At 56.2% G+C, this 60,948-nt stretch overlaps 2 protein-coding genes across 12 annotated transcripts; both read left to right on the forward strand.

The window, feature by feature from the left end:
* The first annotated feature begins 8,101 nt into the window (after positions 1 to 8,101).
* U2AF1 (U2 small nuclear RNA auxiliary factor 1) lies at positions 8,102 to 21,102 on the forward strand. 5 transcript variants are annotated; one of them, XM_042999184.1, is made up of 8 exons: positions 8,102 to 8,233; positions 11,623 to 11,710; positions 14,571 to 14,637; positions 18,950 to 18,999; positions 19,082 to 19,180; positions 19,696 to 19,829; positions 19,919 to 20,011; positions 20,816 to 21,102. In XM_042999184.1, the coding sequence occupies exons 1-8, from the start codon at positions 8,190 to 8,192 to the stop codon at positions 20,961 to 20,963; spliced, it is 723 nt and encodes a 240-aa protein (XP_042855118.1). In that variant the 5' UTR covers positions 8,102 to 8,189; the 3' UTR covers positions 20,964 to 21,102. The 5 variants fall into 5 exon arrangements, with proteins under 5 accessions (XP_042855118.1, XP_042855116.1, XP_042855117.1 ...); XM_042999182.1 differs by lacking the exon at positions 14,571 to 14,637 and adding an exon at positions 15,451 to 15,538; XM_042999183.1 differs by lacking the exon at positions 14,571 to 14,637 and adding an exon at positions 15,472 to 15,538.
* Positions 21,103 to 31,871: 10,769 nt separating this feature from the next.
* On the forward strand, positions 31,872 to 58,546 carry CBS (cystathionine beta-synthase). 7 transcript variants are annotated; one of them, XM_042956518.1, is made up of 19 exons: positions 35,706 to 35,825; positions 37,345 to 37,526; positions 40,279 to 40,495; positions 43,029 to 43,135; positions 44,069 to 44,203; positions 44,556 to 44,635; positions 44,718 to 44,852; positions 45,386 to 45,455; positions 46,659 to 46,750; positions 47,520 to 47,645; positions 48,272 to 48,356; positions 49,486 to 49,591; positions 51,089 to 51,166; positions 51,330 to 51,464; positions 52,020 to 52,128; positions 55,954 to 56,038; positions 56,434 to 56,475; positions 57,778 to 57,966; positions 58,212 to 58,546. In XM_042956518.1, exons 2-18 carry the CDS (start codon positions 37,361 to 37,363, stop codon positions 57,933 to 57,935), a joined length of 1,926 nt encoding a protein of 641 aa, XP_042812452.1. In that variant the 5' UTR covers positions 35,706 to 35,825; positions 37,345 to 37,360; the 3' UTR covers positions 57,936 to 57,966; positions 58,212 to 58,546. The 7 variants fall into 7 exon arrangements, with proteins under 7 accessions (XP_042812458.1, XP_042812452.1, XP_042812453.1 ...); XM_042956524.1 differs by lacking the exons at positions 35,706 to 35,825; positions 37,345 to 37,526; positions 58,212 to 58,546 and adding an exon at positions 31,872 to 31,896 and having other exon boundaries at positions 57,778 to 58,154; XM_042956519.1 differs by lacking the exons at positions 56,434 to 56,475; positions 58,212 to 58,546 and having other exon boundaries at positions 57,778 to 58,154.
* Positions 58,547 to 60,948: the final 2,402 nt, after the last annotated feature.

Raw genomic sequence — 60,948 nt, forward strand, 5'->3', positions numbered from 1 at the left:
AGTAACCATGGCTCCCTCCTAAGAGCCACCTTGGGGGCAGGGCACTGGCCCAGAGTCATACCAGGGTGGGGCCACGCAAAGCCCGGAGGGCAGGGCCGCCCAGAGCCTTAGGGAACGAACCCCTGCTTAGCAAAGCTTGGCTCAGGACCCAGCTCCAGCAGTCCTGGGGGACAGAGGATCCAGCCAGAGGATTCTTCTCAAGCCTCAAACTCTGTTTCTTGCTTAGTTTGGACCTCCTCAGCCCTGTCACCCCTTCCTTTTTCCGGTTGCACCCCTTTGGTGTGGGAGTGCCCGTCCGGTGCCCCACCATTGCTTTCGGGACAGGCCCACAGCCGGAGAGGAATCCGCCTCAGGATAAATGCAGCTGGGGTCTCCCCCACCCCTGACTCAGATGAGATTTAGATCAGACTTCGGAGTAGCTGCTGGAATGAGTTAACACTCGGCTGTTGGGATGGAGTGAATGTAGTTCTCATGCGAGAAGGACATGAATCTGGGGGGCCAGGAGTGGACCGCTATGGTCCGAATGTGCCCCCCTGAAGTTCACATGTGGAAACCGCCCCCCCAGCGGTGATGGTAGTCGGAGGCGGGGCCTCTGGGAGGTGACGAGGCCCTGACGACTAGGGACTGGGGTCCGTGCCCTGATGAAGGAGGCCCCAGGGAGCACCCTCGCCCCTTCCCCACTGTGAGGACACAGTGAGGAGATGCCGTCTGTGAACAAGGAAGTGAGCTGTGGCCAGTGTAGAGAGCAGGACGGAGGCACTCATGCCAAGCAGTGACTTTCGTCATCAGTGACACAGCAGCCAACGGTGCTGAGCTAAGACCAGGCACCACCCAGACCAGCACCGGCTGGAGACACCCCGGAACTGATCACCAGCAGGAGCAGGGGAGATCTGCAGGGGCCCAAGGCTGATGACATCCCTTTAAAAAGGGAGGGCAGACGTGACCCCTCTGTGTCTGACCACCTCAGAAAGGCAGCTGCCGCCAAAGCCTCTGTCCCGTTCATCTCCAACAGGAACAGAGACCCTCCGCTGCTTGGACATAATAAACAGTGAGCACCGAGGGCTGACCCAGAACTGACCGAGGCCTTATCTCAACCTCGCACCCACAGACTTTGCGTTCGGTTGGTGAACTTCCTACCCCTTGTCGTATCTTGTCTGTTGTGTGGCTCGTCTTGTGCTTTGCTTTGTGCGAGGTGTAAGAAGCCGTATTAAATACTTAGTGGAGGGTCATTGAGTTTAGAATCCTGAATCTGCTTTACAGTTGTGTCAACTTTGCTTTCTGACCGAATCAAGCCGCCGTTGGGAAAGACACACCTCATTCGTGTGTGTGCCTTCGTATCGTGCTCATGACAACCGGACACACCAAATCTGCTGGCGCCTTGTCCTCGGACTTCCAGCCTCCAGAACTGTGAGACAAACATGTCTGTCATTCATAAGCCATCCCGTCTGTATTCTTCCGCCACAGCAGCCTGAGCGGACGAGAACAACAGCATTTGTACCATTGTGGTGACCCAGGTGCACTGAGGTCTGACCAAGAGGAGCCCATACGGTTGAGAGAAGTCAAGGAATTAGAATGGATAGGAGAGTAAGAGACACAGAAAACCAAGGACCACCCATGCAGACTTATGGTGTGGACGACTAACAGTCACTAAAGGCTGGAGAAGATGAAGGTCTGGAGGTGGGCAGAGGAGAAAATGAGATCATTTGGAAACATGTTGAGCTTAAGGTGTTTGGCAGACTTCTAAGTGGAGATCTGTCTTCTCGACTATGTCTGTGTACATGCCTCGGTAACTGGCATATCAGACATGCCCCAAAATATCAGATAATGGATGAACAGATGGGTGGATGAATGGATGTTTGGATGGATGGATGGATGGTTGAATGAAGGATATTTGGATGGATGGACAGATGGATGGATGGTTGGGTGGATGAGCTGATGGTTGGATGGATGGATGGGCGGAGGGTTAGATGTAAGGATATTTGGATGGGTGGATAGATGGATGGATGGGTCATGGATAGATGGGTGAATGAACGGATGGATGGGTGGGTGGATGATGGATGGATGGATGGATGAGTGATGAATGGACAGATAGATATATGGTTAGATGGATAGATGATGGATGGATGGGTGGATGATTAATGGGTGGATGGATGGATGGATGGATGAGTGATGGACAGATGGATGGATGGGTGGATGGACAGATGGTTGAATGGATAGATGGTTAGATGAAGGATATTTGGATGGATGGATAGATGGGTGGGTGAATGGATGGATGGATGGGTACATGGATGGATGGATGGATGGACAGATAGGTAGATGATTGGATGGATGGGTGGGTAGATGGATGGATGGATGGATGGATGGATGGATGGATGGATGGATGGATGGACGGACAGATAGATAGATGATTGGATGGATGGATGGATGAGGGGGGAATGGATGGAGGAATGATGTTGGTGGCCCAGGTTCTGGTAACCACATTAATTCCTTGTCATGGAGCCTTGTATTTCAGTTCAGACTTCACCCTTTACTTCTACCACTTCTCCCAGAGGCTCCACAGCTGACACCTTCTTTCCAGCTTCGAGCTCTTCAGAGTCATCCTCCCTGGGCCATGCCCTGCAGCTGCACCCTCTGGATAAGATAGCACCTGCTGAACTGGCATCTGTCTTGTCACTTATCTGGCCTCACCTCCGAGTCCCTGTTCTTCCTAAGAGAGGTTTCTGGTTTGCCGATCCAGCTCTTTCCCAGGTAGGGAATGTTCTGTTGCCAAATGAGCAGGTGAATTCATCCAAACACTGGTGTTCAGCATACAGTCCCCTCCCAGCCAAGACCACCCATAGTCCTGCTGCACAGCCCCTTCTGGGCCACCTCTTGTTGCCCTCTGCTGTGACAGCTGCTTTTGAGATCATCTGGTCTCCTGGCTTCCCGACTCTGACTCTCTTCCACCAGATGTCACTTCCCAGGCTCCCCGAAGGGGTCCTGCTGCTACCCCCACCCAGACACTGCTGTCCCTTGGGGCTCTGGCCCTTGACCTGCTCTCAATACTTGGGATTCTTAACCACCAGGCAACATCCAGGATTCTCAAGGGCCTAGAGTTTCTCTCTCTTTTTCAAAAAAGTTTATTTTTGAGAGAGGGAGAGCACGAGCATGAGCACAAGCGGGGGAGGGGCAGAGAGCTAGAGGAGACCGAGAATCCCAAGCAGGCTCTGTGTCGTCAGTGCAGGGCCCGATGTGGAACTCAAATCCACGAACCCCAAGACCATGACCTGAGCCAAAATCAAGAGTCAGATGCCCAACTGACTGAGCTACCCTGGAGCCCCCGGCTAGAGTTTCTCTTAACTTTGGAGGCTAGAGACCCCTTTGGGAATCTGATAAAATCATGGGTTATTTGCCCCCAGGAAAACACACATATACTAAAATTCTGTATATATGTTCCAGGGTTCCACATATATTTGTATATGTTAACTCTATACATATGAATGAATCCCAAATTATGCCACTCTACCTGGGCCTCTCTCCTGAACTTTAGATGTGTATATACCTATACTCTCCAATATAGCAACCATTAGCCGTATATGGGTACTTACGTTTAAACTTAATTAATTAAAATTAAATAAAATTTTGGGGCACCTGGGTGGCTCAGTCCGTTAAGCGCCGACTTCAGCTCAGGTCATGAGTTCGAGCCCCGCGTGGGGCTCTGTGCTGACAGCTCGGAGCCTGGAGCCTGCTTCCGATTCTGTGTCTCCCTCTCTCTCTGCTCCTTCCCCACTCATGCTCTGTCTCTCTCTGTCTCTCAAAAGTAATGAAACATTAAAAAAAAATTTTTTTAATTAAATAAGATTTAAAATTCAGCACCTCAATCCTCCCAGATGCATGTCAAGTGCTCACATGTGGCCAGTGGCAGTCACAACACTGGACAGCACCAATGTCAAGCATCTCCTTCATCACAGAACATTCTGTCTCGCAGAACAGGTTACTGATGTATACAGGTGGTTGCTGATCATTTCTACCTGAACGTCTGCCCGGCCCTTCACCCTCCTGCTGGATTAGTCAGCAGCTCTATGATGATGTTAAATAACCTCAGTGACTTACAGAAATGAGTCTCTTCTTCTTTGGCTCCTTGTCGGCAGGGCAGCTGGGGCGGCTGATTCGGCTGCAGGTCTGGTTAGCCTAACTCCCTGTGCTTTTCACTCAAGCCCAGGACTGCAGGGGAGCAGACCCCTGGGACCTGCTTTTCTACAGTTGATCTTAGCCAAAAGGCGAGAAGCGATGGGGACTGCTCTTCTAGAAGGGACTTCTTTCACCTGCTCACATTCTGTGGGCCACAGCGAGGTACGGGACCAAGCCCCAGAGCAGTGGATGGGTCGTAACATGTACTGCCTGTGGGGCACCACGGGCAGGCAGGAAAGGAGGGAAAAGCTGTGATGGAATAACACAATCTCCCAGAGCCCAGAACTGCCCCCAGATCTGTTTCTCCTCAGCCACTTTGTGCCTTAATAGGCACCGACTCTCCCTTTGGCCAGTCAAGGAGCCAGCCATGAGTGTGTTGACCCACAAACCACCTGGCCAGGAACACACAGAGGCACAGGTGTTGAGACCCCGCTCAAGCAAGCAGCCGTGTGCAGCCACATGGAGCTCTGGGGTCACAGGGGGATAGGAGGAGGGGGGACCATAGTGTAGGCACAGCAGGGCCAGCGGGCTCCTCCCCAGACCAGTGCAGCGGTCTGATCTCAGAGCAGGACTCCCCAGAACTCCCAGCAGCGTGACGAATTATCCAATTTCCTCTTAAAATCCCTTTTGAACACATAAACATATGGCTTGAACAACACACATTTATTCTTTCTCAGTGCCGGAGTCAAGGTCAAGGTAAAGGCAGGGATTGTTGCTCCTGAGGCCTCTCTCCTGGGACTGTGGATGGGGTCTTCCCCTGTGTCCTCAAAAGGTCATCCCTGTGTGTGCCTCTCTGTCCCAACTTTTTTTTTTTTTTTTTTTGAGAGACAGAGAGCAAGCAGGGGAGGGGCAGAGAGAGAGAGACGGAGGCTCTGAAGCAGGCTCTGTGCTGACAGCAGAGAGCCCGATCTGGGCTCAAACTCACGAACCAAGTTGGGGCGCCTGGGTGGCGCAGTCGGTTAAGCGTCCGACTTCAGCCAGGTCACGATCTCGCGGTCCGTGAGTTCGAGCCCCACGTCAGGCTCTGGGCTGATGGCTCGGAGCCTGGAGCCTGTTTCCGATTCTGTGTCTCCCTCTCTCTCTGCCCCTCCCCCGTTCATGCTCTGTCTCTCTCTGTCCCAAAAATAAATAAAAAACGTTGAAAAAAAATTAAAAAAAAAAAAAAAAACTCACGAACCAAGAGATCATGACCTGAGCCGAAGTCGGATGCTTAACCGACTGAGCCACCCAGGCATCCCTGTCCCAAATACTTCGAAGGACACCAGTCAAAATGGATCAGGGCCCACCCTAATGGCCTCATTTTACCTTAATCACCTCTGTAAAGGCCCCATCACCGAATACAGTCACAGTCTGAGCGCCTGGGGGTCAAGCCTTCAATACATGAGTTTCAGAGGGACGCAGCTCAGTCCATTACAGCCGCGACCGTATCTTGCAGCCCAGGACTCTGACCACTAGACCTGCCACTCTAGCCCCAGTTCAGGCTCCTCATTTCTCACCAACACAACGGCCCCTCTAACTTCAGCTCTGGTCTTATTACCCTCAAATCCAAGCAGGATTCTAATGTCACTCCAAGAGTCTCATCCCCTAAAGAGTAAGTTAAGAAACTGCGGATGTAATTAAGGCCGCAGACCCGAAACTAGGGGAAGTATCCTGGATCATCCAGCTGGGCCCAGCCTAGTACCTGGAGCCCTTAAAAGCAGAGATTTCTCTGGCTAGAGGCAGAGGAGGAGAGATCAAAGCATGAGAGAGACTCAAACGGCTGTCCCTGAAGGGCACCAGGAGGCAAGGAACGCAGGCAGTCTCTGGAGACAGACAGCAAGCTAGGAAAGAGGAAACCCGCCCTAAGACCGCTTGGACCTGAATCCTACCAACACCCTGAATGAGCCTGCAAACCACTCTTTCCTGGAGTCTCCATAAAGCCCACCTGGCTGACCCCTGGATTTCAGCCTTGCCGGGGCCACCGGACTTTTGAACTACAGAACTGTGAGATAGTAAGCTGGCGGGTGAAGCCATTTACTTTGCAATGGTTTGTTGCAGCAATGATAGGAAACACCGTCATCTGTACGGCACAGTGACCTTTCTAAAGTACAAATATGTTCATAGCTCTCCTGTTTAAAATCCTCAATGGGGGCACCTGGGTGGCTCGGTGGCTTAAGCATGTGACTTCGGCTCAGGTCATAGTCTCACCATTTGTAAACTTGAACCTTGCATCAGGCTCTCTGCTGTCAGCGAGGAGCCCGCTTCGGATCTTCTGTCTCCCTCTCTCTGCCCCTCGGGCTGTCTCTCTCTCAAAAATAAATACTTGAAAATAATAAATAAATAAATAATCCTCAACGGACCACCTAAACAGCAGTTCTCAAATTGTACGCAAAGGAAACCCAGGGCTCGGTGCAACTGCATTTGGGGTACACAAGCATCTGATTCTCGTATCTTCACATGCACCCCACTCTCAAATGTGTTCTTATCAAATATGAACACGCTGGAGACCCCCAAAACGTTAAGCATTTCTGCCACAGTTAACTCATTTTTGCACAGTCCCCATCTGGGAATAAAACTTGTATTACTTCATCTGTTTAATTATGTAAGCTCTAATATTGAAAAAAAATAAAAATAAAAATAAAAATAAATAATAATTATGTAAGCTCTGGGGCGCCCGGGGGGCTCAGTCAGTTAACCATCCACCTTCCGCTCAGGTTCCTGGATTCAAGCCCCATATCCGGCTCTGTGCTGACAGCTGAGCCTGGAGCCTGTTTCGGATTCTGTGTGTCTCTCTCTCTGACCCTCCCCCATTCATGCTGTGTCTCTCTCTGTCTCAAAAATAAATAAACGTTAAAAAAAAAAAAAAGACCAAGTTTAAAAAATAAAATAAAATAAATAAGCGCTAAAAAAGAAAAAAATATATGAAAGCTCTGAGATTGCCAAACAGTGCATTTGCCCCAGATACAAAAAGGCGCATGCAGGAGGCTCTTTGTGGCAGGCCGGCGCTAGCAAAAGACAGAGCCTGCAAACAACCCACAAGTCCATTGTCAACAGGTTGATAGAGCGAGTCACCATCCACACAGTGGAGCTCCCAGCAGCTGCAAAAGCAGTGAGGACTATGCCCACGTGTTCCTACTGAGCGATCTCCCAGGATGGTTGGTTAGTGAAAAAAGACAAGGTGGAGAAAAGCGTGGATATGGAAGGAGGGACCACAAATATACATACGCATCTTCTTGTATTAGAAAAGAATGACCAAACAAAACTGGAAACGTCTGGCTCCGCGGGAGGGACCCAGCGTCCCTAGGTCTGAGGCCTGGCGCTCGGGGACAGCGAGGCTGGGCCCCCGTCCCCGCGTTGCCTGGTGCCGCATCCCTCCGCGGTCTCCAGGACTTCGGCGAGCTCTCGTCCCCCACCCCACCGCCCTCCCACGGGCGCCCGGTCCTCTGCGCACCCTCCCGGCTCTCCCCGGGCCAGGCCCCAGCGCGGCGCCCCTCCAGCTCCATCCCCGCCAGCGAGGGCGGGAGAGGAGGGGTCGTCACCGAGGGCAAAGTGCGGGCAGGGAGCGCGCCTACACTTCCCGGGCTCAGCGGAACCCGCCCACGCGGTCAGGCACGCCCCGGCCCCGGCCCCGCGGCCTTCTCTCCGGCCGCCGCCAGCGCGCTCGGCTTCCCGGGGCCGGGGGACCGAGGGGCCGAGCGCGAGGAGAGCGAGGGGTAGGGGCGACGGGCCTCGGACGGGGAAGGGGGCGACAGCGAAGAGCGCGGGCTCCCCGGCAAAGGGGACGCGGGGCCCACCGCGCGAGGAGCGCGGGCACCATCAGGGGGCGCCGGCGGGCGGCGCGCGGGCTCCCGGGGCCGAGGGGGCGGTGCCTCCCTCGCGCCAAGCCCCGCCCACGCGCAGGCAACGGCTCGCCCGATTGGGCAGCGCCGCCACGCCGTAGGGGCGGGGCGAGCGTCGTCGCGTCCGGGTGACGTCTCCCGCGGGCGTCGGGCAGGGTCGGCGGCGTCGGCAGCAGTGGCGGCGGCGGCGGCGGGTGGGAAATGGCGGAGTACTTGGCCTCCATCTTCGGCACCGAGAAAGACAAGTGAGTGAGAGGCGCCCGCCGGGGCTCCGGGCCGGGAAGGCCGGCGGGGCGCGCGCGGACGCGGCGGCGGGGCGCAGGCGGCGGCTGGAGGCCCGGGCGGGCAGGCGGGGGGAGGGGCGCGGCGGCCCTTCCGGCCTCCGGAGCCGCGCGCCGCCGCCTCGTGGGCGCTGGGGCGGGCGATGGGCGCCCCGGCGGGCGGCGGGCTTCCGCTCGGGTGGCGCGGCCTCCCTCGCCTGGGGCTGCTGGGCGGCCCGCGGGCCGTCCCGTCTGTTGGCGACCCGGACCCCGCGCCCCCCGCCTCTTGGAGCCGTCTTGAGTTGTGCTGAAGTTGTCAACGTTTTAGCCTATTTCCTCTACTTCAGCCTTTAATGTGGTGTCGGGCAAGTAGCCTAAAGCCCGCCCGTATTAAATCGTTAGATAACTTCGGGTCCCGAGTGTTGGGGTTGCACCCACTTAAAAAGCCTCTCGGCGTGTTTAAGCGACCGATCGGGCGGGTCGTGAGGACATTGGATTCGAAGAACTGTTACGACGAACTGGGTTATCATAAACGACAGCATAACCTGATTTTAACGTACTCGGAGATGTAATTCCAATATAAAAAACGTGGGGTCCCCCACCCCCCTTTTCACAGTTGCATGCCTTCCCTACCCAGTTGTTACGTTAAAAGCAAAAAAATTTAATTTTGATTTCGATTGCCCCCTTGGGACGTTTTCATTCCCAGTGCGTTGACTGAAGGTGAGAGTAAAGGGAAATGCCTTTCATTTAGGAGGATAATTCTTACTTTGAGAACCTAAAGATTGAGCTCTGGCTTAATCTACTTTTTGGATAAGTAGTTACCATGTTAGGATTCTTTTGGCCTGTACAGGCTTATGTTAGTATGCATTCTTAATGATAAATCCGAGTTTGGCATAGATAATGTTTTAATACCACTTTTTCAAACACTGTATTTATTTATTTTTTTTAAAGATTTTGTTTTTAAGTAATCTCTACACCCAACGTGGGGCTCAGACTCACAACCCCAAGATCCAGAGTCCAACGCTCCACTGACTCAGCCAGCCAGGCGCCCCTCAAACGCTGTTTAAATCGTTTCTGTTTTCCAGGATGAGGTCCATCTTGTAAAACGTGTTGTTTAGAAGAGGGGGTTATATTTTTTAATAGCAAAACTGTAAGACAATCATCAGTCATTGTCACTCCGGAAACATTTCTTTGAGTGTCAACCCTAAAATCTGTATCTGTCGACTTAAAGATGAATAAAATTTGGATCTTGTTGCCAAGGAACTTGAGGGGAAGGGGTTGCTTGTCATTCAAAGGGTAAAATTAACGTAAATGCTCTGAAATTTCTTAAGTGCTGTGGAAGAGGCAGGCTGCCCGAATGCTTTGGGCTCACAGAGGAGGCACCTTGGGGAACTTTGCCTGTAAGCACGATCCCAAATGAATGGGCCAGCTTCGCTGGAAACAGCCTTCTCCCAGTGTAGGCCAGGAAAACGCATCGTTAGTTTCATTCTCAAGCTTAGAAATGTGGGCCATGACTTCTGTTCCATGAAGTTTTTATTCCTTATTCTTGTATAAAGCTGTATTGGGTGGGGTTTCCATTGTACTCTACAAAACTTTTAGTTTAGAGGTTTATTCCAATAGGTTTTTATATTCCTGCTCTAAATAGCCACATTTCAGCCTTTGAGAGCTGCATCATAAAAGGTGTGCATGGCTTTAATTCAGCAAACTTGATTATTTGATCTAGGTTACTCATAGGCTCATTTCAGGCAGACTTGTGAGGTTTTAGTTTCCAGGAGACCATATCAACTCCTCAAAAATGAAGACGATGATTCCTGCTAACTTTTTTTTTCCCTCAAGCTAGAAGTGAAATGTAGGTGTGTGCCAATTAAAAAACTTTAGCTAGTTGTACATTTGAAGTTTTGGACGTTTTCTAAATCCAAGCAAAGGTTAGTCTTCTAATATCTTTTCTGTGATAGTAAATCACACTTTTTGTTTTCTGTCTTGTTATTTCAGTAGTTTAAGGAGATCACTGAAAGTTTATCACTAGGAAAGTTTTGACTGATTAGTACTAAACTCTAATTGAGTGGTATGAAACGAAAGCCATCTCTGAAGGTACGAGAACAAAGATTATTTTCGTTATATAGAAGAGTTGGGTATTGTTTGGGCAGGGTTTTACCCATTCTGAGGCATTCTTGAAACGAGCTCTTCATTTGGGTGACTTTCTGAAGATGGAAGTCATATATTCAAGTCAGATCATATAAAGTGAGGCCTGTAAGATAAATTTGCAAATATGTGTAGTGATCATTTTCCTCCCCCGATAAATTCAGAGTTTACCATTTGTATTGCTACCTGAACTGCCAGTGGCCAATCGATCTTTGCGAACTATCAAATTTTGTTGAAGCCCTTTGATTCTAACTCTGGATTGGCTGTCTGAACTTGCTAAAAAAAATTGAATCTGCAGGGTAACCCTCCCACCTCTGCAGCTCTAAATCTGAATGGGCCCCATCAAGTAAGATTTCATACTTCATCACAAATCTAAGCCACCTGACGTTGCTGTCACGATGGCTGGATTGCTAGTTTGATTTGATCTGGATCAAACTGGATCATCCAACTATTTGAACAGTAGTTAAGGGAGGACTTTGCGATAGGGACAGAAGGTGGCCTTATGTGGGAACACACCGCTGAGTTCCCCAAGAGCTTGTTTTCGGTGCATTGAAACCAGGAGACTGCCTTACTTCAGACCTGTGTTTGGAAATTTCGTGGTGGTCTGGTGTCATGGACAAAAGAGCATGGTCTTTGTTTTCTGTTTTGCTTAGATAACGATTGTGCTTAAGGAGCACTGTGTATGAAGCACGCACGCACGCACGGTATCTGACTCTTGGAACAATGCCAGCTTGGCATTTTCCTCATTTTACAGGTGGCTCCTGGGACCGGGAGAGGTGGGGTAACTTGCCCAAGCCCAGGTAGCTAGTGGCAGAGTCAGATCTTAAGTCTCACTGGGCTATACTGGTGTCCTCAGGAGAGAATTTCATCGCGGAACACTAAGAAACAGATCTGTTTTAAGTTAAATTTAGTTTTACACTAGATACTCCATTTAAGAAAAAACGGGAGAGCGGAGAACATAATGGGAAGTGGAGTGGATTTGGATGAGGGGGACCTGGGTGGAACTGAAGCCCTTCCTTGAAAGAGGGGCATGCTTGTCAGGCGGCAGGTTGAAGCTTAGTAGTCCTGAAGTACTACCAGGAAGGGGAGGTACCTGCTACCAAAGAAAACCACACGGCTGTGTTCTTGTGATGCGGAAGAAAAGTAGTTTGGGAGCGTATGTCGCGGTGTTGATGTAGTTCCATTTGTCTGATCTGCCCAGCAAAATAATCCGCTTTTGTTTTCCCTTACAGAGTCAACTGTTCATTTTATTTCAAAATTGGAGCATGTCGTCATGGAGACAGATGCTCTCGGTTGCACAATAAACCGACCTTTAGCCAGGTTTGTTTGTTTCTTCTTTCTTTTTTCCGTTTTCATGTAAATTATCAGAACTTGAATACTTTACAGAGGCAGTTAATAATCTCCGTGTATCACCTAGAGTTTTTTTTTCTCCAGTAGTTTCATTCTCTGTGTTCATAACTGAGTGTGTTCTTTTGTTTCAATGAGAGTGAGGCAGGGGAACCACCCCCAGGGGGAGGTCTACGAGCACAGGTCCCTCCTCTTACCGTTAGAGAAGCTTTGTACAAAGAAGTGAGTGATGTTTGCTGCCTCACCCCCTCTCTGCCCCTCTAATAGACACGGGTCCAGAGGGGGCGGCCATGCCGGCTTGGAGTCAGCTTGTTTCCCGGCACCAGGAGATGCAAAGTGGGTTTTCTGCTCTTTGCTCCCTCCAGGCAGCGGAGATGGCCAGAGCCACCTACAGGATGCACTGGCACAGTTCTCAGCAGGCCCGTCTTGCCGCATATGCTCAGGGTTCTCCAGGAGTCCTGAGTGTGCCCCCTCTGTTAGACCCCTGGCCCCGGGGTTAGCCATGACACTGTGTCATAGACACATTAAAAATGAAACTTACGTTAGAAGATGGGTGTTTACCTTCAGCTATTTGTAGCCAGTCTGTTCGGTTAGTTAAGGGGCACCTGTTACCTTGGGCTTAGGTCCACCATGAGTTCAGATCAGTCAGAAATTATGATTTTTGGAGTTGTTTTGTTTTCACTGAGGAACAGGCAAGGGTTTGCACCCTACAAGTGATCACTGATGAATTAAAGGGAGAAAGCACCTGTCGTAAGAACAGAAAACTTCCACCGTGTTTATCTGAACATGTGGAATTTGAAAAACTGTAGTCTTTCCGGACCGAGGGCTTTTGAGGTCCTTCGAACTGACCACAAAGTCTGAGTAAGCATCCTCTAAGTATTTAGGAAAATCAGCCAATTGCTGTAAGAGTCGTTAGTATTTTCTAATTTAAGCCTGTAGAAAACCCCATAATTTAATGTGTTTTTAGAAGGGAGGTGATGGCTTCCTCTCACCCATTATTCCACTGATACAGCATGGTCAGTTTAACAAGAATCTGTCTTAATAACTTACAAACATGTCTCTTTTTCAAATTTCAGAATATTGGAGAACTTGCTTTAAATATTCTGTTTAGTGCAGTTTGGGGGGGGGGGGGGGGTTGGTTGGTTGGTTGGTTTGGGTTTTTTTGTTTTGCTTTTTGACCAGCAGGCAGAAGTTTATTAGATCAGAAAAGAAGAATAGTAGGAAAACTGTCTTTACAGAGAAGGGGACACTCGAAAGTGAAGGCCCCCTACTGCATTTAGATGAACTAAATCTCCTCAACTAAGCCAGTGGTCATAGATTGGGCAATAACCAAACGTCTTAAGTGTCCACTGAGTTTTTTTATTTTAGAGGGTTCCTTATAGATGTACCAAGTATGGGGCTGAGAGACGTTACCCCACTACAAAGTTTTCTCTAAGTTATCCAGGGACACTTGGCTCATTTTCTTTCTGAAGCATTGATGACCTCAGAATGTTAACATGAAGTGAATTTGAGCACCGTACGTCAGAAAGAGGCAACGATTCCATTAACATTCAGTGGGGTCGGTCGTGTGTATTAACTTGAGCATCTTGTTTCGATTTGCTTGGTTGGTTGGTCGGTCTTAGGTGATCCTGACCTCCCCTGATTTTAATGGAACTGCATTGCCCCCTTTGAGTTCTCTTTCACTAAACAGCCACTGCCAGCCAGATGACCTGAGTGAGACCGAAAATGAATTTCTTGTTGAGTATTTGGGCTCAGTATAGCTTTCTGTCAGAGTTGGAAACTGAGTCGGGACAGCTTTGGGAACTATCCAAGGCCAAGACCTGCTGGCTTGGGGAAGATACCAGGCCCTGAGAGGAGGGTCTGCGTGTGTTCGTATGTGTGGTCTGGCTATCGGATGTTTCTCCCATATGGGTTCCCCCCCAGCAGGCCCTTTGGAAGCACCCACACAGCTGCTTCCTTTCAGTGTAGCTAGACATGAACTGGCGGGTTTGTAAAACCACTCACAAAACTGCTTTGGACCTATGTTGTTTTGAGACTGAACATTTAGTTTTCTAAATCCTGCAGTGTATTGGTTCAGCTTGTAAAGCTCAGTGTGGGTTTCTTTTTAAGCTTCTTGCAGTGATGTGGACGTTAAGATTCATGTAATATATTAGCCTACTAACTTAAACATGGTTTGTTTTTTCAGACAACTTGATTTTAAGAAGAACGGTACAATGTAAGGTTTCAAGTCTGCCTGATCCAGTTTAAAGCACAAGGGCTAAAAGGATTTTTTTCCCTTAAAGGAAGGATCGGAAAAGAACAAACGTTTAAGCTATTGTATTATGTAAACAGAGGTCCCACCGAGCAAACCTAAACGTGTGCTAGGTGACCGTGACAGTCAGGAAACCCCTGTGGTGCGCCTGTTTCCCGGGAGACCAGACAGCTTGATGGACTGCATACAGTTGACTTACGCGTTTGGTTTAAAAACGATAATAACTTTGTGTGGGGAATGTGATCCTGTGAATTTTTCCACACCTCGGTGTCTGCCAGCTTAAAGTATGAGAAGATGTTCACGTTCTGTTACGTGTTTTGCATCCCAGCACTTTAATAACGTGGGGCTACTGAAAATAACCAGTATCGTTCCTTGTTGGTCGCTGGCTGACGTGACCCACGTCACCGCTCAAACTCTGTTTCCATAATATGATGGTTTGGGTGTGCTCTTCCGAGGACAGGCGTCTGGCTTGTGGGAAGCAAACAAGGTTGAGCCATTTGCAAACAGGTTGTCTCTTTGCAATTGTCTGATACATGCACAGCAGCCAGTAGAATTCCCCTTTTTATTTTTTTTTCCCCGCAGACCATCTTGATTCAAAACATCTATCGTAATCCCCAAAACAGTGCACAGACGGCTGACGGCTCACACTGTAAGTCCCACAGTTGGAGAAATTTTTTTAAAACAATGGTGTTAAAGAGCCCACTCTTAATTGAGACAAATAATGTTGGCTTCTGAGCTGCTGACATAGGGCTGTTGCAAACAGGACAAGGTGATGGAGGTCCTTGGCGCCCACGGCAAGAACCTGGTACTTAGCCACGTTCAGGAGGCTGGCCTAGGCGAGGCCGCTGGGGAGGCCTCCTCCCTCGGTTGACGTTTGTTAACGAGAGGGAGGGGGTCTGCCCATGTGACGTTTGCAAGTTAACCAGCCAATCACTGGTCTTTACAGTGACTGAACCCCCGGCATTTATTAAGTTCTTTCTGTAAAATTAAAAAGCTTAGGCGTATTTAGGAATCAATAAGGTAAGTTGCCCAATAAGTGTGGGTTTTATTTCACCATGACGATTTTTCCTCTAGGAAGTGGAGATCTCATGATATGTAATTATTGTATTTCTCTACCGCTGTGGCTTTTGTCGTCGGCTCACGCACGCGCTTCCTCAGTTCGTTACGTTCTTCTGGAACGTCTGAGCCCCCTTTGGCAGAAACCTGCCAGGTTGCCTGCACTCTTGGCTGGAACTTTGGGACGGAGAATCTTCGCGTTCCGCGAGCAGAAATACAATATCAGCATATCACGGGATCTCTGTCACGTCGCAGTGTTAGGGTGCTCCGAGACAGCCACCAGCTAAGAACGCGTCTCTGCTTCGAAAGGAAATAACTTGCTCTTTTTGCAGCACTGAGTCTTGACCGAAGCGATCGCCACAGGAAACCGGTGAAGTGTTTAAATTTAATTTTCCATAATATAAAGTTGTTGCGTTTTGTATTTCAGACCATTGCCCTCTTGAACATTTACCGTAACCCTCAAAACTCTTCCCAGTCTGCTGACGGTTTGCGCTGTAAGTTCATACAAGTTCCTTCCCTGGTTCCCTGGGCTTGCGTGTCAGAGCTCAGTGTCCACTCCACCTGGTCTGCCGCTGTAGGGTCAAGGACGGCCTTTCGCTAGACGTGTCGAGAGCTTTTGTCCCCCCACCCCCCTGGCCCCACGGATACCTCTGAGACGTGAACTCCTGCCCGCTGCCTCGCAAGAGAAGCAGTGACCGGAAAGGACGCCCTCCCGGCACCATAGCTGGGGGCTGCTGCTCTCCCTTTACCTAGACCGTCGTCCTCGGGGGGACACACTCGCAGTTAAGCGTGCAGTTATGTCCTTCCCCTCTCGAGAGCAGCAGCATCAGAGTTTCTCTCGCCTAAAAGAACCCAGATTGTTTGGAAATTACTTTTCAGGTTTCATTTCTTACTAGACTTCTTAAACTCTCATTCGGGAGATCATGCTTTAGTGGAGAGCATGGTTCGGAGAGTATTTCCCGAGTGGGGTCCCTCCGAGTCGCACGGACTCCGGAGTCCGCCCCAACCCCAGCCCCAGCCCCAGCCCCAGCCCCAGCCCCAGCCTCAGCCCCAGCCCCAGCCCCAGCCCCATGCCAACTCAGTCGTTAATCAGATACTTTACGTAGCTGTCTCCAACCTCAGGAGTTAGTGTACCACATTTGGAAGATGAAAGGTGTGCTTGGTGGGGAAATAGGTCTGAACGGGGCATTTTGTAGACATTACGATTTCTTCCTGTACTGGGAAACATTAAAGTTAACTTCACGAACGTTGTATTTACTGAGGGGTAGTCTTTCAAGAACACGATACATAGCAGTACCCCTGGGAATTTCAGAAAGCTAAAGCGTATATTTTCTGGCCATTGGGCTGTGGAATCAATTCAGTCATCCGTAGATAAATTGAAACATATCCTAGACTCCTGTTAAAATCAAGGGGTCCGACCCCGACGCCTTGCCATTCGTTCACCAGGTGGTTTTAGAGCTACAGGTCAGTAGGGGGCGCTGTGTACATGTAACCCCTGCATAGCCACAGGCCTCAGGCAAATCCCCCTCTGGCCCGGGGCCCCTCAGTGTACAGGGCGGTCCACAGAGCGGAGCGGGCCCCGCAGCACCCCCTCCCCCTCGGGCCGGCCCCAGATGGGGAGGCCTCGCCTCTGCGCGCCTGTGGGTGCACAGTGCACGCGCCCGGGGAGGGGGCTCGTGAGGCTCTCCTGCCCACACGCTGTGCTTCCCGGTGCCGTGCTGACCCGGTAGCAGATCGTGTGTTTCCCTGAATCTGCCGGTGGCGGGATTTGCTTGGTAGCCCTTGTTTCAAAATACTTGGTTTTGCTTTGTTTTTTAAAGAACTCAGATGAGCAGGCGGAGGGAAATGCTTATATATACGGACTTACTAGTTTTTGTAAGAACCCTGCCCTGGGGTAAAAGGGATGGGAAGCTGACGGTTGAGTAACAGCAGTTAATCACTCTTTGCCCTGACTCCGTACTTGGGCACTGCGGGTGGGGGAGAGGGGGGCGGGGGGCTTCGCTGACAAAACAGTGTCATAGTATTCTTCGTGTCTTTATCTGCGATCCACAGTACTCTTGTTTTGCGTATGCTACCCAAGGTTTAGCTGCACCAGATATTCCCGTCATGGGGCCCACATTCTACAAATGAAGTGAAATTCTGATTCTTCGATTTAGGAAGAAAATCAGTTTAAGCTGATGAACCTGCCGCAGAGCCTCCGAGTAAATTTCATCCAGCCAGGTTCATCCGGGTCCTAGATTCACAACCCTTGTTAGCATACCCTTCCATCTGTAGAAGTACAGATCCCAGTTTAGGAGTGCTTCCGTAAGAAAACTGGTATTTGGGGGACACATTAGTTAAAATATATTGAGTCGTGGGGATGACTCTTCAGGTGACCAATTTCTTAATTGGTCATCTCTGTTCTTCTAGTCATTTGGTTGACTGAAAAAATTTGAAGCAGAGTATAGAAGATAAAGTATGCCCATTATCAAGCATTGTCCAGTCGGACTTCCCAGGAGTTATTAAAATAAATGCTGTTCTATAGTAAGAGACTAACAGTAATTTAACCAGCACTGAGTCTCAACACTGCTGGCACTTAACAGCGTGCAAATACCTTTTCTCATTTTTTTCCAACGTGGAGAGGGGAATGTAAACATTAAAATCTGCCCTTTGGAATGGCCTTCTCTTCTCCTGACTAGTTGTTCTGTTGTTTACAACCTGATTTCAACTCAGGGAAGGACGTTAAGTTCACGATAGCCACCTAGAGGAGTAGTTGTCGCCCGGTGCATTTGCTCACTTTGGGCTTCTAAAGCAAGCTGGGTTCCTGAAATTCAAAAATAACTAAAAGGCAGGAATTCGCCCCTCCCCCGTGAATGAGAAAAATTGAAGCCATTCTCAGAATCAAAAGACTCAAGTGCTTGGCCTTACAGATCAGGTTTTCCTGGGCCCTAGGAGACTGCTCCAAGGCGTAGCCTGGGCCCCCTGGCCTTCAGTGGGTGTGGCAGGTGAGGCCGCCAGTCCAAGGAGTGTGGCCTTGGAAGGTGACGACCGAAGGTTAAACTGGCCCAGCTTTGAAGCCACTCGCCTCTGTAGGCTGCCCCCATCTAGCTGTGTGCAACATTGGTTTAACTGACATGCCCGCTTTGTGATTTCTCAGATTTAGGGCAAGAGAATTCTAGAATCTGAACGGTAAAATTTTGTAGAGAGAATGATTTGGGGGATAGAATGTAAATTCGAAAAATCTACCCACACAATGGACATGATTTTGCTTAGTGCATGTGAATTATGAAGAATAAACTTGAAAATAGTCCTGGAATATAAAACAAGAATGCTTTCTTCAACAAAGCATTGTAACCATCCCTCTATCCAGAGGCATTCGAGGTACTGTGATTGAACTTGGTAATTATCTTACTGAGTATTTACGGTCATTTGGGTTTTAATCGCATCAGAAAGAATTCGGTAATAGTGTGTGGCTGATACTCTGTAGAAGAAATTAGTCAGGAACATGAGCCCTTAATCACTTAATCCTGATTTCTACTGTTACTTTAACGTAACGAAGAGGAAGAACATACCAGTGTGATTCCTTGGCCGCTATTTTAAACCGTAAAAGGAAGAAGACTTTCATTTAGAAGTATGTTGAGAGTAAACGATTTCCTTACATTTTCTGAAAGTGTGGCCCTTTGATGCTGATTAAAACTTGTCATTTTCATAGCCAGAATGGAGATGGTCATAAGGGGGCACTTAAAGACCTCAGCACACTTTAAAATTGTAACCACTGGCTGTCACGCCGCACCTCCGTGCTCCGGGAGAGTGCAGCTGTCGCGGCTCCTCTAGATAACTAACGTGTCACGGTGGCAGTTGGGGTGAACGCAGAGCCCTGCGGGCGGGGGCCCCGCTCTAACCAGCAAGGTGTCTGTCGTCCGCAGGCGCGGTGAGTGACGTGGAGATGCAGGAGCACTACGATGAGTTTTTTGAGGTGAGCGACTGGCACTTGGGGGGGGGGGGGCGCGTCTCCCGTGGGTCGGGACCCTCAAGCCGCCGTCCTCCTCTCCCCGCAGGAGGTTTTCACAGAAATGGAGGAGAAGTACGGCGAGGTGGAGGAGATGAACGTCTGTGACAACCTGGGAGACCACCTCGTCGGGAACGTGTACGTCAAGGTAGGAAGGGTGTGCCCCGTGGGCGTGCTCCCTCCCGACTGGCCGGAGGAGGAGGCTGGGGCCTTGGGATCTTAGCGGGAACTGGAACTGGAGTGCGCCGGCAGGCCTGCCCGGGCGCGGCAGCCGCCCACCCTTCAGGGTTGGGATCTTCGGAGGCTGCTGCTGACGGGCTGTCTAGACGCGGGAGAAGTCAGTCGATTTATACCTGTGGTTCTCTCCGCCCCCCCGCCCTTTTTTTTTTTTTTTTTTAACTTCCCGGTCTAAACAAATCCTTGCGAATCCTTGCGTTTGCTCTTGTTAACCAACTGGGTTTGAAAACCAAGGCAGCGTTGGTACGATCTCGGATCATCGCGAAATTAAGTGATCCAGTTGCAAGTAAAGGACGATCTGTGTTTGACGTGATCTAAAACGTCCTTCCCCCTCATTTGAGCCACGTGAACGCGCATCCGTGGCTCGGTAGCCGGAGACCTTCCCGTCGGGTGGGGGCGGCAAGCCCTTTCGATCTGTCTTTCCAGTTCCGCCGCGAAGAAGACGCGGAGAAGGCCGTGATCGACTTGAACAACCGTTGGTTTAACGGGCAGCCGATCCACGCCGAGCTGTCCCCGGTGACCGACTTCAGAGAGGCGTGCTGCCGCCAGTACGAGATGGGGTAGGTGACGGGGGGCCCGCGGGGGCCGGGACGGCGGGGGCGTGGGGTGGGGGGCGGCCCGCGGCATGGCGGCCTCGTCTCCCCCGCAGGGAGTGCACGCGGGGCGGCTTCTGCAACTTCATGCACCTGAAGCCCATCTCCAGAGAGCTGCGGCGGGAGCTGTACGGGCGCCGGCGCAAGAAGTGAGTACTGCGGCGGGCTGGCTGCCGCTGGCGGCGCCGTCCGTTCTCGCGAAGCGTTTCCCGAGGAGAGCTCGGCCCGGGTGTGAAGGTCACCGTTGAGGACGTAGTGTGTGTCTTAAGGTCTGAGGACGTGCCCTTAAAAGGATGTCCCGCCCGCACAGTCCCGAAGTGAGGGAACGGGTGAGTGGGGAACCCTCGAAATTGGGTTCGTGTGCGCAGCGTCTTTTGCCCGCAGGTGGAGTGACTTCCTTTACGTACTGCGGCTGTCCGTGGGTTTGGGCAGGTTTCTTTGGTTTGCTTGCGGCCACGGACAGAAGGGGGAGCACGGTCCTGCCCGCTCCCGGTGTTTTGAGTGCAGACCGTGCTGTCCCGGCACAGAGAGAAACCCAAGGCGTCGGGAGACCGTCCCTTTCCCTGCTCGGATGGAGTTCTGACCCGGGGGGTTCTCACCCGTCCCCTGGTAAACACGTGCCCGGAGGTGCAGACGTTAGTGATTCCGTCTCATTGTCGACAAGAAGCATCGGGCACAGGAGGAGGGCGGTGCGTGTCCGGGCCGCCGCGGCAGGAGACCGTCCCCAAGCCCCTGAGCCGGCGCTCTGGAAGCACGGGACACGGAGGACGTTGTGCCCGTTTCCCTGACACGGGGCGTGTCTACACGGGGCGTGCGGTGTGGCGGGCGCGACGGTCCTCCTTGATTGTGCCGTCCGTTCCGCGGGGTCCGCCCAGAAGCGTCCGCCCGCGTGGGGGCTTTGTTGTGTGCTTTGCTTTGGATGCCACAGCTTTGTTTCTCTTCCTTGGTTGCAGGCATAGATCGAGGTCCCGGTCTCGGGAGCGTCGCTCTCGGTCTAGAGACCGCGGTCGCGGCGGCGGCGGTGGCGGCGGCGGCGGCGGTGGGGGACGGGAGCGTGACAGGAGGCGGTCGAGAGACCGTGAAAGATCGGGGCGATTCTGAGCCACGCCGTTTTTACCGTATGTCTGCTAGGCAGTGTTGTAGTTGATTGACCAAACCAGTTCATAACGGGAATTTTTTTTAAAAAACAACAAAAAAACACAAAGATGGGTTTCTGAATAAAATTTGTAGTGATACAGTACTCGGTGTAGTCATTTCTCGCGGGCCGCCTCGGTCTCCTCCTTTGCAGCACTCGCCGTCCGTCCTTGGGGGGAGGGTCTTGGGTAATAGACAGAACCACAGTGTTAAACTCACAGGGTGTGAGATGAAGCGCCCCGTCCGTTAAAGGAAAGAAAATTCACGCGAGCAACGGTCGTGCCCGTTCCCAGTGCCCGACGTGCAAGCGAGTAACGTGGCGTTTCTCCGCCGAGGCTGCCGGAGACCCTACTGCGGGGAACCCGGGGTCCGCGCCCTGGACTTCCCGCAGGGTCAGTGAGTGACACTTGGACGGGACGGTGGCCGCTCCGGCGTCCGTAGGAGAGAGGGCTTTCAATCCGGTGCCGCCAGTGGCCCCGTCCGTGTCCCGTTTCTCTCACCCAGGAATCTTCTAGTCTCATTCAAAGAGCCTCCGTGCTGTCCTGAAGCACAGGGCCTGTCCTGAAATGGGGCCTACACGTGGATGTGCCCAGAGCTGCGCATGAGCCGCCGGCCCCGTTCCCGTGTTCCACCCCAGCCACCTGCTCGTCACCAGCCTGCCAGAGTGGCTTGGGCACGGCCGCCCTCTGGTGCAGGGCTGCGCCCATGTCACTGTCCCTGAACTGTAGTCACGATGCCAGCCGGCCGCCCGCATGCTGCATTTGACGTTGAGCGCCATCCGCTTGGTCTGGGTCCACCCACGCTGTGTCCTCTGAGGAGGTCGCCTCTCTGGCGCACCGCAGCTTGCTTCTCAGTGACTGTCGCCACCCCTGGGCGCCCGCGCACTGGGCTGGGAACCCGGCAGGGAGTGCGGGATGGGCGGTGTGCACGTGTCCACCTGCTCGGTCCGCGTGCCGGTCCGTCCGCCTGCTTGGTCTCCAGTTGCTGGGAGTGGCAGTTCGGGGAGCGAGAGACCATCTCAGCCCTGCCCTTGGCCTAGGAGGAGACATCTTGCCACCGTGACGGCGCACGAGTATCGGAAGGAAATAGTTGACCAGCGTGGGCTTTTTTGTTTTGTTTTCCTTTTTCACGAAAGCCACTTTTTTTGTGATCAAATTTTTAACAGTGATTTTAATGATTAAACCCTAGTCTTGTTTAGGTTGGGTGTGAGTTTTCCTATTTTTTGCGTGGTAGTGAGCAGATGATTTGGGACGAATTCATGGCGGTTTTGAGTCGGCAATCCGGGAAGTCTTGTGTAAGTTCTCTCATTCTCCATCCTTCCAGGCATCGGTACCAGCACTATAGTTTTTCTGTCCAAATTTGGTCAATTTGTGAAGATTGTGGAGTAATTTCCACTGTATCTGAATGTGGAAAATTTTTACTTTGTATTTCTTAAATGTCAGAGACACTGCATGAGTGGGGAGGGACAGAGAGAGGGAGAGAGAAAATCCCAAGCAGGCTCCTGGCTGTCAGCACGGAGCCTGACGCGGGGCTTGATCTCATGACGTGTGATTTCGTGACCTGAGCCGAAATCAAGAGTCTGATGGTTAACCGAGCCACCAAGGTGCCCCTACTTTATAGTTCTTAACTGAGATTAGAATTCTCTTTTCCTGTGAAAGTGTCTATTAAAAACATACAGGAAAATCCCACCAAAGGAGCCTTTCAGTGTTGCCACTGACGTGAGAAAGATGAACTGACGGTGACCGGGAAGCCTGTACCTGTCCTTCCTCCGTGCCTGAGACTGGTCTGCAGTGGAGGGACATGGGGGGCTTCTGGTCCCGAACCCACCGGTTTGGGTGTGCTGGGGCCGCGGTGGGCCGGGGGCAGCCTGGCACAGAGGCCTGAGCAATCTCCCCGTGGCAGACCGCAGGTCCGTGGAGGTTTACGTGGGAAGAGTCATTGAATCCCTTGTGATTTGTGATGAGCCCGGGCCCAGCACAGCATCACGGAGATGTTTCTTGTCCTCAACGGTCGATGCCGGATCTTCAGGCTGAAGCCAGATGGGAAGCAAGAATGTAGGTGAGATAAGGTCTCACGAAAGGTGTCCACACCCCTAACTCGGCAGCTGATGGTCCTGGGGTCTGCTTGCTGTTTTGACACAGTGGGCTTAACAGACGAGGTGACTGTGCGCCCGTGTTACAGTAGATAAAAATCACTGTAAACATTTCTGACATTGGCGGCTGGGGGCAGCCGTGCCTGGTTAACTGGTGATGGTTCACTTTTCGTTTTCACACGATTCTTTGTTTTTTTGTTTTGTTTTAAGTTTATTTGAGAGAGAGAGAGTAGGGGAGGGGTAGTGAATCTCAAGCAGGCTCGGCACGGCAGAGCCCGACGCAGGCCTCGAACTCGCCAACTGTGAGACCGTGACCTGAGCCAAAGTCGGACGCTTGATCGACTGAGCCCCCCGGGCACCCCGAGAGTTCACTTCTTTTGAACGAGCTCTTATTGGAGAAATGATGGGTAACGTGGTAATTGAGGCAGCGTCCAAACTGAGTGATTAATTGTCCCTTTCTCACCTTCAGTTTGGGATTCCTTACAAAAAGGGGCTAAAACTCCTGAGTGAGTTCTAAAAATTGGAAAAAGTCTCGATTTACAGCACACAACAATGGTATTCAAGTTGGTTTCTAGAGCCTTTGCAGCGGACAGCCTCTCGCCTGGCTGGTGCCGGGCTGTTGCTTGGTGCGCAGCTGACCCTGGTGAGGCTTCCTCGGGTCCGGGGCCCCCCGCACGTGTGGCTCCCCCCCCCAAGAAACAAACCCGATCTGCGGTCTCCACTGCTGATCTGCCAGGCGGGACTTGGACCGTCATTTCACAAGAGAGCATTTTCATTTTTTATTATGGAAAATTTTAAACACGCAGAGAAGCCGAGACTGTCGTGAGGCCCCAGGTACTTTAACCGCATATGCCTTAAAGTCTGCGTCCCTGACGTGTGGACTTGGCCACACTCCAGTTTCCGGAAAGGACGGCCCTTGGATAAGCTCACCTCTGGACAAGTCCCCCGGGGCCTTGTTTCTCGTGTTTGCTCGGGCCTGGGGTTTGGCAGCCACGGGCTTGGCCAGCACCATCTGGGTGTGCGGGCCAACGTGAGCGAACCGGGATGGGTGCCTGGCACTGGGGAGACCGCTCTGGGCGGGAGGTAAATGGGCCAGGCTGGCCCGGTGGGAGCGGTGGGTGCTGTTCACAACGGGGAACGACGGATGGGCTGTGGAGTCAGGTGTGACCAGGCTCCTCCGGCCTCCGCCCCGCGTGGGTTCGCATCGGGCAGAGAGCGAGGCGGCAGCCTTGAGTTGGCCGTGAAGGACACCGCTCCCCCCAGAACACCCAAGTGTCTGATGCCCCGGTGACCGGATCTGGTGCGACTTCTTTTCCTTTTTTTTTCTTGTCACGTTTCTTGGGGATGGGCCGCAGGATGCGTACGGCAAAGCGCCAAAAACAAGGAGCACGTGCCAGCCAAGTGAGCTCCCCGCCAGCTCCCTGTCCCCCATGGGCCCTCACGCACAAAGCTCTTCTCTTCCTAGAGGAAACCGCTCTCGGTTTTGTCGTTAACGATCTCCGTAAGCTTCCTCAAACATTGCTGCTTTGCCAGTTTTAAAATTTTTCGTCAATGGAATCTTTATTTTTTTTTTTTTTTATGTTTATTTTTGAGAGAGAGACAGAGACAGAGCATGAGCAGGGGAGAGGCAGAGAGAGGGGGGGACCCAGAATCCGAAGCAGGCTCCAGGCTCCCAGCTGTCCGCGCAGAGCCCGACACGGGGCCCGAACTCACGGACCGCGAGATCATGACCTGAGCCCAAGTCGGACTCTTAGCTGACTGAGCCCCCAGGTGCCCCATGGACGGAATCTTTCTGTGTAACTTGTCCTGCCCCTGCTCGGCTCATGTGCAGCGTTCCGTGTGTTTGGGACACAGCCGACTTGCAATTTGCAGCTTCAGGTGTCACCGCGGCGAGAAAGGAATAAAGTGGGGGTACCTCCGCCCACTTTACTGGCTGGGAGAGCAGGAGGAGGAAGGAGGGCGGTGGGAACAGCGCCTCCGCGCAGAGGGAACGGTGGGGGCGGGTGCCCCCGTGGATGCTCCAGGGTCCCGTAGGCTGTAGGCTGTGCTGCTGAAACACGACCCTGACCTCTCGACTCGCCCTCCGCTCACCGTCAAGTCTATCTGATAAAGCTGCCTGGAGGACACAGGTTTGGGTTTTCAAGCCCAGAGAACCTGTAACACCACCTCCCGCCATGGTGTGACCTCGGCACGGTCCCAGGACACCCAGTCTCCAGGATGGCCGCCTTCTGCCAGGCTGGCGAGGAGGGAAAAGAGGTCCCCAAGTTTGCACCTTTGAGACGGATCCATGTTTTGTGCGGGGCAAGTACCAACAGGTCAGGGTCAGCCCGTCACCCACCGATCAGACACCGCCACGCTTCTCCCAGCAGAGGGAGGGCACAGTGAGCACAGGGGCAGGTGCGGCGGCATCCCCGGGGTGGGTGTTACTTCCCCGGGGAAACGAGATACTGGATTTTAAGGAATGTCACTCCTCCTCCCGGGATTCCTCTGTGTTCCCTCTCAGCCCACTGAGTAGGAGCCATCGGTGGCCCAATGTGGTCTGGGGAGGGACCAGCCCTCATCCGGGCTGCCCTCGTCTCATCCACTGCTCCCGGGGCTCCTCTTGGTTCCACAGACAGGTGGCTTCTGCCCCAAGAGGGTTTTGAACAGACGAGCCCCAGGGCCCGGTGGCCTCCAGGGCCACCCTGCAGGCAAGGCCGAGGCCACACACACACACACACACACACACACACACCCAGTGTCACATGACACCCAGACCCCTGTCCAGGGGTCTTCTCTTCCTGGAGGAAGTGCCGGAGACCAAGTGAGAACAAAGCCAGGATCCAAAACTGCTGGAACCAGGAAAAGACAACTCTCCTCCCACGTCAGATCCCTCAGAGAGGAATCATCCGGAGCCCAATCACCTTCCCCCTCAAAGTTCAGACACTGGAGCTCAAAGTCTCTTCCTCCACTACGTCTTACGCATTGGAAGCTTCTCAGCCAAAGAGCCCCCGGGCCCACCGGGGGGCTGCCTTCCCGTGCAGCCTAGGAGCAGCAGGCTGGGCCCGAAAATAGAGCCGCTGTGAATCCACGTGGCCCGGGATCCGGCAGCCCAGTCGCCCGTCCCTCGTGGTGGGTTCCGACAGGCTGGATGCCTCCTGGGCAGTGCAGGGTGGCTCTCGGGGAGGGGACCCACCGTTCGTCCCCTTGGGAGTTAACGTTAGAGCACATAGAGCTCTCATCCCCAGAACCGGGCCCTGTCCCAGGACAGACTGCATTCTTTTGCTCAGAAGATTCCAGGTACGTCCAGGTATACTTGGCTGCCTCGCAGCTGGACCTTCCTTGGGGAGCACATGAGGCTCGGAACAGTCCCACCCACACCTGGGGGACAAATATTCAGGCACCTGTTTCAAATCCCACGTCTTTTTTTTTTTTTTTCAAATCACATGAAATTGCCATTGTTTGTAGGTCAAATAAGATCAAACATCAGCAATTTCACGTGGTCCAGCCTGACACATCCCAAGGTCAGGTTGATTGCCGTCACATGGTGGGGGGGGGGGGGCGGGCAACAAGTTCATTGGGGAAAAGCAGCAGAGATGCAAGTCCAAATCCTGGCTCTGCTCGCCACTAGAGGTAGATGTTGGGTAGGTCACTCGGCCTCTCTGTGCCTCACTTTTCTCCTCTGTGAGGTGAGGATTAAATTGTGAGGATTCCATTTGTTGATTCAGGCAAAGTTCTCAAACAGTGCCCGGCACGTGCTCTGTAGGTGCTCGCTAACGGTCGTCGTTGGTCGCAATGCTGCCAGTAACCGAAGGTGGAACTCGGGTGAGTGGAGAGAAAGACAAGTACGTGGGCCACTAGGAACCCAACCGGGTCTGCGTTACAAAGTGAAGAGCTGACAGGTGGTGTGAAAAACAGCGAGTGTAAAACTGAGACGCTGAACGTGACAGAACCTTGTGGCAAGAAGTAAGGTAGACCTAAATAGGCATCCCATGTTCATGGACCAGAAGACTTACTCCCCACATCAGAAGGAACGAAAGGATAAATTTAATCAAGGGAGTACAAGACCCGTGTACCGAAAATGACAAAACTTTGCCGAAAGGAACTAAACAAGACCCAAACGGTCTCATCCTGTGTTCACAGATTGGAATATTTAACATTGTTAAGATGGCAATACGCCCCCATGGCAGCTGCAGATCCCCCGTAATCCCTATCACAGTCCCAACAGCCTTTTTGCAGAAATAGAAAAGCTGAGCCCAAAACTCATAGGGAATTTTAACGGCCTCTAAATATCAGCCAAGAAAATCTCAAAGAACGAAGTTGGAAGACTTGTACTTCTTGATTTCAAAACTTAGTTACAGCAGTAAAAATGGTGTGGTGCTGGCACAAGGGGAGACATTGAAGATCGATGGAACAGAATTGAGGGCCCAGAAGGAAACCCTTACTTCTCTGGTCAGTTGATTTTGATAAGGGCACCAAGACTAGTCAACGGGAAAAGAACAGTCTTTTCAACAAGTGGTGTTGGGACCACTGGTTATCTACATGCAAAAGGAAAAAGAAGTTGGATTCTTAGCCCACGCCGTCTACAAAATATTAACTCAAAATGGATCAGAAACCTACATATAAGAATTAAAATCATGGGGGCCCCCGGGTGGCTCAGTCGGTTGAGTGTCCAACTCTTGGTTTCAGCTCAGGTCATGATCTCACAGTTGGTGAGTTCAAGCCCCACGTCGGGCAGCGTGGAGGCCTGCTTGGGATCTCTTTCTCCGTCTCTCTCTGCCCCTCCCCTTCTCTCTCTCAAAATAAATAAACTTTAAAAAAAAATGGCTGATTTCTGGAGTGCCTGGGTGGCTCATCAGTTGGAACGTCTGACTTTGGCTCAGGTGATGATTTCACGGTTCATGAATTCGAGCCCCACATCAGGCTCTGTGCTGTCAGCACATATTTTCTCTCTTCCTTCTTGCTCTGCCCCTACCCTGCTTGGGCACGCACGCACTCTCTCTCTAAATAAATAAATAAACTTTAGTATAAGTAAATAAACGAATAAATGGCTGATTTGTAAAAAAAAAAAAAAAAAGAAAAAAAATCATGAAACTCCAAAGACAACTTAGGGAAGATCTTAATGACTTGAATCTGACCATGGTGTCTCACATATGACACCAAAAGCACGAGCAACAAAAGAAAAAACACGTGTGTATAAATTGCAGTTTATCAAAACAGATGAATCGATGCACTTTTGTGCATCAAAACACACTATCAAGAAAGTGAAAAGACACCCCACTTAATGGGAGGAAATATTTGCAAACCCCGACAAGGGCCCCGGAATATGTAAAGAACTCTTAACAACAAAAGACAACCCAATTTAAAAGGGGGCAAAGGATGGGGCGCTGGGTGGCTCAGTCGGTTAAGTGTCCGACTTCAGCTCAGGTTGGGATCTCATGGTTCATAAGTTTGAGCCCCGCGTCGGGCTCTGTGCTGGCAGCTCAGAGCCTGGAGCCTGCTTCGGATTCTGTGTCTCCCCTCTCTCTGTCCCTCCTCTACTCATGCTCTAATAATAAATAAACGTTTAAAAAAATTTTTTAATTAAAAAAAAAGGGCAAAGGATGCCAATAGACATTTCTCCAAGGAAGATGCACAAGTGGCCAATAAGGGCTTCTGCCTGTGGTGATATGAATGATCTAGGATTGACCGGTGACAGCAGCTCTGTGAATGTACCAAAAGTCACCAAACCGTACGTTTTCAATGGGTGATGACACAGTATTTGAATTGTATCAATAAAAACTTACAAATAAAAAGTTACTGGAACAATACATAGCATTTATTTTAATTGTTTAGATACCGTACCCTAACCTCACGCGGCTATGGCGGAGGCGGACTGCCCAAGACATGTGAAACTGGCCAAGTTTATTTTTTTTTTATTTTTTAAAATATTTTTACTTATTTTTGAGACAGAGCATGAGCAGGGGAGAGGCAGAGAAAGAGGGAGACACAGAATCTGAAGCCAGCTCCAGGCTCCAAGCTGTCAGCACAGAGCCTGACGCGGGGCTCGAACTCACGGAGTGTGAGATCATGACCTGAGCAAAGTCGGACGCTCAACCGACTGAGCCACCCAGGCGCCCCTGGCCAAGTTTGTTGAAAAAGCAGCTGCTTCTGTGTGAGCTCTTCCAAAATGCATGTCAGCCCCGGTGCACATGTTAGCGCAGGCGTGTCGAAGGCAGTTCACATGACCAAATCGAGCTGTAAATTTAAGCCTTTTGGACCGTCTTGTACAATCAGCGCTGAATTACAAAATGATTACAAAATTTGAAAAAAGAAAGTACTGTCAAAAATGAAATAAAACAGGTATCATCTGAAGTTCATGACTCAAGGCAAAGAAGTGCAGGGTATTATCCACATTGTGGAGATGCACACCATAAACAAACTCAAATTTGGCTCTGAGACCTGGAACCGGGGGTGGGGAGAGGGAGCCGCTTCTGCCGCTGCCCTTTGCTTTGTCATCCTGGCGGGACATTTTCTCCCCGCCGCTCGGCAGGTGCCTGGAAGTCCCCGCCCCTTCTGTCCTGAATCTCCCGGAAGTGCTCACACCTTCCCTGGCGGGGCGTCACCTGCCTCTTCCTGAGCTGCGAACCCTTCTGATGTGGCCCTGCGGGACCCGGGAGCTTCCGCGGCAAACGCCCCCTCCGTGGACACCTATTCTCTCCCATTCTGGAAGTCTGAGGTCAAGGGTGTGGGCAGGGCTGGTTCCTCCGGAGCCTGTCTCCTGGGCGTGCAGACGCCGCCTTCTCCCTGTGTGAGCTCAGCCCTTTGTCTCTCCCACTTCTTAGAAGGACACCAGTCAGATTGGGTTCAGGCCTGCCATAGACTGAATGTTCGGGTCTCCCCCCCCCACCCCTGTCCCCCAAAAACCGTGTATGTTGAAGACCTGAGCCCCACTGCGAGGGTATTAGGAGGTGACGGGACGCGTGCCCTCAGAAGAAGAGACACAAAACAGCGTGTTCCCTACCCGCCCCCCACCATGTGTAGGAGGCAGGAAAAGAGCTCCCACCAGGCCTGGGCCTTATCTTGGGCCTCCGGCCTCCAGAACTGTGAGACGTAAATGCGTGTGGTTTGAGCCAGGGCCCCCTTCTTAAAGGAAACGATTCTTCTGACACTGGATCAAATGGGAAGAAAGGTTTCTTGTTTTTAATATTCAGTAATCTCTATGCCGAACATGGGGCTTGAGCTCCCACTCGCCAGACCCCAAGATCAAGAGTCACTCTACCGACTGAGCCAGCCAGACGCCCTGGTAAGGAGGACTGTTCCTTCCAGACTCTTGCAGTGGGCATATTGCAGTAGGGAGAGAGTTGGGCCCGGTTGCAAATACAAGGACGGCTGGGGGCTGACAGCCAGGGAACAGGGGGTGTCAGTGTTGGGGCATCAGGGCTGGGGAGATTCTTGCTGGAGGCAGACCAAGGACTTGCACGCGGAGGTCAGAGTGGGGGTGGCCGAGGCACCGGATCAAGTGCTGAGAGTGATTGCCTGCGGGGAGGGGAGGTGTCTGTCTATAAACTGACTTAGCAGATTCCTGCTAAAACCTGGCTAGGCAGGCCCAAGCCAGGGGGCGGGGGGCTAGTGGAGAGGAGGCCCAGAGGAGCCTGGCCAAAGGTTGGTCCCCCTAATGGCCTCATTTTTGCTTCGTCACCTTGTTAAAGACTACCTGCAAACACAGTTACGTTCTTAGGTACGGGGGTTGGGACCTCAGCAGAAGAATTTGGGGAGGGTACCGTTCAGCCTGCAAAAGGAGCCCCTGGAGAAATGTCCCATCCCAGGGCTGGGGCAAAGACTCATCGTGGGCCCGAAACGCCTCGTGGGACAGAAAATAGAGGCGATGAAAGGCCTCGGGGAAACGACGAAAAGACACGGGGTCCAGCTTGATTCCTGATCTGGGGCCATTTCAGCATCAAAGCAATGATAGTGAAAGACGAGTAGCCTGTGTGACAAGGCGAGGCTTCCCGAGCCCACCACCATTTCCCACCACAGTAGCCACCCAGTCGGTGGCTCAACCTGGGGCTGCCAGGCGGGTGCCAGGGGAGCGGCAGCCAGGGAGGGGCACAGGGTCTCTCTGGAGTGACACAAATGCGAAAACTGAATTGTGGGGGCGGCTGTACGGCTCTGAACGCCAAATATTAGTGCTTGGGTACTAAAAACGATTGGCTGTGCACTTTCAGTGGTAGAATGGACGCTTAAAAAAAAAAAAAAGGGTCCGTGAACCCAAACTGGAACAAATGCATGAACAGGCACATGATATGCCGTAGTGGAATGCCACACGACAGACGCAGGAAGAGTCAGGGGTTAGAACTGCCCCTTGGCAACCATTTTCATAGAAACCGATTCAGGCAGATTATGCAGGGAAGCTTAAATCAGAGAGTGCGAGTTTGAGAAGTTTACCGGGTGTTTCCAAATTATCTCCGCAGGGATTCTTACTCGTTGTGAAGGGGAAAAACCATTCGTTTACAGTGGAGAAGGCGAAGTGCACGTGGCCAGATGGGACACGCAGGCACCCACTCCGTCAGTCATGTCACTCACATCACTCGCTCTTGTCACTCCAGCGCCTTCCAGCAGGAGGCACCCCCCCCCCCAACCCCCACTGGGGCCAATCCTGAGGAAACAACGTCTCACGAACCAGGGACGTTCTATCAAACGACTGGCCTGCACACTTCAAAGACACCCACGTCTCAGTCCAACAAATGGCTCTAGGGCACGGCCACTGGGTGCGGCGAGGTCCGGGATTTTGCTGTGACAGGCAAACTGAGTGAGGTCTGCTGATTAGGTCATGGATTTGTATCAATGGTAAGGTTTTTTTTGGTTTTTGTTTTGTGGTTTTTGTTTGGTTGGTTGGTTTGGTTGTTTTTTAAAGACTTAATTTTTTCAGGGGTGCCTGGGTGGTTCAGTCGTCGGTTGAGCATCCAACTTCGGCTCAGGTCATGATCTTGTGGTTCGTGAGTTCAGGCCCCACCTCGGGCTTACTGCTATCAGCACAGAGCCTGCTTCCGATCCTCTGTCCCCCCCACCCCGCCCCTCCCCTGCCTGCACTCTCTCTCTCTCAAAAATAAACATTTTAAAAAAAACACTCAACATTCTAAAAAGACAATTTTTTTAAAGCAGTTTTAGCTTCACGTCTTGATTTTGGCAGTTGTCCTATGGTTATGGAAAACAGTTCTTTGTTTTTCAGAAATAGACACTGAAGTCGCCAGGGGTAACGGGAAACTGTCTGCAGCTTAATCTTAACCATTCAGAAAAACCAGACAGTTAGATGGTGGATAAGTGGTACAGACTTAGATTCATATTATAGACAGACAGGGACAGAGACATAAGTATGAAGAAAATACAATAAAAGTTGAATATTTGGGGGCACCCGACTGGCTCAGTTGGTAGAGCGGGCAACTCTTTTTTTTTTTTAAGTTTATTTATTGGCGGGGGAGGGGCAGAGAGAGAGGAAGAGAGAGAATCCCAAGCAGACCCCCTGCTGTCAGCGCAGAGCCCGATGTAGGGCTCCACCTCACGAACCATGAGATCATGACCTGAGCCAAAATCAAGTCAGACTCTTCCGACGCTTAATCTTGGGGTCGTGAGTTCAAGCCCCATGTTGGGTATAGAGATTATTTAAAAATAAATTTTTTTTAAAAAAGTTAAAATTTTGAAAATCTGAATGAAGGGCGTCTGGGAATATTCTTGCCACTTTTCTGACAGTCTAAAATTATGTCAAAATTAAAAAAAAATTTTAATTAACTCTTTTTAATATTCTTTGAGAGAGAGAAAGAGAGAGAATGAGCAGGGAAGGGGCAGAGAGAGGGAGACATAGAATCCAAAGCAGGCTCCAGGCTCCAATCTGTCAGCACAGAGCCCGTCGCAGGGCTCGAACCCACGAAATGCAAGATCATGACCTGAGCTGAAGTCGGACGCTCAACCGACTGAGCCACCCAGGCGCCCACCCCCCAAAATTTTTAGTACTTGGACCTCATAGCAAATTACCACAAACTCAGATGGCTTAAAACAACACAAATTTCTTGTCTCTCACTCCTGGAGGCTAGAAGTCTGAAATCAAGGTGCCCGAGAGCCCACGCTCTCTCTGCAGGCTCTGGGGGAGGGTCCTTCCTGCGGCCTTCAGCTCCTGGGAGCTGCGCGGTCCCTCATCTTGTGCCAGAATGACTTTAATCTCTGCCTCTGTCTTCACAGAGCCTTCCGTCTGTGAATGTGCCCAAATTTCTCTCTTCTTACAAGGACACGGGTCATATTGGATTTAGCACGGCCCCTTCTCCTTATCCAGTACGACCTCTTAAGTTGGTTATATACTCAGAGAGCCTATTTCCAAATAAGATCATAGTTACAGATTGCAGGCATTAGTAAAAGTTTAATGTTTGGAAATCTGGGCGAGTATCTGGGAATTCTTCTTGGCACTTTTATGACAGTCAGAAATTATGCCAAGATAAAATAATTCAGAGCATGATCAAAAACTCCCTAGTTTGAAACCTTCCGAGGGCCCTGCAGCGCGAGGCAGGAAGTTCCAGCAGGAAGTTCCATCCTGGCCGGCCTGGGCCTGCAAGCCCTGGGACTCCGCCTCCCCTCCCACCCTGGCCACTCCTGTCCCTTGCTCTGGCCACTGCCCTTTCCTCCAGTTTTTCTCACCCCTGACTTGTTCCTGCCCCAGGCATTTGCAGTGGTGGTTTTCATCCCAGAACATTCCTCCTTGAGAATAAGATGTGGCTCCTCAGGTCAAATGTTACCTGTCCAGAGAGACTCGACCCCCTGACCTAATGCTAGCTCCTGTTCCCGTCTTTATCTGTCTTCATATTTGTTCTCACTAGTGGAAATCCTATCACAAAATGATGTCTCGTTGAGCCCCCTCCCCTAGAATAGAAACGCTCCAGGGACAGAGGCCCTATTGGAGTTTCCGGTTTTTTCCAGAGCCTGGCACAAAGGCCCGCCTGTGGCCGGGGATGGCCAAATCATTGCTGGATGAAGCGAACCCGCAAGGTGCTGGGCAGAGCCACTGATGGTTCCACATCTGTCCACACCTGGTAACACGGTTGTGACCTGTCAGTCACAGTCACTACAGGCGGGGAGAAGCACAAGGGTCTGCCCCAGGGTCCTCTAGGCTCTTTAAAAGCCAGGAGCACGCAAGTTTGAAATACTGATGACTGTGGCCCTCCCGGTGGCCCCAGGGTGCCCTGCTGGCCAGCAGCCTCCAGCTCCCGGATTTGGGGAGTGGGGGGAGTGGCCTGTGCAACACCTGTGTTTCTAAGCGGCTTTTGTGACTTCTGGCCGAGTGTCAGGTCTCAGGCGAGCTCTGGTTCTTTCCCAGTCTTGTGGGAGCTGTGGCCAGGCTCCGCAGAGGGGGTGTGGGAAGGTGAGCACTGTGTCTAGGGGGCACCTGCACAATGGGGGACAGGAAGTAAATCCCGGGAAACCCCGCCGTGGGGAACCCAGAGCCAGGGTACTGGGTGCATGCTGGGTCCCCTGACCTGAGGCAGTGGGGACCAGGGCTGGCATGGGGGTGGGGGTGGGGGAAGGTTGGCAGGTGGGACATTTGTGGAGGGTCATCCTCACGGTCCTACAAGCCCTTCCCCGCTCCAGCGGGCACACTGTACAAGTCATCAACAAATATTCACTACACTCCCGCAGGGCTAGCAGTTAACCAAGTAAAACAGAATCGGGACATCAAGCACAGAGCGTCCGCACCCCTGGAGTCCGCGATCCTGGTGGGGGGTCCTAGGGGGAGAGGAGGGCAGAGGGCCAGCGGATGCATCAAAGGGGAGTGGGAGCTGGTCCCGGGCCCGCGGTAGGGCAGTGGGGGCCGGGAGTTGGGGGACACGGGAACCCAGACCTGAGGCCGGGGAGTTGGACGGAGTTGGGTGGGGAGTGGGGGTGGGGGAGTGCGGGGTGCGGGCGGGGGGGGGGGGGGGGGGGGGAGAGGGTGGAGGCCCTGACCTGAAGCCAGGCAGTGAGCGAGGAGTTGGGCGGTGAGTGGAGGTGGGGGTGGGGAGGATGGAGGGCGGGCAGCACGGGAGGTGCGGGGTCCCCAGCCCGCGCACGCCGGGACAGCTAGCGCGGGGTGGGGGTGGGGTGGGGGGTGGAGTTGGGTGGGATGAGGGAGGGGCAGCGCGGCAGGTCCGGGGTCCCCAGCCCGCGCGCGCCCGGGCAGCTAGCGCGGGGGTGGAGGGTGGAGGGTGGAGGGTGGAGGGTGGAGGGTGGAGGGTGGGGGAGGGGCAGCGCGGGAGGTCCGGAGTCCCCAGCCCAAGCCAAGACAGCTAGCGCGGGGGTGGAGGGTGGAGGGTGGAGGGTGGAGGGTGGAGGGTGGGGGTGGGGCAGCGCGGGAGGTCCGGGGTCCCCAGCTCAAGCCAAGACAGCTAGCGCGGGGGTGGGGGGTGGAGGGTGGAGGGTGGAGGGTGGAGGGTGGAGGGTGGAGGGTGGAGAGTGGAGTGGGGGAGGGGCAGCGCGGGGGGAGGGCGTCCCCAGCCCGCGCCAGGGCAGCGAGCACGGAGGTGGGGACGGGTGGGATGGGGGCGGGGACAAGCGCGGCGGCGGGCGGCACTCGGGATTGGCCGGGCGCCGGCCCCCCGCCCCCGCCTCTCGGCCAATCGCCTGCGCGCACTGTCGGCCGCCGGGTCCCGCAGGCCCCGCAGCTCCGGGGTTGCGGCTCCGAGTAGCAGCTGTCGGGGTCGCAGGTCGCGGCGCCCGCACGCGCGCAGCCCGCCGCTCTTTCCCGCGTCTCCGTCCAGGTGAGCGCCCGCCGGGCCGGGAACCGCCCCACCCCCGGGCGGCGGGGTCGGGCTGTGGTCGACCGCCTCCGGCGGGCCCCGGGTCGCACCCACCCCTCCGCCGGAGTTGCATCATCTGCACCTGCGCGCGGCGGAGCAGGGCCGGCGTCCCGCGCCCCCCGCGCGTCCAGGTTTTGAGGCCGGGGATTCAGCGCCCACGTGGCCCCGGGCCACCCCCCGCGGCTGTGGAGCGGAGGGGGCGGGGGGGCGGGAGCCGGGGTGCGATCGTTGATTTTTCGATGTATTTTGGAGGGGAAACGGCTGTTTCGCAAACTGCTCTTTTCCGTCAACTATATGAGATGGGAGTAAATATTCATGTAGTTGTGCGGACGGCACGTGAGGTGGGTGCCCGTGGGGGGGAGGGGCGCAGAGCACACGGGGGTCGTGCCCTGGGCACATACTCGGATGCCCGGCGACCCCCACTTCCCCGGACCCTAGGGGAGGCGGATGGTTGAGCTGGGGGGGGGGGGGCGGGGGGGGGCGGTGGAGGGGCGGGAACGCAAAAGTTTCAGCTTCGCCAGGATTACTTGGGGGTGTTTGTCCCGAACTGCGCCTCCCGGCCGGCCTCCAAATCTACTGTAGAATCTCGATAGGCCAGCTGAAAACTCACACTTTAAAACAGGAGTTTACTACCATTCGCACCCTTGAGCCTGACCATCCCCGCCCCCCACACTGGGGCCAGCTGGTGCGTGTGTCTGCAGGGTGCACGATGCCCTTGGGGGCGTCGTGACCCCAGGAGGGTCTTGCGCTTTAAGACGGGGTTTCAGGTGGAGCGGGAACCGGCAGGGCGGCGCCAGGTGAGCCCGCCTGCCCGGGACGCACGTGCTTGGCCCGCGGGGCGCGAGCTGCGTCTCGCGAGTGGGAACCCGCGGGTTCGGACCGGTTGCCAAGCGAGCGCCTGGCCCAGGGCTTTTGGGGTCCGCGGAGACTCGGTCGGCTTCGATCTTTGTACCCAGCGGCTCCTTACCTCGCCGGAGGCTATGCCAGGCTAGGCAAGTCGCAGAGAAGGAGGCGCGGGGCTGCCCGCGTCCTTAGAGGCCGCTTCCGCGAACGGTTAGCGATTCTGGCCGGTCCTGCGGCGGGCGGCGTGCCCGCCCGGCCAGAGCGCTGCGGGGCTGCCTCCCTCCGATGGGGGGGAGGGTCTGTGACCCGGGCGGGCGGGGGGCGGTTCTTGCGCGGTGGAAGAATTACCGCCTGAGCGGGAAAAGGTGCTGGTCTCCTTAAGGGCGGGGGGGGGGGGGGGGGGGTCCTAAAGTTAGAGAAGGGGAGGGGGGCATCCTCGAGTGGCCTCAGGGAAGACTTGAAGCTTCCGAAAGAAGCCGGTGATCCCAAGGCTTGAAAGAACCACCGCCCTAAGGCCGTCGGGCAGGACAGCTGGGAGGCTGGCTTCTCTGGAAAGGGGCCAGCCCCACCGGCCTGGTGAATTTCCAAAGGATGTGACTTGCAGAGTGTCCCCAGGTTTGTAACTCCCTGTTCGCAGGCTCCGGCCTGGGCGAATGTGGCCAGCCGCTGGGCACTGGGCTGCATCGGGCCACCTGCACTGGGGTAAATGGACCCAGCTGGGGCTGCCTCTGCCTTTGCTGATAACCAGCCTGGTTCTGCGTGCCCTGGAGGAGAAGGTCAGCAAGGGAACGCCCCGAAACTCTGGATTTACACCTCCATGTGAGGAGCCCTTTACACCTTCAGCCCAGTCTGCTCGGCCACTCACCTTTTCACAGCAAAACTGCCTCACGAAGGTCTTGGGGAGCACAGGAGGCGTGTGGCTGCGATCTGGGGTCCGCCTGCTTCCCAGAGGGGCTGTGGGCCATCCTGAGCCACATCACCTCCCCTACCGTGACCTTCCGGGAGGGACTTCCCAGACCTGCAGGATTCCAGAGATTTTTTTCTTTTTTTTGTTTCTTCTCTTCTCTTGAGAGTGCAGGCAGGGAGAGGGACAGAGAGAGAATCTTAAGCAGGCTCAGCACAGAGCCCGATCTCTGTGGGCTCAATCCCACGACCCTGGGATTATGACCTAGACCGAAATCAGTCAGACGCTCAACTGACTGAGCCACCCAGGTGCCCCAGAGCACCCCCCCTTTTTTTTTTAAGAACTGTTTTAGTTTTAGGAAAAATTGGGAAGACGAGTTCCATATGCCTGCTTCCTAACACTTTCCCTGAGTAGCCGAGCCTGTTGCATTAGTAGGTCTTTGTTATCGTTAGTGAACGCAGCTGTTAGCTGAAGTCCCTGCTGAACTCAGGTTCCCTCAGTTTCCCCTAACCCCCTTGAGCTCTTCCGGGATTCCTTGGAGGGTATGCCTCGTTTGTGGAGTTGTACCGTCTCTTGTGGGCACTTGTCGGTCGTCAGTCTGTGGAGGGGTGGCCGTGTTGGAGCCGGGCTCTGTCGTCCTGGTCGCTGTGGAGGTGGGAGAAGGGGGCAGAAGACGGGCTGAGTTCAGTCCCAGTCTTCCCGAAGATGAGGGTGGAGCCTGTTGGTTGTCACCCCAAAGGGGCGAGGCAGGCGTCCAGCCCAGTGAGGCCTCGCCTCTGATTGAGCCGGTCCCCGTCCGTCCGTCCATCTGTCCTTCCTTCCGTCAACTTGTCTTATCTGTTTTAAGGTTATGTGTGATTTTTATTTATTTTTTTAAACTGTTTAATTTTTAAGTTCATTTATTTTGAGAGTGAGAGTGAGCACAAGCAGGGGAGGGGCAGAGAGAGAGAGAGAGAGAGAGGAGAGAGAGAGAGAGAGAGAGAGAGAGAGAGAGAGAGAGAGAGAATCCCAAGCAGGCTCCACATTGTCAGCACGGAGCCCGAGGCTCGAACTCACAAACTGCGTGATCATGACCTGAGCCCAAGTCAGATACGTAACCCACTGAGCCACCGAGGTGCTTAAATTCATGAGAAGGTTTTTGTGACGTCCCCTTTATGGTTCTACACACTCACAAGGGCACAATTCCGTAGCATTAAGTACATTCACAGGTTGTGCAACCATCACCAGGATCTGTATGCAAAACGTTCATCAGGTCAAACCAAAACTCCTCCCCGTTCACCAGCGACGCCTCATAACCTCTGTCCTACCTGGTGAGTTTCCTCTGTGAATCTGCAGATCGTAGGCCCCTCTTTCCCGCAGGTGCAGCCGTACAGGGTTTTCCCTTCGTGTGGTTTGTTCACAAAGCGCAATGTGTCCGAGGCCCCCTCACCTCGTAGCGTGTATCAAAACATCATTCCTTTTTTTTTTTTTAGGGTAAATACATCATTGTCTCCATTTCTGATATCCATCATATAAACGTAGTCTTTTCAAAACAACTTTGAGGTAACAAAAGCCATATATATAGTCGACCCTCGAGCAGTGTGGGGGTTAGGGGTGCCGACCCCACGCAGTCAAAAATCCATATGTCACTTTTGACTCCCCCCAAATTTAATAGCTCACTATTGCCCGGAAGCCTTACTGATAATGTAAATGGTCAGTTAACACTTGTTTTGTATACAGCATGCATTTATGCTGTACTTTCACAATAAGCTGGAGAAAAGTGTGTTAGGAAAATCGTAAGGGAGAGAAAATCCATTTACAATACTGTGTTGTATTTGTCAGAAAAAATTTTTATATAAAAATTTTAACGTTTATTTATTATTGAGAAATAAAGACAGAGCATGAGCAGGGGAGGGGCAGAGAGAGAGGGAGACACAGAATCGCAAGCAGGCTCCAGGCTCCGAGCCATCAGCCCAGAGCCCGACGCGGGGCTCGAACCCACGGACCACGAGATCGTGACCCGAGCCCAAGTCGGACGCTTAACCGACTGAGCCACCCAGGGGCCCCGTTTTTGTTTTTGTTTTTAATGGAGTTGTCCTTATGTGTGATACTCACAGCAGAAGCCCTTTTTACAACTTGCTGTTTTCATTTCACGTCTACGTTGTGCAAAGATTCCCCACTGTCAGGTAAACAACATACCCATCACCTCTGCGTGGGAACTTTTTTTTTTTTGTACATGCTCACGTATTGAGAAAATTTGAAAACTTTATTACTTTTTGATGGCCAAGTAATATTCCGTTGTATGGCTGTGCCACGTTTTGTGTATCCTGCATCTGTGACAGATGTCTGGTGTGTTTCCACGTTTTGCCTCTTGTGAGTCGTGTGGCTGTGAACGTGGTGCACAGATGTCTCCAGCTCTTTGGATATATGCCTAGGAGCGCCATGCTGGCTCCCGTGGTGGTTCTGTTTAACCTTTCGAGGAACCGCCACACCGTGGCCACAGCAGCTGGCCCCGACATTTTTGTGCTTGTCCTTGTGCTGTTTGAATGTGTGGACGCCCCGCCCCTTGCCCTGCCCCTGCAGAGGGACCCTGTGAGCAGGATTGCCCAGGTCCCCAGCAGCAAAGCAGAGTCCTCGGCAGGTGTTTAGAAATGGCCTGAACCAAGTCTCTCCCCCTCCCTTTGCCAGATCCCAGCATGCCTTCCGAGACACCCCAAGCAGAAACGGGGTCCGCAGGGTGCCCCCACCTCTCAGGGGCACACCTAGGGAAAGGGAGCCTGGAGAAGGGACCTCCGGGGGACAAGGAAGCCAAGGAGCGCCTGTGGATCCGTCCCGATGCCCCAAGCAAGTGTTCCTGGCAGCTGGGCAGGCCGGTCACTGACTCCCCTCATCACCACACTGTCTTGTGAGTGTCGGTTTATGATTTATTATTATTATTATTATTATTATTATTATTATTATTTTAGGAGAGAGAGCATGTGCACAAGCTGGGGAGAGGGAGAAAGGGGCAGAGAGAGAGAGGGACAGAGAGAATCCCAAGCAGGCTTCTTGCTGTCAGCCTGGAGTCCGATGCGGGGCTCGATCCCACAAACCACGAGATCATGACCTGAGCCGCAATCAAGAGTCGGACGCTTAACCGGCTGAGCCACCCAGACACCCCTGATTATGGGATTTAAAATCAGAACTCAGAGGCGGTAGGGAGGTGCAGGCCTCACTGGGGCTGGTAGAAATGAAAAACTTACAAATCCAGAATCCCCAAGCATTAAATGTGTCTGAGCACCGAGAGCTCAGGAGGCGACGGGCCCTCGCTGCCAAAACCCAGCCGAGCAGCGGGCGAAAGGCCTGTGTGAGGCTGGGGCAGCCGCGAGGGACCAGGTTCCTGCGGGCCCCTGAGCCTGTCACGCGGGAGGCCTGGGCAGAAAGGATGCCATTTGAACCGGGTTGTAAAGCAGCGTCACCCCTGCCGCTCCCCTGCTGGCCTCGTGACCGCCTGAAAACCCTTAAGGGGTCGCCGTCCCCTCCACAACTGGTTCGGTCGAGGCACACAGTCGTGCGGGTGTTGGGGCTCACCTGCCGGGAGGACGCAAGACCGAGGCGGCCTCGTGGTGTTCAGGGAGCCTGGTGCCGATGGCACAGGTGTGATGAGACGAGGACAGGGTGCCTCGGCCCAGCATCCGGATAGGTGCCCTGGGCCAGCGCAGGGAGAGCTGGGAAAGGGGATTTGAAATGGTTCGGATGTGGGAGGGCTTAGAAGGAGGGCCAGGGTGGGAGCGGCGGGGAGGGGGTGAGGTTTACTGTAAGATGCTGTGGGGTTGCTCCCCACCCCCCGCCCCTCCCCCCCCCCCCCCCCCACCCCCCACCCTGGTAAATTCTCTCCCCAGCTCCCGCCCTGATCACCTCAGACAAGCTTCTCTGGTGGCTTTTGCCCCCCCGCCAAGCTCTCCCTTCGCCCTGCCTGCTGTGAGCTGCCCCCGGCCTGGCTGGGGGCGTCCCTTCCGCTCCTTGGAAGGCTGCTGTTGGAGGCTGGATTCCAGCTTGTTCCAGCGGAGGCCTGTTTGGGCCCCCAGGGTGGACCGCAGCCTCCGGCCCCCCTGGGGAGCTGGGTGCGCTGGGCCTGAGGCCAGGAATCTGGTCTTGCCGGGTTCCTGGAGCAGAGGGCTCGCTAAAGTTCGGGAACCACGGAATGTAAATTAGAAATCCGAGGGCGTAGGAAGCTAAACCCAGGTCTGTGCTGCACATCCCCGGGCGGGTGTTTGGTGAGCACGTACTTGGCACGGACAGGAAGAAGGTATGCAGTTGGCATCGGGCCCTGAGGGTGAGGAGGGAACCGCCTGTGTCGTGGCTGACACACCATCGGGCTGTCCACACCCGACTGTCACCTGTCACCAGGTGGGAGAACGGGGAGAGGAAGCCAGTCGCTAGAATGCGAAGGGAGACAGCCGGTCGGTGATGAGGAATCCCACACTGAGCCTGGACGTCCACCTGGGAGTTCATGGTGACCTTGACCCCAGGGGCACCGGTGACTCCCCAAGGTCTTTGTTTTGTTTCGAGTAGGGTGCTTCAATCACCCGCGCCTGACATTTTCTGAGTGATGCCCGGTGGCCGGTGCACCACCCCTTGTGGCCACTGTCCATCCCTGGTGGACAGCCAGGCAGCCTGAGGGGGCTCAGCTCTGGAGGAGCTTTTTTCATCAAGGAAAAGCTTTTTTCCTTTTTTCATCAAGGAAAAAAGAAGGACAAGGAATCCCAGGGGTCGGGTGCCGAGAGATGGAAGGAAGTGAAGGTCCGCAGAAAAGACTTTCTGAACGGATGCACCAGGCAGGAGCTGTTGTTGAAGTCATGTTGTCTACTCCAGCTTCCGTACTTGGAAGTAATTTTTTTTTAACATTCACTTGTTTTTGAGAGAGAGAGAGAGCAAGCAGGGTAGGGCAGAGAGAGAGGGAGACACAGAATCTGAAGCAGGCTCCAGGCTCCGAGCTGTCAGCACAGAGCCCGACGCGGGGCTCGAACCCACAAACCGTGAGATCATGACCTGAGCCCAAGTCGGACGCTTAACTGACTGAGCCACCCAGGCGCCCTTGTACTTGGAAATAATTTAACATAAAAAGTTGCAGAAATAATACAGAGGGGTCTCGTGTCCCTTCCCCAAGCTGCCCTCTGACCCGGGCCCCTGTTGCCCAGGAAACGACCTTGATGGGGCTCACCGTTAGCTACACCACAGACGGGGTTTCTGCCATCGGCTCACCCACCGGTGTCCTCACGTGTCACGTGTGCACACGTGAGCAGGAATGTGCCTGTGGCCTTTTACCCTGCGTGTAGGTTTGTGTAATTTCCCCTCGGATCCCTCACCCAAGCCAGTTCTTGGATTTGTTTCTTGGTTTATGTAAAACAGCGTGCTGGTGTGCCAAGTCTGAGTGATCGTGGACTTCCCTGTTTCAGGACCAAATCCCCCCAAATCTTGCCAGACATCCTGAAGAAGATCGGGGACACCCCCATGGTGAGAATCAATAAGATCGGAAAGAGATTTGGCCTCAAGTGCGAGCTCTGTGAGTACCTGGCCGCCTCCCTCTGTCCCGCGCCTGCCCCAGCAGCAGCTCGGTGGGCCTAGGGTTGTGGGCATAGACCCCTGGGGCCCTCTGGGGGGCAAGAGGGGCCAGGCAGTGAGCCGGCTAATGAATGTCCGGGACCCCATCGGGTAATAGCAGAAAGAAGGCACGGTAGGGGGACGTGCCGGGGTGGCGGGGCACAGCCGGCCGCTCTGGTCGGGGCCCGAATGAGGAGACAGAGTGTGGAGACCCGGGGAGCGTGTTCTGGGCCCGACCAGGAAGGAGCTTGACCCTCCCCAGACCTGAGGAGGAGGAGACGTCACAACGGGGTCCGTCTTTGTGATGCGGGGTCTCGGCCGTGGGCTGGGCAGGAAGCCGTCGTCTCTGTGTTCAGCTGGTTCTGTGGGGAGAGACCGTCTGTTATGAGGCGGTGGGAATCGGGGGAGCCACGTCCGGCCTTGTCCTCGGTGAGCAGGGGGGCCACCCGCACGCAGAGCCCCGTGTCGCGGGGCGAGGGCCTCTCCTGGTGAGCAGGCTGATGGGAGGCAGGCGTGGAGCGCTGGGCAGGCCCCAGTTGGAGCGCTGGGCAGGCCCCGTCCTGCCTCACACCGGCCCCCTGCTGCGTGTCCGGCTAGCCGCTCTCGGGGCCCGTGCTGCCCCAAGGGGGGCTTTTCCTGGCCCACCCACCCAGCGGGGGGCTCACTTCTCTCCTTCGCTCGGGGTTGCCACTCGGGCTGGACGGCGGGTGGCTGGGCAGGGGGTAGTTTCCCGATGGGCGAGCACGCTGCTCCGGGCGCAGGTGGGGGCGAGAACGGAGGGGGGTGGTTTACGGTCCCCACGTGCTGGGCGCGTCGCATAATAGGAGGTCGTGGGGATCGGCCAGGGGGCGGTGGGGGGAGCCTCCTCCTGTCCTGATTCGTCCTTGGCTCCCAGTGGCCAAGTGTGAGTTCTTCAACGCCGGCGGGAGCGTGAAGGACCGTATCAGCCTGCGCATGATTGAGGACGCCGAGCGGGCCGGGACCCTGAAGCCCGGGGACACCATCATTGAGCCGACGTCCGGGAACACAGGTGGGTCCCCGGATGGGCCGGGCGGGTCCCCTGGCCTGTCCGGCCGGCCTCCTCCCTCGACTCGCTTGGGCAGCACGTAATGCGTGCATTTGGAGGGCGGTGCCCAGGGGAAGCCGGGGGCGCCGGGTTCCACGTTTTCCCGCCTGCGTCGCTTCTCAGGGGGCACATCCCCTTTGCGTTTCTACCTCGGGCGTCCTCTGCCCCGACTCCCTCATCCGAGACAGAAGGGGGTGGTGACCTCGGGCCTTTGTGGTATCTGAGTGCCCTCTCCCTGGGCCTTCCCGGCTGTGGGCACCCAGAGCGGGGTCTGTGGGGCGCCGTGGCCCCCTCTCACCCCGTGCACTGTCCCCAGGGATCGGGCTGGCCCTGGCTGCCGCCGTGAAGGGTTACCGCTGCGTCATCGTGATGCCGGAGAAGATGAGCACGGAGAAGGTGGGGGCAGGGGTGGTCCCGAGGGGCCCGGCCCCGTGCACCGGGCCCGGGGGTAGACGCGGGCCTCCGTGCTCCTCCATAGGTGGATGTGTTGCGGGCCCTGGGGGCCGAGATTGTGAGGACGCCCACCACGGCCAGATTTGACTCCCCGGAGTCCCACGTGGGGGTGGCCTGGAGGCTACGGAACGAGATCCCCAACTCTCACATCCTGGACCAGGTGAGGCCGGGGTCTGGGGGCGAGCGTGCGCTCGGGGGGTGTGGACCCACATCGGGGGCGCCCCGGGGGGCGTCCGTCGGGGTCGGGGGCTGCAGAGGCGGCTGGCGCGCGGTCGCCGGCCTCTCCCGGCCTGCCCGGCGCTCCGGCAGGTGGCGGCCAGGTCCGCCGAGCCTTTGGCCCCCCGCCTCCCGGGCCGGCTCTGGACGGCTGCGCTCAGCGCCTGGGCCGCAACGGCTTTGGCGGTGCACCCGGAAGCTGTTGTACAGGTGTAAAACGCACGAAAACCTTTTCCCCGGGGCTCTCGGCCTCACCCGTCTCCCCTCTGGGTGAGTTCAGAAACCGCACCTCCTGGAGGGCTCGAGTCAACGGCTTGTGCTGGTCGAGCTTCCTAAAACCGCCCGTGCCGCTGGCCGCTGGCTCGATCTGCCGGGATCCGCTCCGGCTCGCCCCGAGCCATCGGCCTGACGCCCCGGGGCTGTTGCCCGTTCGGCGTTCCTGAGCCCACTCGGCCCCTCCGCCGTCTCTCCACACAGTACCGCAACGCCAGCAACCCCCTCGCTCACTACGACACCACCGCCGAGGAGATCCTGCAGCAGTGTGACGGTGAGTCTTCGGGCCCGCCCCTCTGTCCGCCTTCACGGCATCTATCCCTGCTTGCCTGGGAGCGTACGGGTCACTTACCCCTCCCCGGTAAACTCCTGTCCGTCCTTCAGAACCCAGCCCAAGTGTCCCCTCTCCACGAAGTGCTTTCCAGCGCATGTCCCCAGAGGGGTGTCCCTTTTCGGACTTTGCCTATGCGTCGCCCGGAACACCAAACGTATCGCGCGGCTCTGCTCGTGCGCCCGGCAGTAGGTCCTTCCAGACCCGTGGGAGCTCCTGCGTGCGGGGAACGAGAGCGTGGCAGGCTGGTTGGTGCTGGAGCCCTCCCTGGGCTCCATGCCGTCGAAAGCCCTCGGCATCAGGCCCCGGTCCGAGCGCTGAATCTAACACTTGGGTTTTCTCGTCTCCCGAGCCGGATGGTGGTGCCGGGGGTCGGTTTACTTCCTGTGCGGACATGAGCGTCCCTGGAGCCTTTGACACGTTGAGAGCCAAGCCCGTGGCGGGGGAGGGGGTGTTTCCCGAAGAGGTTTCAGGGAGAAGTTGCCGGGCGATGGGCCTCGCCGCTTGGAACCTGGTGCTGGCACCGGCCCACACGCGACCTCGTTCCAGGCCTAGGAGCCAGGCGGCAAGGGTCCAAGGGTGTGCTCACCCGGGTTTTACGTGTGAGAATTCTCTCCTTTGGCAAAAACAGCCCTCTGCCTCGGCACGGGTCTCCGCACCGACTTGTCTGCAGGATGCCTGGGCCGGCCACGCGGCAGGCGGAGAGCCCAGTGACTTTCGGGCCGAGCCTGAGGGATTTATTTATTTGCTTTATAATTCAGTTCACTTAGTCCTACCTGAAGCCTGACAGTGTAAGACGGGCACGGCGAAGGGCCTCCCCGGGCCCCGTCCCCGCGGCAGCCACCGCGCGGCGGGTCCTGGCAGTGCGTCCAGACGCCCTTCACGGCTTCGCACCAGATGGGGGCTGCGGTGGCCACGTGTCATCCAGCAAAGACTAAGCAGAGCCCACTGGCTCGCTGTGGCTGCGGATGCTTCTTTAAAGCTCTAGAACTGTCACGAGAGGCTGTCGAAATGTGACAACAGCTTCTCTCTGAACTTCTTGAGAACCAGCGTGCGTTTTGGTTGCGTCTTTACTTACTGCCGAGCGTGGCGAGCTGGCTGAGCTGTGGCCGGAGGGTGGCCCCCTGACACAGCTTCTCCCATCAGGGAAGTTGGACATGCTGGTGGCTTCGGCGGGCACGGGTGGCACCATCACGGGCGTCGCCAGGAAGCTGAAGGAGAAATGCCCAGGGTGCAAAGTGAGTGAGCCAGGGGCTGCAGACGGGTGTCGGAGGCGGGTGGGCCCGGACGTGCACGCCTCTCTCACCTGCGGCCCCATCTGCGGCCGGAAGCGGGACCATCGAGCTTCTGGGCCCTGGGTCCCCAGGGTGGCCTCTGCTTTAGAGCTGCAAGTTCCCCGTCCTGACATTTCTGCTTACAGCTTGTCTTGTACCTTGTGTGTCTGCCTCTTCTTGGGAGTGACCCATGACCTAGGTGCCCCGATGCTCTGGGGGTTGGGACAGTCGACTTGGATGGCCTCCAAGGATCGTTCCAGAAGCTCTAAGCTCTTAGGGTCACGTCCCACATGTGCTGTGCTTGGCGGAGGGGAGGGGACATCTAGATTTGGAGTTAAGCGTGGACCCGGGGAGGGGCTTGTAGAAACTTCCAACTGGGGGTCCTGAGCACTTTTCTCCTTCCGGCCATTTCTCTGCCATCCATCCCCAAAGGCTCTGGCTGCCCCCACAGGGGCAGTCAGGGCTTTCCTGGGGCGCCCTGCTCACCTGGTTCTCCCCTGGGAAGCTACCTTGTCCCCCCCGGCCACATGCCGTCCCCTCGGAGTACCCCGGGTGAATGTGTACCTTGTAATGTCCCCAGCACTTGGGGCCCGAGGCCTGGGGACACGGCCACACCCCAGGGCAGGTTTTCACCGGGTGCTTGCTAGGGGTGGGATTGGCCACCCCCATAAAAAGCCAGGCACGGCCAGATGAGACTGTTGCCCAACTCGGGTCCTCATGCCGCCCCCTCTAGATCATCGGGGTGGATCCCGAGGGTTCCATCCTCGCAGAGCCCGAGGAGCTGAACCAGTCGGAGCAGACGGTCTACGAGGTGGAAGGGATCGGCTACGACTTCATCCCCACGGTGCTGGACCGGACGGTAGGCAGGGCCAGGGCACTCCCAGGCACGGTTCCAGCCCTCTGGGTACGAACGCCCTTGGCCTGTTTTCCAACGGAGGGGCCGCGGAATAGTGGGGGCTGCGTGAGCAGGCGGGCGAAGCGTGGCCTCGCTGTCAAGGGCAGGTGACATTTGGCACCGTATCGAGTGTGTGCCAGGGCCCTGGTGGGCGGAGACGCTGAGACGGCCGTGGGCACGGGCCCGGCCCCGGCAGAGGGAGAGGGTGTGGGTGGTGAGGGCAGGGAAGCAAAGTGAACGATAAGGACCCCAGCCGGACAGGGCTCTCTTTCGGGACCCTAGAGGGTAATTCTGTCGGCGGCGGGGGGGGGGGGGGGTTGTCTAGGGTGGACCTGTGGGGACAGAGCTGTGCGGCGGGGGCTGGCGGACAGTTTCGATGCCAGGGGCAGAATGTGTTGGACCAGGAGAGGTAGAAAGTTCTAGGGTTTTAGCCCTGAGACTCCAGTCGCGGATGTGGGGCCGGGCCACGTTCCGATGAGGGTCATGGCCTCTGGCGCACCTGTGAGGCTGCAGGCGCGGGCTGTGGCCACACCCCCACCACGGAAGGGCCCGGGCCCCTCCGGAGCTTTCCGTGTGGGTCCTGTCTGCAGGTGGTGGACAAGTGGTTCAAGAGCAACGATGAGGAGGCCTTTGCCTTCGCCCGGATGCTGATTGCACAGGAGGGGCTGCTGTGCGGTGAGTGCCGGGCGGGCTCTGGGGTGCACTTGCCCCCTGCCCCCCTCCAGGCCACGTGTAAAAGACACCCTCGTTCTGAAGCCGCGGGCCGCGCCTGTCAGGTGCCGTCCGTCCGTCTGTCCCTCGGCAGGGCCGTCATGCTCACAGCAGAGGTGCCCTTCCGGAACATGGCTGGAGCTCCGGGTCTGTGTTCCTGGGCCCCTGGGGTCCTTAGGCTTTGTCTCGCTGAGGACAGGCGTGGCCCGCAGATCCGAGAGGGGAAGGAGTGTGAGCTATGAGGGGCCTGGGGACGTAGCAACCCCCCAGTAGCTCAACAGAAGAAGAAAACAGCCGCCATCTCTGCGCTCCCGGCGAAGTGGGCAGTGGGGTCCGGGTACGAGTGGGCGTCTGCCTCCTGCCGGCCCCACCTTGAGAGGCGTCCCGGCGATGCCGTCAGTGGTTTGGGGGTGAGGCCAAAGCTTTTAGGGCTCTTGGGTTTTTTTTTGTTTTCTTCTTTAATGTTCATTTTTATTTTTGAGGGCTAGACAGAGCATGAGCAGGGGAGGGGCAGAGAGAGAAGGAACCACAGAATCCCAAGCAGGCTCCAGGCCCCGAGCTGTCAGCACACAGCCCGACGTGGGGCTCGAACTCACGGACCTCGAGATCGTGACCTGAGCCAAAGTCAGACACGCTTAACCGACTGAGCCACCCAGGCGCCCTGTGGACACTTGTTTTCAGTCAAGCCCAGCCCTCACCTGGGGTCTGGGGCTGGCACAGGGTGCCGGGAATGCCCTGGAGAGGCTGGGGGGCATGTGTGACACGGGCCTCCAGGGTCAGAAGGAGATGGGACCACGCTCCCGACCGGCTGTCTCCGCTCGGAGCCCCAAGGCCCCCGAGGGAAGCGCTGGATTTAGGCCCCCAGGGACTGACGGGCCGAGAGGACACGCGGCTCGCTGTGGGGTGTCTGTGCTTCCTCGGGGAGGGTTTAGCGACCAAGCCTGGGCGGACGTGGAGCTCCGTGCTGCCAGAGTGGTGCGGGTGCAGTGAGAAGCGGGGTCCTCCCCCAGAGCCAGGCCCTGCGGGTGGCTCCCCAGGCTCCCCCCAGGCTCACACGCAGGTGCTCACGCCCCCCCCCCCCTCCGCCCCGCAGGTGGCAGTGCCGGCAGCGCCATGTCGGTGGCCGTGAAGGCCGCCCAGGAGCTGCAGGAGGGCCAGCGCTGCGTGGTGATTCTGCCGGACTCGGTGCGCAACTACATGTAAGACGCGCCCTCCCCCGCCCGCGGCTCTGTCTCTGTCCTTCCGAGTCCCCCGCCCGCGTCTCTCTGTCCTTCTGAGCCCCACACGCCCCGGGGGCTCTCGCTGCCCGGCCTCCCCGGAGATCAGACAGCAAGGAGGCGGGAGGGTGGGGGTCCGCGGGACCCCTGTGAGCTCTGCCTGCACCTGCCTGGCCCCCGGGCTCCCCGTCGGGCTCCCCATTGTGTCTCAGCCTGTCTTGGGATCCTCTAGACACGCTTATGAGTCCGCGCACCTTCAGGGCGGCCGGTGCGTCTGGCAGAGTGCCCCCTGGAGGGGGTTCCTTGCCCACTTAAGCCCCTCCTGCCCCCGTCGTCCCTCCCACGGTCTCCTGTGAGCTGCCCTCCCCCACTCGCCCCCTTGCGACCTCCACCCTCTGACTGAGGAGATCCCTGGCTGGGCTCAGACGGCCCTTCAGGACCTGCCGGGAAGTGTCTGGCCGGTGGCCCCCACGGCCCCTTCCGGCCCGATGGCACTGGGCGTTCGTGTGTGTTGTGGCCCAGCTCCGAGGGCCATAGGTCCAGCCGGTGGCCCCTGGGCCTCCGGCTCTGCCTGTGCGCCAGGTTGCTCCGCAGCAGGCTTCTGGGGGACGGGGAGCTGAGGACCCCCCTGGCCCCCGCCCGCCAAACCCTCACGATTCCCTCCATAGCCTGGGTGCTGGGGGTGCCCCGAGTTGGCTTCCCAGGGGCGCGGGGGTTCACAAGGGTTCCCACCGCCAAGTTGCCCTGAGCTGGGCTGCCCGTCTCCCCGTGAGCTCGACGGGCCTGCTGTGTGGGCATGTGAGCATGTGCACGCTGGAGGGTGTGAGAAGCAGGGCGGGTCCGTGGGAGACACGGCGGGTGGGTGAGGGAGACACGGAGCAGGGGCGGAGGTGAGAGGGCAGGTCCGCAGGGGGTAGAGATGGGGTGGGGGAGGGGGGAAAGACAGGGCCGGTGGGGGGCGGGGGACAGGGTGGGGGTATGCGGGAGGTGGGGTGAACGGGAGGGAGACGGGGCGGGTGTTGGGGGGCAGAGAGATGGGGTAGCTGTGAGCGGTAGACGGAACCAGTCATGCAAAGGACCGAGCGTGTCCTCCCGCGTGTCTTGGTCACCGGGTGGCAGGTTGGGCCGGGTCCCAGGCAGGCAGCCCCGAGCCGGGGCCAGTGTCCTCAGCCCCTGGGAGCGAGGCGCGCCCTCTGTTCCTCGGCCGGGAGGCCGCCCCGGAGCCAGGAGCGGGCTTGCCGGCTTGGGCTCCGGGACAGACGCTGTGCTCTGCACCCCCGCCGATGCAGGCCAGGCTCGCGGGTCGACCAGGTGCCCCCACGGCACTCCCTGCTGGGGTCTCCCAAGGCCCGGCTCCCCGGCCTCACCCTGCAGTCCCCGCCGGCCGCTCGGGGTCTCGGCTGGAGCCACGGTTTTCCGCGAGTGGTGCTGGGCTCTCTCAGGACCGACCGGGCCCCAGCAGTTTCTTGATGCCCGTAGGTCCAAGTTCCTGAGTGACAAATGGATGATGCAGAAGGGCTTCCTGAAGGAGGAGGACTTCACCGTGACAAAGCCGTGGTAAGGGTGTCTCTGAGCGGAGACCGTGCTCCCAAGTCCAGGCCCCTGTGCTCCGTCCCGCACCCGGCCGGCCGTCATCCCTCTGCGCTGAGCCTTGTACTGAGTGTACTTGTCTTCCCCTCCCGCCTCCCGGTTCGCGGCCGGCCCGGCGCCCTCCCCCCAGGTGGTGGCACCTGCGAGTTCAGGAGCTGAGCCTGTCGGCCCCGCTGACGGTGCTGCCCACGGTCACCTGCGAGCACACCATCGAGATCCTCCGCGAGAAGGGCTTCGACCAGGTGCCCGTGGTCGACGAATCAGGGTCAGTGTCAGCCACCCCAACCCGGGGCTCTGCCCGGAGCCGCAGGGCCCCAAGCTCCCGGACAGGGCGGGGCAGCGGTTGGCCCGTCGGACGACTTGTCCATGCGCACCCGCCACGCAAGCTCTTACGGCCCAAGGGCCCCTCCTGCGGCGTCCCTGCACTCCGGGCACGTGCGTGGGGGGCGGTGGGAGAGGACCGGCCGTGCCGTGGCTCGTGGCCAGCACTGGAAGGCCGTGGCCAGCCAGCAGTCTCCCGAGACCGTCCCAATTCTAGAACCAAGCCCACCACCTGGGACGGTTCCCCCACGATGCTGGTCAGAATGGAGGTGCCCGAGACTCACTGGTTTGTGGTGTCCCTGCACTGGACAGGCAGCCCCCAGGGCCGGGCGTCGGTCACTGCCATACCCACGCGTGGGCACCGCACTTCCTGGTTGAATTCTCAGAGAGATTCCATGTCTGGCCACGGAGCACAGCCTGAGCAGAGGGTGGCTGTGGGCGTGTTCTGTCCTTGGGAGGGAAGAGAGGTGCCCACACTGACCCCTGACCCGTTTCCCAGGGCGATCCTGGGGATGGTGACCCTGGGGAACATGCTGTCGTCCCTGCTCGCTGGGAAGGTTCAGCCGTCAGACCAAGTTCGAAAAGTCCTCTATAAGCAGTTCAAACAGGTATGAGCTCTGTTTCGCTCGAGACCCAGGCCTGCCCTCGAAGGCGGGGCTCAGTGCTCCCCGTGAGAGGGTGCCGGGGCCCCCGCTGCACCCAAGCCCATAAACCCAAGGGTTTGCCCCTGCTCTGCAGGCGGCCCTCGCTGGTGGGGGCTCACCTGGGGGTCAGCATCCCGAGGCCGTCTCAGCCAAGCCGGGCGCCCGCCAGCACGGTCGTTCCGCAATGCTGGGCCTGTGCCTTCTCTGTGCACGTTTGTTAAGAATGCCCGGCAGGCCGAGAACATTCTGGGGAGTTGCCGGGGCTGGTTGGGGCCCGTGGGCATCCTTACATGATCACGGCCCCTCGATGGGCTGGGCAGAGGCCCCAAGGTGGTGCGGTCGGGCGTCCCCTCTCCCTGGTCCCTGGCGCCGACTCCCCACCAGCTTGTCCTGCACTTGGTGAGGGAAGGCAGCCGCTGGCCGTGTTGTATTTGAGGGGCTGAGTCTAGAGCCAGGGAGGAATTTCCCACCAGGCAGTTGACATGGCCCCGGAATCCGTGTTCCTTCCACTTTCGGCCATCACCTGTCTCACGGGCCCTGCAGGGCCCCTTCCGCTAGGCCCTCTGGGAGCCGCTGCCCGGCCTGGACTGTCACCCCCTCCTCCTCGTCCCCTGTCCTTCCTCCAACCTCGACACTTCCCGCAGCTGGTGCCCCCACTGCCCCCGCGCGATGCGTTCACCCTCTGTGCCCCAGGCCCCGTCACACCCGGGAGCACTGAGTGCACGAGCGTGTTTCTTGTGCGGAAGCTCCGTGAGGTGTCACTAAGCCCGGTGTCACGTGAGAGGGGCTGGCCAGCCGGGCCGAGCGTGGTCGCCCTTCCCGCCGGCTTCTCAGCTGTTCCCTCTACTGAGGCGTAATTGCCACACGGGGTCGTGTCCAACCTGGCCCATTCGATGGTTCTGACGTGAATACGCACCCGTGAAGCTGTCCCCATGGTCATGAGCGCACGTATCCCTTACCCCGAAGGCTTCCCCCGCCCCCCCCGCCCCCACCGACGCCCCTCTCGTCGCTGCAGGCGGTATGTGCTCTGCAGACCCGTGCACACAGCGTGTGCCACTCGTGTGCCTTTCCCACAGCGTAGTGTGGTGAGACCCATCCCCCGGGGCCGTGCACGCTGGTCCCTTCCCGCCCCGAGCGCCGCTGGCCCGCGCCGGGGCCTTCCACGAGCTGGCCTGGTCGGGGGAGCCTTCTCTCCGGTGGGGGCTCCGCTCCGTGGGTCTGTCCTCAAGCGGGCAGAGCCGGTGGCCGCCGCCTGGCGCCCGAGTCTGTATCTTGTTCCCTCCCTGAGAGGCCACACCTTCAGCCACGCCTCCGCCCCCAGAGCGCAGCCAGGCCCTCGGCGGGGACCCCTCTGGGTCTCAGCGCAGGGACTTCAGTTCTCGCCCCTGAGCTGCCGGGCGGGGCCGGAGGAGCCGACCGCGTGGGGGGCCGCCGTGCACCTGCTCCCCTCTGCCCTGCGCTCCCAGGGGCGGGTGTGGGTGGAGGCAGGTGTCTTCCTTCAGCAGGGGCTCCAAGCCTCCGCGTTCTAGATCCTGTCTTGAGAACGCAGGGGCCGCAGTAGACAGCCTGGGTGGGACCCGACATCTGGGCACAGCCGCCCTGCCGGGTGCTGGCCCTTCCTGCTGCCCCGTGGGGGCCTGGCCACCTGGGTGCGCTGTGGCTCCCTTACCACCTGATTCTTCGTGACCCCCCGTGGCCTTTTGACCACATCCAGCGCGTGGCCTACGGAAAGCGTTTGGCGGAAGCTGGCTTCCGTGGACCGGCGCTGCTGTGAACGCTTCAGCGTGCACTGGCGCCTGGTGTGGACGTGCTGGACCCCCCCCGGGGCCCACCCCCAGAGGCTCTTCCCCTGGTCTCCTGAGCCGTGAGCGCTGGTCTTTTCCCACGGAACCGCCCCCAGTACCAGAGTCCAAATAGGAAGGGCGCCGGGCTAGGTTCCGGTGTGGCTGACCAGGGCTTGTCCAGCTCGCGTCTGATGAACACTCCCCTCACTGTGTCCCCAGAGGGGGTCAGCCAGCCCCTGTGACCCCTCCCGGGGAGCTGATGGCAGTGGAGGCCGTGGGGGACAGAGGGCTCTCCGGGTCAGACTTTCCCGGGAGCGTAAAGAGATGGCCGAGTGCCGTGGCTTACACCAGGTGACCCCTGCGGCTGGGCTGCTGACGCCCCATCCATAACTAACCTGAGAACCTTGCGGTGTGAGCAGGTGGGAAGGAGGTCCCGCGGTAGAGCCCCAGCCCGTGTAGATGCCGGAGGGGGCCGGGGGCTAGGCTCCCTCCATTCTCCGAATGCCTCACCTCACCGTGTTCACCTCTCTCTGCGGGTCATTTAAAACTAGGAAGATCTTTCAAATGAAGTATGGCCTCGGGTGAGTTCAGCTTGTAGAGGCATCACCTGCGTTTCCCGCAAACCTGCGTTCCCGGTGCGGGGATGGGGTCTGCTCTTGGGGAGTGCTACGCATGAGGGTAGCAGCCCCCCCAGGGCCGGGGAGGCTGAACTCATTGAACAGCATCCTCCGCTGATTTCTCAAAGAATGTGGATACAGAGACAGGAGCCCTTTAGGCCTCTTGCTGACAGCAGACCTCTTCCCTCTGGACGTGGGGTCACCGTGACTTCCGGGTTCCAGGCGGTCGGCCAAGAGGGCGTTGGGGGTGTGCCCGAAGCCCATCTCCGGTCTCGGCGGAGGTCCGAGCCGGGCGTTGGCGATGTTGGGGGCGAGGGAACACCTGGGCGCCGGGTCGGCGGGCGGCGAGCCACGGACCGAGCGGGGCGACAGGCCTGGTGGCCGGGGGGCCACCGGGGGCCAGCCTCGCTCCCGCACAAGGGCCAGGGTCTCCGATCATGACCGCTCCTCCAGCGCCCCCATCCTGATTTTCCCTCCTGGGTCTTCCGTCCATTTTGTGTCCCCCACGCCCCCTTTCCCACCTGGTGGGAGCACACTTCTCGTGAGGCACGGGTTTCGATCCTCAGAAGGTGGCCCCTGTTTTTACTGTTCTCACAGTTTGTCTTGAGCGGGCGGTGTGGGGCAAGCACCCACGTCTGCCTTCTCCACACAGCTCGCCATCGTTACCACGTCTTGCACTGGTGTTTGTTGGGGCAGGTGCCCGATAAGTGCTAGTTTTCATAGGGGTCTGTCTGTGCGTTCCACGCGCCCGGGGGTTGTGGCAAACGTATCTGTTCCAGTATCCCACAGACCAATACTGTGTGTAAACCCCCCTCCCCCCGGATCTCCCTGAGTTTTGTTTTTTGTTGTTTTTTTTTTAACGTCTACCTTTGGGAGAGACATAGTGTGAGCGGGCGAGGGGCAGAGAGAGAGGGGGGCACAGAATCCGAAGCAGGCTCCAGGCTCTGAGCTGTCAGCACAGATCCCGACGCGGGGCTCGAACTCATGCACCGCGAGATCATGACCTGAGCCGAAAGCCAAAGTTGGAGGCTTAACGGACTCAGCCACCCCGGCACCCCTCCCTGAGCTTCTCATTAGTTTTGCCTCTTCCAGAATGTCAGAGTTGGGGTCAGACTGTGGGAAGCCTTTCTAAATGGCTCTGTCCTGTGTCTCTCCAAGGACTCATGGTTCATCTGAGCGTCTTATGTGCACTGTGTCGCCCTCTGCGTCTTGCATTCGGTTTCTGAATCGGCAGAAGACTAGAGGAGAATGTTCTGGAGCGATGCCCAGCCTTTGCTTTGCTCCTTTCACCGTCAGGCCTGGCAGGCAGTGGCCCTCAGGCTCCGCCAGCTTGAGGCCTGGCGGGACGGTCCTGGGAGCGCTGACACCGACCGCACTTTTTCTTCCAGATCCGGCTGACGGACCCGCTGGGCAAGCTGTCGCACATCCTGGAAATGGACCACTTCGCCCTGGTGGTCCACGAGCAGATCCAGTGTGAGTGGGCCTGCTGTGGGCCGGGCTGGGCCGGGAGCTCCGTGGGGCAATGAGGCCCTCGTCCCTCAGAGGGTGTCGGGAGGTTGGGGGGGGGCGGGTTGGGGGTGCTGACCTCCAGCCCCCACCAGCCTGTGACTGTGGATCCCGGCGGGAGCCCTCCGTGGGCCCTGCCAGAGAGGCCACAGGGCTTTTGAACTGCCACGCACAAAGCCCCTTCCGGGCCTCTTTGGCGGGTCCCCACAGGCCGGGGGATGCGTCCGGTCCTGGGCGGGGATGAGGGCTGGAGAAGCGAGGAGGATCGGGAGGGGCCCAGAGTGCCCACCCTCCCGGCTGGGGCTGGTCTTGGGGCCCGGTCTGCCCCGAGTCTAATGCCCGTCCCGTCCTTGGCTCCACAGCGCGGGACCTGGCCTTGACGGGCGTGGTGGGGGGGCCCTCAGGTATGTACGCCCCCCCACACGACCCCCCCCCCCCCCCCGGAAATGGCTCTGTGGTCACAGTCGGAGCCTCCGAGGGCGGAGGAGGGCGTCCAGGCCCCAGGCTCGAGTGGGAGGGTTCTTCCTCCTAGGCTGTTGACTCACGTTTGAACTTCTACCAAAAAAAGGCCAGAGTCCCAAGTTCAGAGTCCGCCTGGCAGCATTTCCCCCGGCTGCCTCCTGCGGTGCTGGCAGAGGCGAGCGGTCGTAGTGGAGACCCCATGGCCCTTTTTCCGGAAAGCCTGCACGCCGGGCTCTGGATGGGTTTCTCCCGGAGGGTCTGCAGGGCAGACTGGAGAGGCCGCTAGAGGCCGCCGTCGCCTGCGGAGGTGTGCGGCCGTCTGTCCGTCCCGGTGCCTCTTCCTCTCCCGAGGTTCTCCAAGCACGCCAGCTGGGTCCCTGCCCCCCCCCTCCCCTCGCCGGGACCTCTGCCCTGAAAGGCACGAGGGACAGCCAGCCATAGGTGTGGTGCTGGGAAAGGGGGGGCCTGGCCCTGTGTGCGTCCGTCACGGTTCTCGGGGGGAAAGCGTCACCAGGATATGTGGACGTGGGGAAAGAGCTGTGGTATAAGGAGTTGGCTGACCAACCGGGTGACCAGGCCGGTGGGTCCCCTGCAGGGTGAGGGGGCAGGCTCAGGACCCAAGAGCCAGTGTTTCAGTCTGAGTCCAAAGACAGGAACGATGTTCTCTCACTCAGAGAGTCAGCCTTTTTGTTCTCTTCAGGCCTTTGGCTGATTAGGTGAGGCCCACCACATTAGGGAGGATCCTCTCTCTCCTCCCTGTGCTCAAATATCGCGTCTCACCCAAAGACACCCAGAGTGATGTCTGACTAAATATCTGGGCACCCCGTGACTTCGTCAAGCGGACACGTAAAATTAACCGTCTCAAAAACCCTCTCTGCGCTTTGCACAGCGCGGTGGGAAGGGGCTGCCGTTCATTTAGGCCTGAGAGAAAGGCAGGGGTTCGAAGACAGGCCGGGGGTGTAGATCACGGGTGTGGGAGACGTTGGAACTTCTGGCCAAACTCAAGCATCGGGCGCCCAGGGGGACGCTCGGATTGCTTGCTTAGTGAAACCTGGGGCGTCCAGCCGGGCAGACACGGGGCGGAGAAGCCAGCTTCGCCCAGGCGTCTCGTGTCAGAAGACCGCACGTGGCGTTGGGCCCGCGTGGGCCTCGGGCGGCTCCAGGGCAGGGCCTCCGGGGTGTGGCCGCCTCTAACGGGCTCCGCGAGGAGACCCCTTTACACCTGCTGTCTTGTTCCTCCGCAGACCACAGCAACGGCAAGTCCAGTAAGAGGCAGACGGTGTTCGGGGTCGTCACTGCCATCGACTTGCTGAACTTCGTGGCCGCTCGGGAGCGCGACCGGAAGACCAGGTCAGGAAGCACCTCGGAGCCCAGACCTGCCGGGGCCACGGTACAGCTCTGACCGCGCCCGCGCCTCGCCTCGCCTCGCCGGGGTCCGTGCTCTACCTTTTGTAAACACAGAACCCACACGCGTGATTTTTAACTGCCTGACGCTGGGCGTTGTTGTCAGGAGCGGGCAGCGGGTGTAGGATGCTTAGCCCGGGGCCAGTGTGGACGCTAGCTTCCCTTTGATTAACACCTGGCCGCCTCGGTGAATCCGTTCACGGTCTGTTGGAGTAGATGTGTGTTTCTTTACCTTTCTTCTAAAACGGCTCAGCGAGAAAATCTTACCAAACAGGATCCAGCCAGGCGGGTGAGCCCTCGTGGCAAATGACCAGAGCAGGGTGGATAAAAGTGGAGGAAAGTGCTCTTCTGGAGAAGAACCTACGATGGGGAGCAGCAGAAAGGCGGCTAGGGAAGGATGGGCCTGTTTGGAGCCCTGACACGGAGGTGGTGTCTCCTGGGTACCGGGGCTGGTTACAGTGACTTCAGTGTTCGGGGGTTTCTTAATTGAGGTGAAATTCGCATAACCTTAAATGAACGATTTAAAAGTGGAAGTTTTCGGGGCGCCTGGGTGGCTCAGTCGGTTGAGTGTCCCACTTTGGCTCAGGTCATGATCTTGCGGTTTGTGGGTTCAAGCCCCGCATCGGGCTGTGTGCTGACAGCTCAGAGCCTGGAGCCCGCTTCGGATTCTGTGTCTCCCTCTCTCTCTCTCTGCCCCTCCCCTGCTTGTGCTCTCTCTCTCAAAAATAACATTAAAAAAAAACCTTAAAAAGTGTATGTTCTCAGTGTCGTGCAGCCACCGCCTCGGGTAGCCAAGTCCCATGCACTTCGCACCCCCCACTCCCCCCACATCCACCCCCTGGGTTTGTCTCTTGGGATGCGCCACATAAACAGAATCCTACAGTCTGGCCTCTCGTCCGTCTGTGGCTTGTTTCGCTCAGCATCTGAAGTTCACCCACGCTGCAGCAGCTGTCAGTACGTCATCCCTATTTATGACCAGACAACACCCCGTCGTGTGCACGGATCACGTTTTGTGTGTCCTTTCCACAGCTGATGGACGTTTGGGTTGTTTCCACTTCTTAGCTGTTAGGAATTGTGCTGCCGTGAACATGTGTGTCCAAGTATTTTGTTTCAAGGCCCGTTTTTAATTCTTTGGGTTATATGCACACGAGTGAACTTGCTGGGTCACGTGGTCATTCTGTTTCATTTTTTGAGGAGCCCCTAAACTGTTCCACTGTGGTTGTGGTTGTGCCATTTCACATTCCCACCAGCTGTGCACAGAGACTCCGGTTTCTCCAGGTCCTTGTCCACACTGTTGTTCTCTGGGGGGGGGTTCTGTTTTGCTTCATGACCGTGGTGGTAGGAAGTGGTTTTGATTTGCATTTCCCTGGTGACAGTGATGTTGAGCATCTTTTTATGTGCTTTTTGGTCATTTGTGTGTCTTGTCTGGAGAAACGCCGATCCGAGTTCTTCGCCCATTTTTAAATTGGGTTGTCTTCTGTTGTCCAGTTGTAGGAGTTCTTCATATTTTCTAGATCCTTATCAGATACGTGATTTTTTTCCCATTCTGTGGAGTATCTTTTCCCTTTCTTGCTAATGACTTTTAGTGCATATTTTAAGTTTTGATGAAGTTTATCTTTTTTTTTTTCTTTTGTTGTACCTTTGGTGGCACATAAGACCCCCATTACCAAATCCAAGATCATGAAGTTTTACCCCTATCTTTTCTCCTGAGACTTCTATTGGTTTTAGCTGTTATCCTGGTAAATGATGTTCAATGATCCATTTGGAGTTTTCATACATGGTGTGAGGTAGGGATCCGGCGTCCTGTTTTTAAATGTGGATACCCCGTTTGTTGAAGAGACGTGGTCTCCCATTGAATGGTCTTGCGCTCTTGTTGAAGATCAGTTGTCCGTAGATATAAGTATTCATTTCTGGACTCCGTGTTACTGGTCTCTATATCTCTCCTTATGCCAGTACCACACTATTTTGCTGATTATGGCTTTATAGTAAGTTTTGAAATCAGGAACTGACTGTGGAGCCCTCCAGCTTTGTTCTTTTTCAGTATTTTGGAAATCATGATATATCTTGATATAGTTTTCTTCATGGTTCTTGTGCTTGGAATTCGTTGAGCTTCTTGGATTCCAGTATTTGACTAGAAATAGTTCCAGGGAACAGGGAAGGAAATCGCCAGTGAAACAATTCACAAAGCTGTCCCAGAACAAAAGGTTGAGAGGATCCACCCACAGGGGACAGGGAAAGACCCATACGGGACATCACTGTGCAATGCTAGATCACCAAGGACAGGATCCAAAAGCAGCTTCCGGAGGTGGGTGGGGAAACCCAGCTTACCCAGAGCCTCGGGAATGAGAAAAGCGTCTGACTTGATCGCTAGCAGGTGAAGGCTGGGAGGCGAGGGGGCAGAGCCCGAAAACATCTGGAACAGGAAGGCAGGCAGGCCACGCTCTCCTGTAACAGCAAACTGGCCTCCTGGCCCCGGAAAGCACTGGAAGATGTGCTCTGCCCGACAGGATCCTGAAGGGCACCCCCAGAACGGTGGGAAGGCAGGTCCCTGGCAAAGGGCTGGGCAGCCATGGGATGCAGCAGGACAGAGGGCTCCCGGCGATGCTCAGAGGGGGAGGGGACGTCACAGGCCTATACACACTCGAGTCACAGGCCTGGTAGGTAGAAAGTGGGGTTACATTAGTACCTAGCAAACACCACAAAAAGACTGTGTGAATGAAGGCTGGACAGCTGACCCTTGAGCAGCACGGAGGTCAGGGATGCCAGCCCTTCTCCCCTGCAGTAGAAAGTCTGTCACTTTTGTTCCTCAGAAACTTCACTGTGGGCAGCCTCCCGCCGCCCAGTTGGTGCCCTCCTCCTGGATCGCTTGCTGGTGATGCGTTAAATACGCTGTATTCTTACGTGTATTCTGCTGGGCACACAAGTACCGTAAATACTGTATTCTTACAGCAGACGAAGCTAGAGGGAGGACGACGCTAGAACAGCAGGAGGAGAAGATACATTTACGGTAT

This window comes from Panthera tigris, chromosome C2 (genome assembly GCF_018350195.1).
Source record: "Panthera tigris isolate Pti1 chromosome C2, P.tigris_Pti1_mat1.1, whole genome shotgun sequence".
Lineage (NCBI taxonomy): Eukaryota > Metazoa > Chordata > Mammalia > Carnivora > Felidae > Panthera > Panthera tigris.

Excerpts from the sequence above, each read along its gene's own strand:
- CBS (XM_042956518.1), top strand. The coding sequence starts at position 37,361 with ATGTGGCCAGCCGCTGGGCACTGGGCTGCATCGGGCCACCTGCACTGG. Across the intron at positions 44,204-44,555 it reads GCCGACGTCCGGGAACACAG|GGATCGGGCTGGCCCTGGCT; the intron begins GTGGGTCCCCGG and ends CACTGTCCCCAG. Across the intron at positions 56,476-57,777 it reads CGTGGTGGGGGGGCCCTCAG|ACCACAGCAACGGCAAGTCC; the intron begins GTATGTACGCCC and ends GTTCCTCCGCAG.
- U2AF1 (XM_042999182.1), top strand. The coding sequence starts at position 8,190 with ATGGCGGAGTACTTGGCCTCCATCTTCGGCACCGAGAAAGACAA. Across the intron at positions 19,181-19,695 it reads TCGGGAACGTGTACGTCAAG|TTCCGCCGCGAAGAAGACGC; the intron begins GTAGGAAGGGTG and ends CTGTCTTTCCAG. Across the intron at positions 20,012-20,815 it reads TACGGGCGCCGGCGCAAGAA|GCATAGATCGAGGTCCCGGT; the intron begins GTGAGTACTGCG and ends CCTTGGTTGCAG.